Source organism: Notothenia coriiceps, unplaced genomic scaffold (assembly GCF_000735185.1).
Source record: "Notothenia coriiceps isolate Sejong01 unplaced genomic scaffold, NC01 NC01_scaffold00011010, whole genome shotgun sequence".
Taxonomy (NCBI): domain Eukaryota; kingdom Metazoa; phylum Chordata; class Actinopteri; order Perciformes; family Nototheniidae; genus Notothenia; species Notothenia coriiceps.
Window position 1 is genome coordinate 270379 of NW_011343711.1, and position 66602 is coordinate 336980.

At 41.9% G+C, this 66602-nt stretch overlaps 2 protein-coding genes across 2 annotated transcripts; both read left to right on the forward strand.

The window, feature by feature from the left end:
- Window positions 1–6493: 6493 nt before the first annotated feature.
- LOC104946412 (ERC protein 2-like) lies at window positions 6494–47389 on the forward strand. The gene is made up of 4 exons (XM_010772248.1): window positions 6494–6664; window positions 11303–11464; window positions 15090–15155; window positions 46059–47389. The coding sequence occupies exons 1-3, from the start codon at window positions 6494–6496 to the stop codon at window positions 15114–15116; spliced, it is 360 nt and encodes a 119-aa protein (XP_010770550.1). The 3' UTR covers window positions 15117–15155; window positions 46059–47389.
- A 1446-nt stretch (window positions 47390–48835) lies between these two features.
- On the forward strand, window positions 48836–60878 carry wnt5a (wingless-type MMTV integration site family, member 5a). Its single transcript, XM_010772239.1, has 5 exons — window positions 48836–49932; window positions 52747–52896; window positions 54864–55111; window positions 58051–58343; window positions 58943–60878. The coding sequence occupies exons 2-5, from the start codon at window positions 52760–52762 to the stop codon at window positions 59399–59401; spliced, it is 1137 nt and encodes a 378-aa protein (XP_010770541.1). The 5' UTR covers window positions 48836–49932; window positions 52747–52759; the 3' UTR covers window positions 59402–60878.
- The last annotated feature ends 5724 nt before the right edge of the window (window positions 60879–66602 follow it).

Here is a 66602-nt window from a genome sequence, read left to right on the forward strand (position 1 = left end):
CTTCCAGATGTGTGTGTGTGTGTGTGTGTGTGTGTGCGTGCGTGTGTGCGTGCGTGCGTGCGTGCGTGCGTGTGTGTGTGTGTTTAATATGTTTATGATTGTTGGTGGGTATGTGTTCGTACTACCCTGGGTGCAAGAAGACCTAAAGCTACTCCTCAAATTCTGCCTGACACGTTTACCAATCATAACCTTTCCCTGGATTTCCCTCTGTAAGATCAAGCTTAACAGGCCCCTGCAAGCAGCTCCTCTTTGCAGGGCATGCACACACACACACACACACACACACACACACACACACACACACACACACACACACACACACACACACACACACACACAAGCATGCATACAAGCATGCACACACACAAGCATGCATATACACACACACACCCACCCACTCAGGAGTCCAGTGCCAGAACCCATTCATCAGGCCCTCATAGCTGGGCCCTGTCAACCTCCAGCCCCAGGCCTGTAGGCCTTAAGCCAGGGGTTCGAGTTCCGGGCTCCCCGCCAGTCTGTCATGGTGCTGGGCCACGGGCCAGCCTTCCATCACCTTTGATGTGAGCTGGATAACCAAATGGCTGAAGAAGGGTGGCCCCTCAGCACAGGAGTTACAAAACAAACTGTGTGGGTCAGTGAGCAACTATAAGAATGTGCACACACACACACACACACACACACACACACACACACACACACACACACATATGTGTGTGTGTGTGTGTGTGTGTGTGTGTGTGTGTGTGTGTGTGTGTGTGTGCACATTCTTATAGTTGCTCACTGACCCACACAGTTTGTTTTGTAACTCCTNCCCCCCCCCGTTGATAATTCTCGATCGTTGGCACGCTGATAAAAAATTTTTTTTAAATGGCACTTCATATCAAAAAGGTTGCCGACCCCTGGTTTAGATAGTTAACTTTAGTCTAGTTATCTCAGTGGTTCTCAAACGTTTTGGTCACCATTTATGAGAATAAATGAAAAACAGTTATGAAATACTATGACAGTAAAACAAGAATAAAGTTTAAATGAGTTATTTGTAAAATATCCATAAAGAAAAAGAAAATCTGTTTACAGTTCTGTTTCATATGGGTGTTGAGAGCCGTATCCTTAAATTCATTTTGCTCTCAAAGTGCACCAGGTTGATGCATTTAACTTCAATATTTATCACTTGTAAAATAGCACTTTACCTCTGCTTACACCTATATGCCATTTTATATGCTGTGAGCTTATTATCGAGCCTTCATTGTAAGAGTCGCGGGTACACTGTGTATGTGCGCGTATTCCACTGTAGCGCCGGTACATTAATGGGAAACCCTAGTTTGTACATGTTCAATACATGTGTAACACTGTACACATGAACGTTTCTTTTTTCGGATCACCAAAAAAAAAATCTCACTCCAAGCTGGACTCAAATGTTGGCAGCCCTGGCTCAAGGTTAGCATGTAAAGTTTAGCATTCTTGGTAGGCGCTCAGGATTAGCATGTAATCTCTAATAGCTGCTCAAGAGGAATATTGGAGTTGACATGCATTTCTTTAAACAAGATAGACATGCAAGTTTGATTTGCAGTGAGTACGAATAAACCCTGACTCATCGATTAAAATGAATAATGGCTTGAATCCAGGCAAACATACAGAGGGAAGTTGGTAAAAGGTCCATCTGGCATGTGGCTGGCTTCAGGTTAGCTGCTAAAGGTTAGCATTGAGCTAATCCTGCCTAAGGTAGACAAAACTTGGACCTCCTGAAAATATATTAACCAGACATTTGGAGTTAAAACACAGATTTACCATCTGAACTGGCTTTGCAGTAAGCTTACTAAATGAGCCCGGAGCGTGTGTTTTTTGTTGGAAATGGACATGTTTCCTACCTCCTCAGTTGTAAATAACACAGTGTTCCAAGAACATAAATAATAATGTCACTCAACCATGCCCCATTCTCATGTCCTCTGCTTGCTCTCACCACAGGCCTCTAGTACCGCTTAGCCAGGGGCCCTCAGCCTTGTGCTGCACCTTCACGCACTCACAATCAAGGAACAGCCATAAAAGCAAGTGCAATGCTTCTTCAGAGTCGGACAGTTGAGTGGTGCAAGGGCATAATCACAAACTAGAAGATTCATAATGGATGTTCTGGGAACACACATTAGTGGGCTCCCCATGTTCTTGCTAACAAAATACATCACACATGCACATGAGGAAATGTAAGTACAAATGTGTGCAGGCAAATGCTGCACACATGAACACACTGCACTTAGGGGCAGACAGTATTGATGGTTCCCTCGGGCATCACACGGACGCATCTGTTTCTGTCCCTCTGACTCTCCACACTCATAATTTCAAGTAAGTCATAACACAAATTATAAACACATATCCTTCAACCGTGACGCCTAGGAATAACAACATGGAGTGCGCTGAGCTGATTTAGTGTAGGCAAGGGCTCTTAAATCTTTACCTTCTCTCATTTTCTTCCCTCTTTCCCTCCGCATGCAGCACAGGTGGTAGTCACTCCTGTCAAGCACATACTTTTCTTTCTTATCTATTGCCTTCATCTCTTGCCATCTCTTTTTTATATATATTTTCTTGAGCAATTGGTTCTTCCTAACGTCCGCTTTCTTTGAAATTGCTTTGTGCAAATGAATACGTTTGTGTGTTTATGCTTACTCTTGACCCCATCTTAACCCTTTGTCCCCCAGAAATCTGTCTGACCTGCCAGTTTCCTATCTGCCCTGCCAGTTTCCTATCTGCCCTGTGACATCACAGTCCGTAGACAGCATGCAGCCCCGCCTCCAATAGGTCTTCATCAAAGTCTTCTCTCCTCATTTTTCATCCCTTTGTTCATAATTATCTCGTCCCGCCTGACGTTTCCTTACCCTTCTCTTATTCCAACTTTTTCATTTCACTTTTTCTTTCCATATGCTGACCCCTCTCCCCCCTCCCTCCTTTCCATCTCACCTCTCATCGCATGGTCATGTACTTTAGCCATCCATCTTCCACCTCTGCAGATCCAAATGTCTCAATATGTCCCAGGGACCATGAAGGTTCAATTGGAATCACATGTTGTAGTCGAGCTTAGAATTTCACCCCTTATAAATAAGATGTCAGTCCTACCTATGCTTTTTCCACAGAGGCTTGCATACCCTCTCTATAATAGTAATCGATATCACTAAGTAAATACTATGATTTACATACATGAATGCACAACTGTTTATGTAAACATTGTGTTTAATTGCCAGCTAAAATACCGTTATCTCATAGAAAGACTAAAGTAAGAACGATTTTTTAGACCAGATATCCAGCAGTGATTATGGGATTTATTTGTCTTTTTATTGGAGAACCTTATGACTTCTCAGTGCACGGGGTCTGACTTTTATGAAGACTAATTACAAGTTTGTCTTGAAAAACCATTTAATTTCTGCCCTTTCAATTCCGAAAGGAAATGGAGATAATCCTCTGTTTGTCTACAACACGCCAAGGCTAAGTTAAGCAGGGAGTGAGACAAGAGGGAGAGAAGGGAGAGGGTTCACCCACTCAAGCTCAAGATCAGCCAATAGATACAGGGCAAGCATTTGTCTTAGTTTGTGCGTGTATTTGTGTGTGTGTGTTTGTTTCTGTTTGTCTAAAAGATGAACCCTGTCTGCTAGATTCATGGACATTGCAGTGTGGACTAAAACTAAGGCCAAATGGCCACTCAAATTAGATGTGATTAAATACTCCAGTGTGATTCAGGCTCAAAGACTGTAAGTAATACTAATCAGCACACACACACACACACTCAACCACTGATTGAGGATGTGGAAGACAACATTTACAGGCTTGCTTATCATAATAATGCCCCGCTTTTATTGTTTTAGGAAGACATCACTCAGCAGAATCCTGCAGTACCACTAGGAGAGCATCCACAGAGAGACAGCTCTGTAATCGACTGTGTTAATTTAGAGCCTGGAAGTGATTTAGCCTGCACTGATGCATGGCAACCACTTTGGTTTGGGGGTTTAATTTAGTCGGTTTCACAACTGTCTCAGGGTCTATCAATCATTTTCATTTGGAAAGTCTGTACCTGTGCTAGGGAATGCAGGGGTGATGCAGAACACCTTTCCGTCATAAAAACACAACATACAGTAATTATTGTAGCTTCCTTGTAGAGGTCTGCAATTGCTACAATGCTAAATACAATGATTACATTGTCAGAATGTACAGAGGAGACTTGGCTTTCATGTTTTAGCTGTGGTTTGTTACACACTTCATTATTATCTTTTTTTAGTAAGTAATCAAACAGCCACATTGTGTCTGTCATCAATTCAGCATTTGATGAATGGGAGTGCAACAATCCCTCATGAAGTGACTAAGTTGTGGTCAGAAAAAGATGGATCTTTGTTTGGCTTTTTCAGAGGAGTTCACAGATTAGATAAACCTCCTCTCTAAAACCGGGGTGGGGGTTAGAGCCCCTAACCTTTCACCGCACTCTTTCATCAACCTATTTGACCCTGCACTTAATATCCCCTACTTACATTGTTGAAGTGTTCTAAAATAGTTTTCCATTTAAGTCTGCAGTTATTTGTTCTGCACTAAGAGTCACATCCTGACTTAGAAGCTTTCAGGTTATGTTAAAAAAAAATAGATTAGGGAAACATTTGAGACAATATATCCAAAGTTGGAATTTCCATGTCTAGCAGTGTGTACTAAAGATGGCCCACTGGCGAACAAGTTAAGGCTGTTAATCTGACACATTGTTTATGAACAGTGACACAGTGTGCCACATTCCTTGTCCATATATGTCTCTGTGCATCACCTCTTTAATTTATTTGACACAGCCAAAGATAAAAGAATGTAACATGGATTGCCACTGTGCCAATGCTCTTAAATGCAAAAATAATGATTTGTGTTTATCAGTCAGGGAAAGTAAGAATGGACTGTTGTTTCATTTGTTGATATATCAGTGGATTTCTTTAACAATAATTGGAGGCATTTTACATTATGAATGGCTAGCTCAAAGAGAATAGTCCTGTAGTCAAAAGCACTTGCTCTGGTTGAAGTAGGTCTGTGTGTCTGTGTGTAGGGTTTTGCGCATGTGTGGGTACGTGTATTCCCATTACACTGAGCATTACAAGGAATAACAGTGGAGGTGTAGAGGGGTGAAAAGTGTCACTTTGGCCCTGCTCTGTGATTAATGGTGTGATTAGCTGCTCCGATCCATCTCATAACCCACATGCATGCACGTGCAAATGCATGCACAACATACAAGCACACACAAACACAGAGGCCTTTTAATGGCCCTGGATGGGAGAATCCAGATGCGACATGCAGATAATTGTACTAAAAACACCAAATGTGGAGTCCCAGGCCGGCAGGACTTTATTCTGAGTTTGGCATGTTTATTTTCTCAATTCAGTTATTTCTGCAGGGACTTAAATCATGGAATAAAAACACTCCGATCCAGGTCAATTTTTAATTGAGTTCAAAGTGTATTTTGACTCCCTCCCTCCTCCTCTTACTTTACCCATCACCTCACACAAATCCAAACATTACCTTACCGTGTTGGTTTAATGCCTGCCTAATTTTAAATGTGGTTTCAGAGTCTGGAGTTCAGTCACGTCATTTTATCCAACTTAAAATAGCTTCAGTGTCTACAAACTAGTAAGACAGCTTGAGACTTCTTACAGTAGATGGTCATTCAGATAAACTTAGGCTGAAATCGGTTTTACAGGCCATTTTGTTATTTTTCAATCAATCAGTCAATAGCCATAGTACAGCAGTTGTGTGCATCTGGCTTTTTTTGCAAATGTGTTTGTGCTTGTGTGTTTACCAGAGAAGCCGTGTAAAATGTTTGTCACAACACAGGATTTAAAACATCCTGCTTGATGACGAGGATAGTCATCACCAAACTACTCCAAAGGCTTTTACGTCTGTTGTAGGGTTGCGCAAGACATCTCTTGAGTTAATGGTCTACATTTGTACGTCTGGTTGTGTGTATGATGAAGCCTTGTGGTATGTTTTCTCCCCACCTGTAGACAGTCATTTGTTACCAACCCCCTTGCCAACGCACACATGCACGCACACACACACACACACACACACACACACACACACACACACACACACACACACACACACACACACACACACACACACACACACATTGTGGTAACCAGCAGGGACAGAGGAAAGATGTCATATCCTCCTCAGCCTACTCTTTTATACTCCATTACACTATCACATGTCCATGAGTCACTCTGAGGGAACACTAATACAGCACTTAGCAAACCACTTCAAAGATGTCTGCTCATTTTCTGTGGAAGCTCCGTCTGAGTTTAAGAATCTCTGGATTGAGTGGGTTTGCTGTGACATCTGCCTACGGACAAAGGCCCATAGCTGCAGATTAAGGTGTATATTCTCTGACCATGAAACACCATTCTACAGTCCTTTTTTGGGGTAAAATACATGTTAACTGTTTTGTTTATCATCAATAACCATACTTTTTTCCTCTTCACTCTATTTCCCCATGTCCCGCTCTCATCGTCTCAGGCAGCAGGCTTTGCTGGCAGCCATCAGTGAGAAGGATGCAAACATCGCCCTGCTGGAGTTATCCTCTTCCAAACGGAAGAAATCTCAGGAGGAAGTGATGGCTCTGAAGAGGGAGAAAGACAGGCTCATGCACCAGCTCAAACAGCAGGTAAATCCACCGCTCGAGACCACCAATATATTTATATATGCATATAAACATTGAATTAAATGTACAGCTCCCCTTGTCTAAGAGCTTGATTGGTCTGCACATAAATCAAATGGAGCCTGGCCCTGCGGTCACTGTTTAGGACATGTGAATCAAAGCAGGACTACAAATTCAAACCTGCTGCAGATGATGAAGCCTTACCTGCACTTAAACACTGAAACAGCCTCATGGGCAGACTTTTGAACTGTGAAACCAGGAACAGATAGAGGTATATTCATTCCTGGTAGTTAACAGAGTGGACTTCCCAGCCTCCAACCACACTTACTGGTGTTCAGTCATCGTAAGCCAAACCAGTGAAGCAGGAGCTGTGACTCTCCTAACAATCATGTTGCAATCAGAGTGATTAGATGTACTCAAGATGCAGGCGTAGGTTGGTATCATTGATGATTCAACAGCAGACTTTTCTGTATTACATCTTCTGGTCAAACATTGACATTATTCCCAGCACACACTCACACACATGCTTACGCACCTATTTCCCATGTTGCCCTGGTTCTCAATATGACCAGAGGCTGATGAAGGTATGTGGGTCATTAAGGTCTGGTCAGACCACATCAGTGACTGAGCTAAAGTGAATGCTAACTATAATGAGCCAACAGCAGGGAGTCTGCATATACGGTCTACTAAGTCACGGGGGGCTTCTGGGAAACATGGTGCATTTAAAAGTCAACAGATGCAGTGGTTGTGTGTATTTGTATGCAGATCTTTGTTCGTGTCTCGTAAACAGTAAATAGTTCCTAGGGGGTGCAATTCCATCCGTGGAATTTCAAGGAAAGCCTATTATCTGTTGATCGCCATTGTATGCGTCATGTTTTCCCGTTGCAACCAGCAGTTACAGTCCACCTGTTGATGTGATGAGCTCTAATTGTAACGATGAAGCCTCCAGGCCTGGGGCAGAAAAGGGGAGAAGAGAAGAAGAAAAGAAAGGGATGTGAGACGAGAGGGATGGGCAGCATAAAGCTGCTTTCTCTCCTCTTTCCCATACATGCTAACCTGGTTTCTTGGAAAGTTTTCTGGCACACATGCATGAATCCATGTAATTGTTATTGCTTAGAAGGGTTGCACCAATATATTTGTATCTATGTATATATTTGTTACATTTTTGTTTAGAATGTTAGGAATGGCTTGAGTCAAGCCTTTTATTGCAGTTAATTGATTAAATATTGCTTTCAGATTGGTACTTGGTAATGGCCGATCCAGGTATCGTATCAGGAAGTAAAAAGTCGGATCAGTGCATCCCTATCTCTTTGTACGATGTGCCAAGGATTCATTGTTTTGGCCACCTAGTACCTGGGTCGAAATATTCAGAGACTTTATCATAACTTATTGTCGAAGAGGTTGTAAGGTAAGAAGCTCCTATAAGAAATATCTATTTGGTTTCTTTCCATTTTGACAGTGAGCTCCCTGGAGGTTTTGTTGTTCAACATGACATACATGGCATACTCTGTCTGCTGACCCATTGACACACATATCAGGATAGGTTGCCTTCCTAAGGTCCACAACAGCCAATGGCGGAAGGAAACTGATCAGGAAATGCCAAAGAATTACGGGACTCGGAGTCTCGTAGGAGAAAGCTGATCCGTAGACAGCAGATAGATTTTCAGATAGCAGTGCCCTGTCTGACCTCCTTTGGAAGATCTTGTGTGTGTGTGTGTGTGTGTGTGTGTGTGTGTGTGTGTGTGTGTGTGTGTGTGTGTGTGTGTGTGTGTGTGTGTGTGTGTGTGTGTGTGTGTGTGTGTGTGTGTGTGTGTGTGTGTGTGTGTGTGTGTGTGTGTGTGTGTGTGTGTTTGCAAAAAGCTGGCGGTCTAAGACAAACTTTTCTTTCTCGGACAGTTTGCTTCCCTTTGAGGCATACAGTAGGCCTTCTTCAGCACAGTATACAAATACACAGACACATGCATGAAGAGTGTAGTGTTTAGGCTTCCTGAGGAGAGAGTCAGAGCTAATCTGTCCCCATGCGGGAATTCTCTGAGTGTTCCCATCATAGTGATGGAGGGCTAAACGTGCTTTGAAGCTGAAAGATGGATTTGGCATCCTCAGAGGTGTGCCATTTTCTGGGACTTTTTCTTAATTTTTTCTCTCATTCTCCCTTTTTCTCTGTTTTTTTGGTCACTTGGGCATTTATACTCTCTCTCTGCTGAAAAGATGGATTTTTTTGTTTCAGAGGTGTGCCATTTTGCTCAGCTAATGTAAAACAACCCGCTTGCTTTGTCTGTGTTACTCTGTTTTACTGGGATAGCATGGCAACGCAGAAACACACACACAGATTTGATTAAAGGAGTATGTATACGTGTTGTGAATGGTGCGCAGCCTTTCCCCAGCAGCATGTGTGTTTAAGGCCTTTTTTTGTCAGCCTCATGCCTCCATATGTGTTAATGCAGCTCTGCTCTAATCAGGACAGGCTTTTGATTTATTGACGGCTTGGATCGAGGTTTGGGATGCAGCTGTGAGCACAGCAGCGGGATCATCACTGCCATGTTTACACCAGCAGCTACACTTTGATACACATGCAGAGGAACCTCACGCACACACATAGTACAGTTCAAATCTGTTATGGTTGGGGATGTCAATGAAAAACTCTCCTCTCCCAGCAGTGCCACCTGTGACTATTCCAGGATCTACAGTACAAGTAGGCCTGGAGGTCATTACTGAGCTGTTTACTCTGCAAAGGCCATAATTAACACTAATTAAAACACACACATTCCACCACACAGTCATTTTATATGTGCACACCTCCGCACATGCACAACGGAACATGTCTGTACAAAAGTATGAGATGTGTGTGTGTGTGTGTGTGTGTGTGTGTGTGTGTGTGTGTGTGTGTGTGTGTGTGTGTGTGTGTGTGTGTGTGTGTGTGTGTGAGAGTGTGTGTAAGTATGTGTGTCTGTTTGAATAAACTAGATGGCCACATGTGGGCTATCGTGACCACACAGTCAGTTTCTTCCAGAAGCAATTCATCACTTCATTCATTAATGTTTTTGTCTCAGGTCATTAAATGTACATGTGCACACACACGTGCACACACACACACACACACACACACACACACACACACACACACACACACACACACACACACACACACACACACACATAGAGAGACATTTGGCTTCCCTTCCTACACATTTTTTTTGTAATTAGATGGCCGGAACAAGTTGTAGTTTTTTAAAATTAGATTAGCATTGAGGACTAAGCACACATTTGCCCTTCTTACCATTGACTATATAGCAACGTTTTGAATATAATTATCAATTAAAATTCAACATAATTGTTAACATTGTGAGCCCCTAGAGCATGTACTGTGTAGCAGTAATTACATCAGCTGCATGGTATATGATAGTAATTGTCCTGGCTGTAATGACAGATCTCAGCCCTGTAACTGTTGCATTGAGTCAAGCCCCACCCAGTCACACCTGCTAGTGTCAACACCTGAGGTCACGGAGGGCCGTACACCTCAACCTAGCCTTTAACTGCTCTAACCACTGGTCTGGTGTTTGTCTGGGCCCTCCTCCATCCCTCACTCTTCATCTTTATCTCTGTCTCTCTCTTTCCCTCTCACCACTGTGTCACTGTTCTCGCCTTATCTGAGCAGCTCTTCTCCAAGTTAAGCTAATTGCTAACCTCTTTAATGCCAGCCACATCCTCTCCTGTGATCCTGACTGGCTCGTTTCCTCAATCATTTAGGCCTCAGCTCCTTATCTCAGCAGTGATGTCCCCAGGCCGCTGACTACTGTAATACCATCTCCCTCCTATCCTTCAGCTGACTCAGACTTTTTTTCTCTTCCTGCCATGGCTGTCTCTCATTTGAAAAAAGGAAAGCAGCAACATTTTGGATTTCGACATGTGTGCATGTCTTTCCTTGGAATCATCTTCATTCCATACACAATCCAACCTCCCGCTCTGCAGTCGTGTACGCCCTCAGGGGAAGTATCTGGGAATAAAGCTGAGCCTGTCAATGTATCTGCACCCACTCAGTCACGGTCTATCTTTTAGACAGCTGGCCTCAATGGACTTAGGCTGATTGTTAACGTTAGTCAGCCTCGGCTGTTATCTCCTTCCAAAGCAGTGATGTTGGCAGTATGACAGCTTCTTCCACAAACGCTCACACAAATACACACAGTTGCACAATACAAAACAAAGGACACATAGTCTTGCTTACCCATTTACAGGCGTTCCAAAAAATATACATATTTGTGTGTAATTTTAATCAATGACATCTAAAAGGAGGTTGCTTCACCCAAGCCAGAAAGCCTGTGGGCTACATGAAACACTCAGTAACTGTTCTTACTAGGATTCGTCTAATCCAATTAAACTATAATCTGCAATATGGATGACATTTGACAGACTTCATCAGGCACTCCGACTCACTCAATTTATGACCTGTCAAGTGTTGTTAGCGGCACTGTTTTTATCATCTTTGATGGCTTTCGACATGCTTCGCCGCCATCCAAGAATCCCTCAGCCTAATCATTCTAAGACCCAAAGAACATTTTTACGAAACAAATAAGCAGTGTTGGAGAAATGAATGTTTTATAATTGTGGGTTATACATTTTTCTTTTCTATCTCCTTTTTTTTGGCAGACTCAGAGCAGAATGAAGCTGATAGCGGATAACTATGAGGAAGATCACATCCACCCCCAGCATCATCCTCACCATTCTCACCATATGCATCCAGCCAACGTGCATCACCGAAGCCTGCCAAGAGGGCCCCCCCATGCCAATCACCGACCCCCTATGGACCAGGTCAATATGAATGTGCACAAACTCACAGACACACACTCACACACCAGACAGTTTGGACCTGTTTACACAAGCTTATATGTGGTAGGCTTTCATCTTCATGCTTTTAAAGTTAGAGCAATTTTATTTGTCATCTCCATCACGAGTCAGTTGTGGTTGGACTGAGCAGCCTAAAATTTCCCCTCTCACTTCTCCTGTGTCTCTTCTCCTTCAACCCCGATACTTCCTGCCAAGTTAGAGTTATTCATATCATTAAGATAAGGGGCCTGAAGGGAAAATCTGCCAAATGAATGTTTTTGATCGATGGGATTTGTGTGTGAGATTAGTTTATGTATCATTCATCTCTTATATGAGCTGCCTCTCTCTGTGTATCATATCCAGACTACCCTGAGGGACAAACTTAATGTGTCAATTTGAGGAGCGCTAAGGAAGAAGCACAAACTGCTGTTGTTATTAGCATAGTGTTGGTGTGTGTGTGTGCGTACATCCAAGTGTGCATACTGTAGACGTGTGCATGCCTGTGTGTGTTTGTGTAAATGCACATGGCGGTGCACACCTGATTCTTTGTTGATACTATGTACTCAGATGAAATCCCTACCGGGGGAAAGTACTCTTCAAAGAAAGACAGATATGATTTAACCCCATTAGCTGATTACATCTTCTAGTTATTTGAATGGAAAATAAACTCATCACAGCTCTATTGTTGTCATGACGTTGTGATTGGGGATTTTCCAAAATTACCAAAACGAAGTGTGTTTGTGTATGTATGTTTGGGGATTGAAGATGAATACCTGGGGATTTCCACCTGAGTATAAATGTGAACATCTGTTCCATCTAATATGCACCATAACACGTTTCTAGACGTTATGTTGCTGACACTGCTGCTCAATGAAATTCAAACATGCACTGGGGATCCCCTGTCCTAAACACATCCTTATACACGCACATGCATACAAGCACACAATGATGTACTTGCATCAACCCACACATTTCTCGACAATATTTAAACTAGAATAGGATAGCTGGTTTTAAATATATTTTAGCCTTTAACCCCTATAGAATAGACTCTATTTTGTATTCTTAAATGCTAAGGTCTGTGGTTGATATATGCACATTTTTCACTCACAATCTCACGCAGTACTGTATATTTATTTGAACATTTTGCATCATCTAACCAGGAACACTTTTAAATTCAAATTGTGCTGTCATTTGGTTATGCTATGATGTGCTTTTGAACCGACTTGACAAATTGATTGGCAAGCTTTAAGGTCCCTGCATTGTACTAAGGTATTGCAGAATAGTTTGCAACCATGGCAGGCTTCATACTAAACAGTGAGCTGCAGGGGGGGTCACTGTTTTGTTCACATTCCTTATTGATGTCTTTCCTTCAATATGGCTACCCAACACTGTTTTACTGTGGCAGTGTTAATAGTTAAAAAGTAGCTCTCTGCAAGTGAAGAGTGTTCGTTTCTGGGAAGTCTTGTTAAGAATGTAGAGAATAACAAAAATAACTCATAAATCCAGGCTTATTGGTTGAATTATACTATCTAATAAAGTTGAATGTTTAAGTTTTTTCTCGCTCGCTCTCCTTTTTGTGCCAAGCACACACACTTCAAAAACAACGGACAGCGTTGACAGAGGTCAGCCAATCACCTCTTGGCTTTTCCTTATATCTGATCTTTGACCTTAATAGGGAAGTTCGGCCGAGGTCAGGGTGTGTGTGTGTGTGTGTGTGTGTGTGTGTGTGTGTGTGTGTGTGTGTGTGTGTGTGTGTGTGTGTGTGTGTGTGTGTGTGTGTGTGTGTGTGTGTGTGTGTGTGTGTGTGTGTGTGCTGCTGATGGGGGTTGTCAGGTCACACAGTCTGGATGTCACTGAAGTCCCTGTTGTGAGACTGTTTTCCCTCCAAACACAGGACTCCTTTAATCTCCCTCTTTCAAATGTGATGAATTACTCCATTTGTTTTTTCTTGAACACTTTGTTCTTATGCTTTCATTATTTCTGTCACTTACCTCTTCTTCACTATACTTTAACCACTCTTTTATTTGTTCCCATTTGTTTATTCCTCTACCCACATTCTTCCCTCTATACCTCTGCTGTCCCTTTCATTATTCGTTCTTCAGTCCTTTCTCCCTCCATCTATCCCATTTCGAATGCAATATGCAAGTGTCGTAAGTGCATTGCCTGGTCTACGAACACCACTGGAAAGAGGATTGAGGATGATAATGATGATAAAGAGGGTCTGCACGCTCAACCTAGAGACCACAATGCCTTTCCAAGATACAGCTAGTGCCATGAAAAACATATCAGTGACCACAGTTGCCTTTTTCCGCATTTGCATATGCATTTGCTCAAACAGACGCATCCACACCGCATCCACACCCAAATGGCACATTTAAGACACGTAAGCACAAATGTATGCGCTGGAAAAGTGGACACACAAACGCAAGAACACATTTCAAGGTCTTTAAAGCGGCCAAACCGCAAATCAAGCCCATTGCTATGGTTAGTTGGTCCATCTCAATCCTCTTACTATACTCCCTGTCCTTCATTTGTTTTTGATGGACTTCATGTGAGGACAGGTGAAACCTAATCAAAAGAGACAAGCACAGGAAGTGGATTTAGCTTCTTAAAATGAACACCAGGTCTGTGTCTCAGCATGGATTGTGTGCAGTTTGACGGGCATGTTGTGTTCATGTTGTTCCCATTTAGCCATGCCAGTAACGCTGCCAGATATTTGGCAGCAGCCTCAGAAGGAAATAGAAAACAGCAAGTGTTTATCAGAGAAAGAATTATACAACCTTTTCTCTTTGGTTGTTTTTTTTCTCAAAGCCTTAACATGCTGCCTGCTACAGGTTTATGAGGTATTTTGCCTGTGTGTGTGTGTGTGTGTGTGTGTGTGTGTGTGTGTGTGTGTGTGTGTGTGTGTGTGTGTGTGTGTGCGCGTGCATGCGCGCGTGCGTGGACTGCGCGTGCGTGTGCGTGTAACCTGGCAGAATGAGTGGTCATATGCCTGGCTCTGTTTACAGGGCCTGTCACAGCCATTCACTGCATCTTAGCATTTACCATCTAGCATGTTCCATTCAAAGGCCATTATATCTATAGCTTAGCTGCTTAGGTGTAGCCTCCTGAGTTTACCGAGCTTGTCACAACCACTCAGTCCAACCAAAGCCGCTGTGGACTGCAGCCAAGGTCCTTGTGTTTTTTACTCTTGTGTAGCATGGACTGTCCTTTACCGTAGCTTAGTTTAGCATTATTCAGGCAAGGGCTTGGTTACTTGGTTATAGTGAGCTGCCAGCTCGTGCTAACCATTGTAATGTTAGTGTCTGAGTGAATTACCCTTCTTGTTAGCAGGGCTCTTGTCTGCACAGTTTCAGCCCCAAGGAAACCCCTTGTGTGTTTAGTTATTGGTTCCTGACAATCACACTGAGGAAAGCATTTTATGATATCACACACAACTTTTTTTGAATGAGGAACATGAACAGGACTGTTTTGATTAAAAGCCACAGGGGGTTTGGAGGGCCATAGCTTTAGGCAAGGAGACTCTACTTATAAAGACATAACCACTAGGCCAGAGTTTGTACAGTAAATGGTAATGATGATGACTTCTTTTCACATGTTTTTCTCACAGGACGATGAAGAGGGAATATGGGCATGATCACCATCACCATGGAAACCCTGCATCCAATTATCCACAGTGAGTTTTCTGTTGCACAGCTTTTGTAAAAATGTTCTGCTAATTTTAGAGTTAATGCACTTCTTGCCAGGGTGTAATTCTGTATATCAGCTGCAGATATTTTAATGGTCTTCTACACAAAAGGGTTCTTTAGTGAGCTCAAGTAACCATTAGCCGGGAACACTGATGGCACCACAATAACCACAGTATTACCCAACTCTGACAGAAGAAAGTGTAATAGAACCCGGCTCCTTTTCCCATTGCTTATGAATTTCAGTTGAATAAAGGGCCTCAGTTGATTCAGAGGTTTATGGCTGCCTTTCTATAAGTGCTACAGTACTAATGTCCATATGCTGGTTGTGCCTCATGCTGTGTGTGCACTCTGTGGCTATACAGGTAACTGTGTGGTATTCGACCAATACAAACTCAACTGCCCCGCGTACCACGGCCCGTAGGTGATAAAAACGACAGTGAGAAAAAACAGAGATGGACAAGTCTGTCCTCCCCGCCTCACTTTTTCAGGCGTAGTAAAGTTTAACCGTGCTACCCCACCCTGTTTTGTGCCAGTGTGTGGGGTAGTTAATTACAATACAACACAGAGCAGTCATGAAGCTTTTTTTTTTTAAGGCTGCAAGCTGAAAAAGCATAAAATGAAGAATGCAGAGTCATAAAGGATAATTCCTGTTTTGGGGTTTTTATATCGAAGCCCCCCATAGACTCAGGATGCCTTTGAACGTATGCGTGTGGAAAGAGGTCTGTTCAGAGGGGGGTGATTGTTTTCTTGGAGCAAATGCATGTGTGAGTGAGACAAAGACAGACAGGAGGGAAAAAAAGAGAGATTTATAAATGTACATCTGAGAGACAGAGAAAAAGAGATGCTTATGTATTTGTGTGGGAATTAGAGAAAACCAGGCAGCATGGTATACTCATACTTTCCAGTGCATCTCATTCTTTTCCCCCAGTAATCCACAGGTGGACCATCACAAGCAGACTCTGTCTCTAACCTCAATGACTTAGTAGTGGTGCACTTTGCCCTACTGCTGCTTTTGGGATTAAGAGTCCTATAGCTTGTGTGTGAGCAAATGGTTTATGTGCAGTGTAAAGCTTTGGTGTGTTTAGCTATGATGTTTGTGTGTGCATTTGAATGTCTGTGTGTGTATGTGTGTGCAAGAGAGCGTTGCTGAGCTATACTGTGCCGGAGCAGCCCACATTGCCTATAATCCAGTCCATGTGTGCTGAGAATGCAGCAGTGTCAGGATTCACCGTAATGAAACAGACCACACTGCCCCCTTTCTCCCTCTCTTTCCATCCCTCCATCTTTTTCCATCACTCCGGTTCTTTCCACCTCTCCCCAGATTTAAGCTTGCCCTGCTCTAACATTATTCTCCTTCAAGGTAAACCTAGAGCTGGACCCGTGACTCGCCTACTGCTTCGGTATCTTCAATCAGATATCGTGATGGCGTGTGTATGCACGTGTCTGCGTATTAGTACTTCTTATCCCGATCTAATAGAATAAGCCAGGCACATTAGCCTTTAGCACAAAATGGTGTTGTGGCTAGCGATATCAGTCCTGCTCATCTATCCACTGCTGTTATTCTGGCAGTTTACAATACGAGCGCGGCTAACGTGTATTAGCCATTCTCAATGGGAGAACAGATGGGAGCCATTTAGCGGTGTGTAGCTACAGCGCAATAAGGCCAGACCTAATCCCCATATCCTGTCCCTGAGTGAGCCCTCCTTAATATGAGCAAACATAGAGGACAGCAGCGCTAGACATATAGCCGGGGATCTGTGAGTATGTGTGTGTATCAGTGTCTTTGCAGGCATGCATGCTTTGATTGGTGTGTCTTATGGATAACCTTGACTCCCAGTGCTAGGCTACATTCTGAATGCCACACAATGTTGAGTTTGAGTTCCGGGTGTGGATATGTATTGGTCATGCATAGTTCCAACTAAAAGGACACTGCGCTCTGATTGGCCCATTGTGGTTGTGTATGTCCTGCTGTTGATTACAGAGGTTTTGTTTACCCTCTTGGCCTCCCAGACCCCCCCGTACTAATGAAATAAGAATGTCTTTTTGGACAGAGAGCACAAGAAAAGGGGGTTGGAGGAAAAAGTGAAGGAGAACATGGGGCCAACAGAGTGAAGCAAAGTGGGGGGAAGAGGTTTTCTGGAAACATTATGCTTTTATCCCACCGTGAAGTTATTTGTACTGAATGAAGCGAAAAGAAGCTGAGAGGCTTTCCAAGTGGGGACAGAAATATGCTTGTGTGTTTGTGTGTGTGTGTTTGTGTGAGTGTGTTAGTGTGTGTTGGAACAGGAAGGAGAGAGGCCTTGTTCAGGTTAAAACAAGTCAAGAAGATGGCTTTCATTGGTCCATGCTGTGTTTGCACTGAATACAGTGTTTGTATATCTACATTGTTTATGCCAGTAAGTATCCCACTCTTGTGAATGCACAGCTTAAGCAAGTCTAGAAAAAGGAGTCTAAATTCATTGGCAAACTGAAATTAGCCTGCAGATTCTCAAACTCATTTGTGATTCCGAAATACAAATAGTTAGTAGAAGTGACATGTTTATGCTTGTCTCTTTTTTGCTATATCCTGATTAATCATGTCCAATGGCTCGTTGCAACCAAAACGTACTTCAAAGCTGGTTTAATTATGGGTTCCAAAGTCAATGGTCATTTTAATGTAACTTCTTCTTGCAATAAATCTCAGACTTGCCTGGAGATAATGTATTAATATAATCAATAGTGAATAGAATTGATATTGAAAAATAAGTTGTCAGTATTGATTGTGAAATGAGATAACCTTTCAGTGTCTACAATGTTATTATTCCGATGAAAGCAGTTTTCAGTTTAGACACGCCTGTCTGTTAATGTCACCGTGTTCACATTCCTTTTAACAATAATCAAAATGCCATTAAATTTAATTCAAGGTTGGCTCTGAAATAAAAGTATTGCAGCAGAATCGTAAACAGTTGAGCCAGCTCTGCCACTTTTTCTTGCCAGGATGAAAGTGTAAACAACTATCATCCCACTATTTAAATACTGAACGCTAACGGCACATATTTTAATAGGGCTCCTGAAGAAATACCTGCCCCATTTAATCAACACCTAGTAAGCGTTGATAAACAAATACATTGGTTTCACTCTGGATTGTCTAGACATTCAGCAGTGAATGCAAGCAAGTTATTTGTCTTTTTTTTATATTCTCTGTGTATGTGTGATCGTGTGAAAACATGTGCACATCTACACACATACTTGCATGTTCATTATCATCGGGTAATGTTTGGGTATGCATCTCCTCACACATGTGTGTAGTCGTGCTGTGCAGTATTCCTTTGGTGACCAATGAACCGCAGCCGGCAGGTCAGTAGAGGCGTCTGACCGAGGCCATCCCTCAGCCAGCTGTCAGCATCATCAGTTTGTGAGGTCAAAGGTTGTTCCACCAGATTGAACATGAGTGGAGAGAAGTCAATAACTCAGCCACACCTGAGCAACAACATCTAAGTCTGCTGTATCTTGTATCTATTTCAGTCCATCCTGAGAGGTGTCCAAAACAACACCTGAATTAGTTTCCAAAGGGCCCTTTTTCTTGTGAAGGTGCATCGTGCTATACTGTACTGTAGGTCTTTATTTATTTAGGCCCATGGATCTGATAGCACACAGCTCTAAGACTAATGGGAGCAGGTAACTTGTACAGAAGCTTTTATATGTTTAGAAAATCCCATTATCAGTTCCTGTAGTAAGGGCAGGAATGTTGCCTTTTGCAGTTAGTTGGAAAACCCTGTTTGTGAAAGGAAGAAATGTGTTTGGCGTGAGACAGAAGCCTAATCACATTGAATATTTGCTTAGTGTATTCATGTTGCGGCATGATGATTAATTTGATAATGATGTAGTGCTGTTTAAAAATGCCACACAAACTATTACCCTAAAGTAGGTGTATGAAAAGCGGTGATAGAGTTGCTTTGTCAATGTCGGTATCTGAAGCTGCAGACAGACAGGACCCAGAGAAGCATCTTCAGACCCAGCAGAGTGGGAGGAGGAGGAGGAGGAGGAGGAGGTGGGGAAGGATGTATGAGGAAAAGAAGGGCTGCCAATGTTTTGAGGCAGACAAGTTTATTCATGCTTTTTATGTGGCTTTCTTGAAGTTCTAGTCAGGAGAGGACAGTTAGACACCTGATGTGTGGATCATAGGGCGGTTTGTCTGAGTACGCTCCCATTCCCCACCCACAACACACTCATTACAAATACCAAGACTTGGCCACACACACAACTGCTCGTGCGAATCTGCAGGGAAAGATGTTAAGGTTTTGTCATTTGAGTTCTCGAGGAGAATCCTACCTATTCAGTGCTGGTGCTATTTGATGTGGTCATCTTATCAAAATGAATCTAAACGTTCCTGTTTGGGCCACCTACAGTAGTAGACTAAGGGAGGCACCAATAAACAGCTTGGCAGTCAGTCAGTGTGTACTGGCTGCTGTCAGCTGGAGAGATGATAACAGTTATGCAGAGAACTGTCCTCTAGCACTGTTTTCAAAAGTGGTAAGCCATTCTCTCATCCAAGCCAACCAAGTGGGACCAGCATGGGATTTGTCCGACTTGCAGCAACAGTGGGACATGAGCCTAGACATTATGAATGGTCATGCTGTCCACTGACCCAAGGGTTCTTCAGTTGCACTTTTTAAAATGAGTTTTTCTTTAATATTCTTTAAGGATTGCATTTTATTAGCAGTTTAGTTCCAGTTTTATTTTGTGGGGTATTATCTTTTAGGTACATTAAAGGTAAACATTTAACAATAAATGTAAAAGATAACTCAAGCGTGTCTATGGACCTTTTGAAGATTTATATTTCATACAGTCTTGTGGAGATGCCCAACAAATAGTCTCAGTGTGGCCGGTCTTTCTTTTTAAACTGTGCACTGAGTGCTCTGACCTCACTTGCTTTATTAAAGCATTGTGCTTCAATGATGTAGTTAAGTGTTTTTCCCAGTCGATGTTGTTGGGGGTTTTCAGTTCAAGTGCACAAACATGCTTGCCAGAAGACAATAAGCACTTACTTTTCTCTCTCTGGTATGTAATTGAAATGACGCTATAGTGCTTTTTCTTTTAATTCACTGGCTCAGACTTATAATCTTGAACATGCGGTAAGGAACATTAACCCTTAAAAATAGCTTTATCCTGATTGGCTGTGCATATACATACACTGATTGGGTGTGTTATTGTTTTCTAAATGTCATTAATTGGCACATTTAAAGTTTGTAGACATGGGAAATGTTTAAGATGAAATGCTTTTAATGAGGCCGTTCATCCTCCTCTCTACGTCTGAACACGCCAGGTGTGATTCAGTCTGTGTCTGTAAACCCCTCTCTGGTTTGCTCTCTGAGAAGAAATGGCTGCAGCAGCCCACAGTCATAAATCAGTGCACCTCAAGCTGTCGCTATTTCCCCCTCTCTTTACCTCCAATTATCTCCATCGCTTCTTAAAATGCCATTGCCACAAGATACATGCAGATATGTTTGTGGCTGACTGACAGAGAACAAAAATGATTTCAATACAAAAGAAGAAAAGCTGATTCTAACATGGTGGTGGACGGTGAGGTCTAAATAGAAACATTTATTTAATGTCTTTAGCAAGTTCTTACTGTGCTACCAGTTTCAAGAGAGAACTGTGTGTGGAAGAGAAAGCTCTGGAAGGAGAAAAAAGAAAGAGAGATTGGAAGGATTATAAGGGTGTTTTGTGAGCTTATGGAGATGGCAGCACACAAAAGCCCTTCCCTCGGGAGAAACTTGCACCTGGGAGGCACCGGCAAGCAATTGCGTGCATGTGTGTGTGTGCTTGTTTGAAAGCTCGAGATAAAAATCATTTTGCATAAGAGAACTCTTACTCGGATGCTCTGGAGGTCAGATCCCCTGTTCAAAGTGGATTACATCCCAAAGAGAAAGTGACTGATGGAGAGAGGTAGAGGGATTTTGGAGACAGAATCACAACCTTTGGACTTTAAAGCTGTTATTTTCTTCAGACTTCCTGTGCTCTCCTCTTTCTCTCGCTCCCTCTCTCTCTATGCACACTTCACACTGACACACAAAAACACCACACTGCCTCAGGTCCTGTGTGTAAGAAGTGTGTTTTCAACAAAAAGACCCTCCCCTAGGCTGCCAATCTTAGACATGTCCACTGCTCCGAGGCAGAGGAAGATAATAAGGTGGAAGTTAAGTCAGAGATAGAGATACAAGCTAGAAGTCTGTCACCTGCTGAATTTACCATGTGATACTTGATCACTTCTGATATTGTAACTTTGACTGAAAGAATGTCAACATGCAGCACTTGTAATGTCTCATCTTAAGTACCACTGCACGCACTAACACACACACACACACACACACACACACACACACACACACACACACACACACACACACACACACACACACACACACACACACACACACACACACACACACACACACACACGCACGCACAGACATGCATACAGTTAAATAGACTAATAGAAAGCAAACACTTATAATCAAGATTGACGCTTACGGAAACACTGTGGCGAAGAAATAACATTAAATATATTTTAATAAGTAATAGCAGAAAGAATTCCCATATTTTCTTTCCCTATTCTATCAATGCCAGAGCTGCTATCGGACACTCCTTGTAGGATTGAAGAGGAAAACTAACAGGAATTTACCTGTTTCCTCCCGCTGAAAGTCATCCCGGTGCAGAGTCAGCGGAGAGGCTTCATAGCCCGTGCTATCGGGGAGCTACTGTAATAACATCAACAACCTTTAGACTGCCACTCAACATTAAGGGCTGACCACTAATTAAGCCTCGTATAACAGTAGGCTGCAGTTTATTTCTCACGCTAGCCTGACACTTTCCCAAAGGTCGACCACGTCAGGGAAGCTTGTAAAAAGCGAGATGTGCTGTGTTGCCATTTATCGTAACAACAACACTTTCCTCAATAATGGATGTCTTGCAGTGTATTGAGTTATCATAGCTTACTCCTCAAAAGAGTCACTGACATTCTATATCAGTGACCTTTTCAAAACTTCAAAATGTTTATTGAACTTAGGTTTCAAATCCCAATATGGGTCACAGGCCTATTGCTGCAGGGTACCCATATGACATGGGTAGTAAAATGTTTTAAAGCCCCTGAGTCTTGGGGCTACAGAATAAACTTCTCATTAGGGCCCCACGCTAAAAAAAAGTGTTTAAACCCCTGGCCTGAACAAAAGATAGTCCAACACTGCTCAGCTTGTTGGGCTGTGTAGTTTTCAGCCAGGTTGTGTTTTCCACTGAAACCTTAGAATTTGATGCCAGAGTGGCCTCTCTCTCTGTCACTAGATCACTAGAGAAGCAGATTAGTGCTGTAGCTGCTCGGTCTGTCCCTCACAGCTTACTGTATGTCAGTGATATAATCCTTGTCATCGAACCAATGGGTCAAGCTACTTCACAAGGCTGTATTTCCCCTACATGTATGCACTTAAACTCACATGCGCAAGTGCATACAACTGATACATATGCAGTAGAACTCTCTCTCTTTCTTTCGGTCTTATCTAGGCCCGTGGAAAAGCCATACTTGTACGATGACATTCAGCACAGGATTAAAGCCCATGTAAGACCCTCCTCAGCTTACACTGCCGCTGCCAAGTGGGGATCTATACAACCACACACTCTCATGCAACCCTGTACACACACTGGCAGAGACACAACTGCAAGCACACACACTGTAAGCACGCAAGCACAGATTTGTTTGTTTGTGGACACACTCACAATCACACACAAATCCCTGCACCATTGTTGCTCAGCCTGTTATACTCTCGTTATTTCAGTCCTTAGGAAGTCCATTTATTCAACAAATACAGCAAGACACACAGTCCTGCCGCACGCACGCACGCACGCACGCACGCACGCACACACACACACACACACACATCCTTTTGTCCGGCATCCCTCAACTGCCGTCCTCGCCCCTCTCTACGAATCAAGGGTATCCTTGCCAGGAATGAGCCCAGACACCAATCCCATCTGTCTACAATGGAATTATAGATCCCCCCCAAAACACACACACGCACACACGCACACACACACACACCACACACACACACACACACACACACACACACACACACACACACACACACACACACACACACACACACACACACACACACACACACACACACACACACACACACACAAAACAAAGGTGGACCTCATGCATGCAGACATACAGACACGCACTACAAACTCACATAAAAACAGCAGTGTCTGCACTAGTATGGCCACAATGGAGAATAGCAGTTACTAAAGAGAGGTGATTGAGGCTGGTGGTAGATTGAACACAGACTCTCTGGGTTTTTGTCATCCAGACATGGTCAGGACATTATTTAGGATGCTGCTGTGAATCTAGGTCACATTGTGTGTACAGTATGTGTCTTATTTTTTGTGTGCATACCTCCAGGGTTAGTTGGTTGGGTCTGGAGAGGATTCTCATTGGAATGTGTTCTGATTGGGCTAGACAGCGATACTTTTCTGATTGGTTGTTTATCCCGGGGCTTCCACTTTGGGGCTTGCTTTGAATCAGTGCATTTCTGTCACTCCCTCTCTGTTTCTTTTTGTTTCTTTTCTTCTTTCTCTCCATCTCTATATCTTGTAGAGTGCTGCTGGCTGTGTGTTTGATGTAAGTCTATTTGACGAGCTAAAGCAGAACCAGCAGTGGAACTTCTTTGTGTTTCTGCCAAGCCAGCGATGCTCAAAGTGGAGATGGTTGCCCACAGTATCCTTAGGTGCTAAGTAAGTGGTCAATTACAATATGCTTTATCAAAATAAAGTTGTGTTGATTTGTAGAGTAACTCACGAGGCTGTATATCTTTGGATGTGTTGCTTCAAGCTTGTAATTTACATTCCCTGACTACAGTTGTATTTTGACGTATCTGAAAACTGCCCTAAAGGAAGTAGTATATTTCTTGTAGAACAGCTTGTTTCCAAGTACAGAATTATTTATTATGTTTTTCTTTTTTGTGGTACAGATTGTTGAAATGGCATTGGTATTGTGTATTTGCATGGGAAAAGACCAATTCCACTAGTGAAGCATTTCTGTGGGGATCAAACAAACTCCACTGCCTCTTGTTTTTTCTTTTTTAAAGTTGTAAAATCTGTGCAACTTCTTCTCTTTCTCCAATCTTTTCATAAACCTCGAATGTCACAATAATAAAGACAAGTAATTAGGGATAGTAGTGGTCTAATGGATAGTGAGGTGTGCTGAAGATCGGAAGGTTGTGAGTTCAAATCCCGCCAGGAACACCACCACTAGTGTGCCCTTAGTTACTCCAGGGAGAATGTCCCTGTAATTGGTAATTGACAGTCGCTTTGGATAAAAGCGTCAGCTAGATGAAATGTAATGTAATGTAATTTCACTTTAGAGTTGTAGGATTTGCAACTGTTTTCTATATACCAGCCCTCTCTACTATCAGAATCAGTGCAGCACACAAAAACCCACAGTTGATGCCCGCTTTACTTGATAGTTTAGTGATATGGACACATTTAGTATACAGTTCCAAAAAAAATGTTGTTTGCTGTATCTTTTCATCGATGGATCTTGTGGCTTTCACTCATGCTTTAAACTTGTTTGTCTGAGTCTTTACATTTAATAGTTGATGTTTGAATTAGAAGAATTCCCTAATTTCTAGACTATAATTTTGATCACATTATTTCATCGAAATCACCCTATATTTACATGGGATGTGTCAATTCTCAGAGTAACCACATTCACCATCCTGTGACAACCAACCTGTTTTTTAAAAACTCTGCCTATCTGTAATTTAAACTATCCTGAACTGTACACTAGCTGGCAGAGTTCTGAAGAGAGAGGTAACTGAGCAAGAGAGGCTTACTTGATTATTCTTTCTCACCAAAAGCAGAGTAGAGCATGGCAGCATAAAACACCAGTCATCAATAGATGCCATTGTCCTTTCGCTCCACTCTAATATCCTATCCAGGAGTTGCCTAGCCTGTCAGAGTGTGTACGCAGCAAGGCTTCAACCCTGCAGCTATGGGATTAGCTCCACTGCTGGGTGGTCCTCCTCGTACTGATCTCAGAACAGCATCGCAGTTTACTCCACACTCATTCTAGGTGTCAGGATTATGAATCAGATCAGGTCCTTGAGGTTTGAAGCTGACCGTTGTAAGCATTTGATACTTGATGTTTGGCTTGATTTGCACATTAACAATTTGAAGTCGTTTCCATGAACTAATGATCTGAGAAAACGTTTAGAGAAAGGTTCTTAAGATTTTAAGGTTGCGATATTGAATCCTCAGTCTCTTTGGGAAGACTTGGCTGGATTAATGGGCTCTGCTTGAGCTCTAGTGTTACTGCTCAGTGGCCAACATACGAAATCTGCGGTTGTATTATGCGGCGGTCAGACCAGAAGTGGCAAGGTTGACATTTATTTGCTTGCTGTGGCAAACAGCGGGCGGGACAGGAAACAGTGTGGGCAGGGTTGCAAGCTTAGGCTAGCCAGCTAACATTAGATATCCACAAGTTCAGAATGACTGTGGAAGTTGATCTTCGGATCAGCGGAGCACTGGTTCCAACCCCACTACAGTCAGCATGTTGTTGTGTCCCTGGGCAAGAAACTTCACCTCAAATTGATCCTGTGCGGACTGCCCATAGTATTGAATGTATGTAAGTCACTTTGGATAAAAGCGTCTAACAAGTGACATGTAATCTAATGTAAAATGTAACTTCTGAATGAAAGTACCCTCTTTTCAAAATTGCCTAGATGTTGATGATACGTTATCAATCCATATATAGATAGATAGATAGATAGATAGATAGATAGATAGATAGATAGATAGGTATACTTTATTGATCCCAACTTGGGAAATGTTTGCTTTCAGCAGCACAATAAAACACAAGGCAATGTCCATAAGAGAAACTAAGACACAGAAATAAACAGTCCAAAGGAAGTGGATGTGTTTAGTGAGAGCATTTGGTGTGACTGCGGCTTTAGTCAGCTACCAGGTGGAACAATACAGCTAGAAAGATAAGGTAAGGTGTTGATGGCACATTTTTCTGGATAAATTAAAAGTAAGAAAAAAGCCAAACAAAGGTTTTTCTATTCTGGTGATGAGTGTTTTACATAGAGTAGCTAAAATCACACAGGCAAGTTAGAAGTGTAAAGCCATGGCTATTATTCATTGGTTCCTTCACTTTTTCTTGGCTTTTTCTTGGCTTTCTACTTTGACTTCTATTCTTGAACACATCACCCTTGAGTGGTTAAGCTGGTTGTATTGAGGACAGAGCACTGGTTGGCATTTCCCCCTCACATACACCTAGCACATGTTCTCCATAACAGAAATCTCAAAGACAGACAGGTAGTGTGACAGGAGTAAAGCTGTCGGAGGCCTGGCGTTCTCCCCATCTGAAGGGATGGGAGCGGAGGACAATGTAAACACTCTGTCACACACATAAACAAGACCCCGCTTAGGTTTCACTGCACAGTTAGAGAAAACTCACCCTCTCCTTTATAGAGAAAGTATTTGTGTAATTTGTTTATGTGAGATTCCATAGCCCTAATGGGGAAATGGCTTTTTCGGCATCACACTACACCTGAGTTCAATTTCACAAGCTCTCTCACAGACAGATCGTAAAGATGGCATACCAGAGCGGACGCAATCTTTCTTTCTCTTCTGTGTCTCAATTTAATTTCTCAGCCTTCCTCTGTCTCAGTCACATTCTTTCTCCCTGCCTCCTCCCTCTTTTCTTCTCTCCCTCTGCTTTTATCTCTCCCTGTGTGTGATCGCTGTGCAGAGTAATTATTCAACAGATACTCAATAACGGGTGAGTCAGAGAGGTGTTGAGGTCATTTTTATTGTTGAGATTTATTAGAAGGTTGTTTTTGTGGTTGATAATTATGGTCGCAACGGATCACGAAGTCATCCGGAAAAAAAAACCTTCTATTTACTTTGATATAGTCATAGTTCATTTTGGTTAAATCACACGATTTAAATGAATAGGATTTAAACAATAGTCCTTTTATTTTAAATTTAGCTTTGATCAAAGAAAAATTGTAATGCCACGTCACCACCTATGTGGGATAATAAAGGATTGGTGACTAGAAATCATTAATGCCAATCTCCTAATTTAATGTTTTTATTGAAAAAACAGTGAAAATACATTTCATATGAAGAATTTATGAACAGGCCCTAAAATGTTTAAACTAACATAACCTCTTTGTGGTTAAACATGCTTTATCAAGCACGAAATCAACCTGTGTGAGTGTGTGTTCCTGCATACATGTATGCATATATTTGTGTTTACTCAAAATTAAAAATACAATCTTTCTGGGAATACAATCCAAAGAATTTATAATATGTGAGAGTATACTTCTTTTTTTTCATGATAATGATATTTACAAGCCAACTACACTGACACCTTCACACACCGCATGTGTGCGTTCAACCATGGCCAGCATCAAACTCCTGCAAGACACCATGTGTTTAGCAGCACCAAAAAAAATAGCTTCGCAGAACCTCCTGCACTGCTGTGCCAACAAGCTGAGGTGCAGGCCAGAGAACAAGACCCGAAACATGTGTTTGCTTTGTTTTTGCCTTCTAATTACATATACACATAGTTATTTCTCTCACACAGTGTGTGTGTTTGTGTGTGTGTGTGCGTGTGCGTCTGCCTGTGTGCGTTGCGAAAGTGTGTGTGTGTCTGTTTCCCTGTTGTAACACAATGCTTTGTGTCTTGAACTGGTGTGTCTCACAGCAGGCATTCCATTCAGACTCACTCTGTGTGCTTAGGTAATAACTAGGCTTAACCATAATTTGTTTGTGTGTATGTTTGTGTACATGCGTGTGTGTGTGTGTGTGTGTGTGTGTGTGTGTGTGTGTGTGTGTGTGTGTGTGTGTGTGTGTGTGTGTGTGTGTGTGTGTGTGTGTGTGTGTGTGTGTGTGTACAGATCAAAGGAAATTCTCCTTTACCTTTTACACATTTGCACATAAAGACAAGCCCATCCCTTTGAATTTAAAGCAAGCCATCCACAAACACAAATTAATAGGTATTTTCTTTATTCTTGCCCTATTCTTGTTTCTCTCCCTTTGATACCTCAACTATTTATACCTTCTTCTTTGCTCCTTCAAAATGGCAATTCAAAAAACACATTGGCTGTTAAAAAGGCTTAGCAAAATATGCCTCTGTGCGCGAATAAAGTTCAAACAGCAGATGTATAGTGATCTGGCTCATTGATCTTGAAGGAAGGGTTTGAAGGGTCACACATTTACAATAGATACATACACCAGCTTTTAAGAGCATATATCCCCTCAATAACCACAGGTCAACAGGGGCTAATTATTATCAGGGGTTTCCAGGTCTAAGTTGTTTCTGCCAACTGGTGAGTGCAGCATCACACACACTGGGTTCACGGGCCAACATTTTTATCAGTGATGTCAGCTGTTATGTCAGCTTACTCAGCCTTACATGCCTCATCCTACCATTACACACACAGACACACACACACACACACACACACACACACACACACACACACACACACACACACACACACACACACACACACACACACACACACACACACACACACACACACATTCTAAACATACTCAGAAATGTATACAGGCAATTATAGAGAGGTGTATCAAAGCGCTGGGGTAAGCCCCTGTTTAAATGCGTGTGAGCAGGCCATTCCATCATTTCCCGCACACCTTCACAGGGAAGGAACAGGGATTACCCCTCCTTACTTTCACTGTTTCTTTTCTCCTTTGTTTTTTTTGTATTCTCCTATGTCTCTGTCTCTATGTCTTTAGTCCCCTATATTTCATATTTCTCATTTATGTACTTGTTTGTTTGTTTATATTGTTTGTAAAAAGAGTATAGACCAAGTTCATGTAGTATTTTTGAGCCAGAACTGCACTTCCACATTACGATTGTTGGACATATTGTCCTAAAATTATGGTGTCACCAATCAACAGACCATGTTGGATCAGGTCCGGTCCAGTTTGAGCCCTCAAAAATCATGCACTTTTAATTTATTTTCAGATGGCTGCTTGTAATTATACTGAAGGTCATTTAAAACGTCTTTGATTTTGAGGACTGGTAGCCAAGTTTATGACATGAAGTAGCAGGAGAAACAATTATACTTTATATTTCTGAAAACAACTTTGCATTCTTTCAATCTCACCCATCTGAAGGTTTGGTCTGGAATCCATGTGCGCCGAAGGACTTCAAATAACCTTTTTTTGTCAGAAGAGCTTGTCCATTTTTAATCTGTGATTGCCAAGTGGCAGCTCACAATCGCTGTCCAATCAGATAGCAGCTGATAAGCGCGGCATGTAGCAGTTAGCTTGGCACCCGTTGGGCCCTTCTGACCTAGGTGCTGGCTTGTCGGCACAGTGTTCTCTTGAGGCTTTGCAAGATTCTTTGAGAGGGATGATCAGCTTTCATCTTATCACTTTGCACAGTGACACAGGCTTCAAAGAGAGCTGGTCATTTTTACTGGCACTGCAGTGTATGCGTGCTTTTGCTCATGTGTGTCTGTGTAAGCTATCCGCACATTTCCAGAAAGCTGTTCCAGGCTCTAGGACTGTGTTTAATGAAGGCAAGGGCATGGCTTCAAAGAGTTGCAATCCAATATACATGTGCAGACACACACACACACACACACACACACACACACACACACACACACACACACACACACACACACACACACACACACACACACCCCTGCTGGTTGGAACTAATGTACATTTGAGCTCAAAATGTCTTAGCCTAGTCTTGTATTTGGCACTGGGCTGCTTCTTAACCTTCATAAGATGACTGCAATTGACAGATGTATAATCAAGAATCCACTGAATGAAAATATACAGCATATTTAACAAAACTGGTTCACCTGTCTTTTGAGCTCAGAGGCTCTCCTTTCTCAACTGAAACTGGTTCTGCTCACAAAACATGTTTAAGCTCAGATACATGAAGGATTGTGTCTAACTGTGTGTTTGTTAATGAATTTCTTTGTGTCATGATACACTCTGTCTGATGCAGCACACTGATACTAGGTGACAAGTGCAAAGCTGACAGAAGGATGACATTTTAGAGCCAATGGGCAAATTGTGGGAACTGAATTACACAAAGCCCAGAGCTGGAGCGAACCTCATTTCATGTAATATTGCTGTCATTTGTAACAGTCCCCTCACGCTCAGTAAATTATTGCTGTCAGATGAGGAATTTATTTTTCCAGAGAGAAACTTTGAAAGATAAGATTCAAAGTATAATTTTCAAATTGATTTTGAACTTTTTGCAATAGCACAAATGTCTTTGAGGAACTTGAACATGAACATTTAACTGTTACAAGATTTTTTTATGAAGGTGCTGGAAAGCGTTTGGAAACATGAGATAGTCGCAGGCCTGGGGTTGACCCTCAAACCATTTGTTGGAAATCCTTCATGCTTTAAGGTTTACGAGTGTGCATATGTTTGAGTTTGGAGTTTTAATGTGTGTGTGGGTGTCTGTGTGTGCATGTTGGCACACACACACATATAACTTTGTGTCTCTGGTGCCTTTGAGGTGTGTTAAGGTGTGTTTCTCTCTTTGATGTTTGGCATTGGTTTTATAAAAGGGTTGGTTTTAGAGGCATGCCTTTTTTTTCAAGTGTGTGTGTGTGTGTGTGTGTGTGTGTGTGTGTGTGTGTGTGTGTGTGTGTGTGTGTGTGTGTGTGTGTGTGTGTGTGTGTTTCGGCCAACAGAGTGGATGTGGTTCACCTTGCACTGGCCACCTGTAAGCCATCGAGAGAAATTAGCCTCTTTACTCTTGATGGGTTGCAGATCAGAGAAGGCAGGGGCGGTGAGAATGTGGTAGGAGGGCTGTTGATGGGGTTTTTGGAGGGGCGTGTGCGTATGTGTGGCGTAGGATATTAGGGTGGACCATTCTGCTCCCCCATAAGAGACAGATAAAGGCAGACAAGGTATATACCATACAATGACATAATTTGTTTCTCATTTGTTCCCACTGTCCGGGGTTCTCTCTCTGTGTGTGTGTGTGTGTGTGTGTGTGTGTGTGTGTGTGTGTGTGTGTGTGTGTGTGTGTGTGTGTGTGTGTGTGTGTTCTGGTTGGCCCAAAGTTCTGCTCCAACCTTACCAAGCATACACACTCAGTACACAAATAAGTCATTAATACCAGCCTGCAGGCCTCACACACAAGAATACAAATATATAGGACATGTGCTCACTCAAAGACACACCAACAACCACACCCATTCCTGGCGGTTCATGTCCAAGGCTTCTATTGGCTGTGGGGTTTGGGACTAGCGAGACTAATGATGTGGTCCCTGTGTTCCTGCTTCCTGTCCTTCGCTGGAGAACTTCCTGTGGCAGAGTCATGTGGTCTTGATTACAGTCCCCATCTAAGATCCCTTGAGCTGGGCAGTCTTGCTCTACACACACATACATACGCACAATAGATATAGAATGACCTGTGCCGCTCTCGTTAGATATGTGATATTATTGACCAGGAGCACTGGGAATACTGAGCATCTGTGTTTACTTCCCCTATTTTTTTTTTAAGTTTCTTTGTCTGTTTCTGGTTGTTATGCCTCCCCTTGTTCTGTAGCCAGGAGGCTGGTTGGTGTGATGAGGGCTGACTGGTCCTGTTGTATCTTATTCACTGCTCTGCAGTCCAGCCCTGGCACCAGACCTCACAGCTGGGTTATTGATAGAGAGGGTTGCTTAGTTCTGTAGGAGAACTACACAAACAGTTACTTTGTCAAGTTTTAAATCAATACAGGTTACAATTATAATCAAGGAAACAAATGTTCTTAGTTTATACATTTCCATTGAGATCCAGCTGTTACTAAAGATCACACACTTGGTTTTGCATGTTTTATCCTGGAAACTACTTCATTTTGCTGATAATAAATACCAGTTTGCTAATAACAGGATACAATGGGCTTATCTCCTGGCCGCCTGCATTGTTTTCCATTCATTTGAACTTAAAGCAACCCTCTGAGATGTAAGTGTTGGTTGCCAAGCGACCATTATTTAGATTAAGATAAACAGGCACATTTGAAACCCCTTTCACAGCTATTTGTGTGCTCATTAGTTGTCTTCTTGATTCCAAACAGCATAATTCAGCAGACTGTTGTTGCAGTGCTCTTGAATGCTTTAAAGTTAAATTTTTAAAATGTCCCTGAATCAAATTGACAAATGTGCCAAATTACAATGATTGTGAAAATCCTTATAAAAAAGAAGACAAATAATGTTCACAGATAGATTACTTGTTAAATTGCATCTTGAGTATCAACAAAATAAATTCACTTCACAGAGCTCACCCTAAAAGCAACATACAATCAATCTAAAATGTAGGCTAAGCTTATGAAAATGGTTAGCAGTAATGTCAAGAATTTCTGGAAAAGGGGATAAAACATGCATAACATGTTAAAATGATGGTTTTATAAACAGTGTGGATCCAAACAACTGACAGAAACTGGTGTGATCTAATAAACTCTTGCTGTTGTATTAGTAATTCTTTACTTTTTGTTTAGCCGAAACAGTCCTATTATCATGATGAAGCCTCTCACTGTTTAAAATGTGCAGCCAAGTGTAAAGTTGTCATTCCTTATATGTGCTCTTTAGAATGTGGAGTGTGTGTGTGTGTGTGTGTGTGTGTGTGTGTGTGTGTGCGTGTGCGTGTGCGTGTGCGTGCGCGTGCGTGTGTGTGTGTGTGTGTGTGTGTGTGCATATGAAGCCACTCTCCAAGGGGAAATTGTTAGCAAATGGACTCCAACTGCTGGTCTTTTAGCTTTGCAAACACAACCTGAAGGCCTATCCCCACTTCCCCTTCTCAATGCCCCCCACCCACATCAACGAGCCCCCCACCCGCTACAATTCACCTGCCCTACAACCCCAAGGCTTCTCATCCTTCTTCTCCCTCCCTCTTTTCTCCCCTTTTCGATTTCGCTCCCACTCACTAACTTAGACATTTCCATACCTATTCATCATTCCTCCTCCCTCCCTCTATGTGTCTCCTTCTTCACACACAGAGAGTCATTCCTGAGTGGGTAAATAGAGTAAATTGGAGCTGACCTCCAGGGTTAGCAGAGGCCACGCTCTCTTTTCATGTCAAAGCCATCTGAAGGCTGATTGGTTGATTGCAGTGCTCTCCGCTTCCAAAAGGCTCCCTTGTGCGGCTGTAATTGCCCTATCATGTGCGCGTACACATCCACAACGCACACACAAGCATGCATTGCGCATACATACATATGGATGCACACAGAGACACACATACACACACACACACACACACACACACACACACACACACACACAAACACACACACACATTCTTACAGGCAAATGACTTAATTGGTGTTAATTGCATAATGACAGTAGTGAATTGGACCTGGGTCAGAGGTGACACAGGTTTGAGTGGAGTGGGGGATGGAGAAAGGATGTTGAGAAGATGTGAGAGGAAGGCTGGCACTTCTATTCCGTCTTATTCTCTCTCTTTTTCTTCCCCAGTTTCAATACTTAGCAATCCTTGACATGATTGCAGAAGCTGGCCCGTAGGGATGACATACAAGAACACACACACTAAAAACACCCAAAAACAGACATCCCTTTGTGGCATGGAGGGATGCTCTACACTTAACACAAGGATTCAATTTGACTCAGTCAGCATATGTGGCTGTGTATGCATGTGTGTACCTACGAATGTGTGTGTATTTAACTATACCAGCAGTGTATGTTTGTGTGTGACTGCCGAGGCAGCTGAAAGAGCTCTATTGGTGAAAACGTTTAAGCCATCATCATTAGAGAGTTGTTGGTACAGAGGTGTGTTTTAGTGAAGGACGTAATTGGTCCGTCATAGTGCTGTGTAATCTTCTCATATTCTATGAAAACAGCCAAAGCTATTGGCCATAACTGCGATGTTTAAGGTGGGACCTTCCCATGTTAAACATACAGCATCTTCGCTTGATACTGGCTGAGACCAAATAGCAGTAAGAGGTTGGTTTGTGTAAAGTTTGGTGAATACCAGAAGCCCTGCAGTCATGTATTATATCTCTCTGCTATATTGTACTCATGTACATCAATTGTGTGTATGTATGTATTTGTGTGTGTGTGTGTGGATTGCATGATTTCTAAACCAGAGCTTTCTCAAGTGGAAACATTGCTGCATCTGAGACCACCCGGGATTAATTTCTCTTTGTAAAAACTTTATTGTGTAAATGCATGCATGCATTTTTGTGCATGCCTGGACCCTACTGCAATTAAATGAGTGGGTCTGTGAGCGCATATGCCTGAATCCCCTTGTGTCTCCTGCAAGTGCATGTGTCCTTGTGTGTGTGTGTGTGTGTGTGTGTGTGTGTGTGTGTGTGTGTGTGTGTGTGTGTGTGTGTGTGTGTGTGTGTGTGTGTGTGTGTGTGTGTGTGTGTGTGTCCTTTTGAGTGGGAGTTACAGTATCCCCAATCCTGCTGTTTATAGGATGGAGTGAAAAGTGATGGAAGGTATGGAGAGAGATGGGCCAGTGATGACATAGCCTTATGTTCACCCCCTCTGGATATGGCCTATACTCTATATTAGATCTATCCATCATAGCTGCATTCGAGTCCCACATGCTTCCTATACCAATCCGTAGCGTTTCTAGATGTCCACAAACATGTGTTAGTACCATCAATGTTATACTCATATGGTACATGTCACGCTCATACTTGTAAAGCCTGAATGTACTTTGTCATACCCACTGCATACTTAGTGTGTGTAGCCTGTATTGACTCTCTTTAAGTGGTTTTCCAAAGTCAGATGATAGATGTATGGTTTTCTTGTAGTTCCTCAGAAAGACTTCCCCACAGGCTCATCTAGACACAAAAGGAGCTGTCACCCTTTGCTTTTCTGATCTCACTGTGTGTTCATTCAAATATGTGTATATGTGTGTGTGTGATTAGTGTTACTGGAGGAGGGTTTGTGTGTGCATGTGTAAATGCCTCTGTGTGTGTCGGAGCTGTCACCTGTTCCTTGTGCTCTGTACAAGCCCTGTCTCTGGGCGAGTCTTTGATCTGGTCGACAGGAGATTCCTATGGTGTGAAATAGCCCCGGCCAGATTTACTCAATGAAAGAGCAGGTCTTAACCACTGTTATTACACTCATTTTTTTTAAATGCTTGTGTCTGTCTCTCTCTCTCCCTCTCTTATTCTCCCAGCCTTGCTCTGTCTTTGTCATTTGCTGCCTCCTTACATGTGTATGCACTTGTAAGTGTACATAAATCTTAAGTTGGAGGGGATTTTCTGTAATATTTACTGCTCAAGCCTTTGCATTGAGTGGTAGCTGGAGTCAAAAATCCACTGAGCCCTGCAGTCAAAGCCAAGGTTACCCATCATGTTACCAAACAACAGATGTGTAGAGGTAGGTATAGAATTAAACAGGACAACATGTAGCTTATTCTCCTTTATCAGTGTATGCATACTTCTACGAGACAAAAATCTGTATATCTCTATAACAGATGAGACAAAGGAAACACTAAGTCTGTGGCCCCCTCTCCCTCTTTTTCTCTGTGCTCTGATATTAGTGTTTTCGGTTGGGTGTGTCCGTCTGAGCTGTTGAACATGTGTTGGAGCCCAGGTGGGGAGAGACACAATGCAATTATGCCTGTAAAACACTACTCACGTAACTTAAACACTGTACACATGTGTACTGGCAGTTACAGGGGCTGATACTTTTTTATTGTGGTAAGCTGTGCGATGTTAAATGGCCCATTATAGAGACCTAAAAGGAAGACAGAAGAAGCCGAGTTGAAAGGACGGAGGGAAAGAGATGGTTTATTTTATTGCAGAGCTCATAACTAGGGTGTTTACCATATATTGTGCAGCAGAGATGGTGCTAAGCTAAGCTGCAGGTATCGTATAGCGAGGCATGGGCACCTCAGGGAGAGAGGTCAGTTTGCTTTACCACTGCTGGGCACATTTAGTATCGGGCTGGCTTATGTATAAAACATCATGGCGTTCGCATCCTACTCAAAGTGCAGATTCTTAAAGAAAAGGTTTACAGTTTTGAAGTCTGTTTAAAAAGCATAGTGAGTTCCCCCTTTGAACTTTGAAGCAGATTTGTTCTTATTGAAATAAGTACTTCTTTTTATACTGGCTCTTAAATAAATGTTCACATATCATAACCTCCTTTTTTTCCCCCTATCCGCTACAAGGGTCTAGGATCAGAGGGTTTCGTATTGTAAGGCCTCATAAGGCGAACTTGTAAGTTTTGACACACCTAAATAAATGTGAACCTGTCCTTTAACATTTGAGTGCACTGCCTAAAAAATAGTCATGTTTTTTGTTTATGTACTCATAAGAATCAATCCTTTTTTTTAGTACAAAAACATATTGTCTCATCACTTAAATGCACATTCAGGAATTTGACTTTTTAAAATTTAAAATCCAAGTCTTTGTTTCAAATACCTACCTTCAACTAGGTAAGTGGACTGAGAATGCTGTCACCTATCATTAAAGCAACCAGGGGGAGATGTGGGGTATGCCAGGGAAACACAACTACTCAAAGATGTGTGGTAATGTGAGTGATGGTTGAAAGTCATAGTCTGTGACCTGAGAAAGCTCCTACTAAACATCAGCACATGACCTTGCTTGGGAGGCCTGAATTCTTTAAGCCTTAAGCCGATAGTATTCCCAGCACCACCCAGACAAAATGGACCAACTTACCACACACACACACACACACACACACACACACACACACACACACACTCTTGTGGTTGGACGCTGGCTAGTGCCCCCTACACACACACACACACACACACACACGTACACATGCCAACATTTCATACTGCATATGTTACACGGTTTTTCGAAGTCTGCACACAATTCACAAAATCTCTTTTTCACATCATCTCTCAACTTTTATTCTTCCTAATTTCGATAATTTTATTGAAATAAACCAGAGATGAAAAGTTATTCCTAACTACAGTATGCCAACACATCAATATTCCACATTGCATCCTTTCACAAACAGTAACACATACGTTACAGTCCCAGTCCAACTCTATAACAGAATCAGAATTGTGAATCAGAATTATTTGTATTAGTCCCACAGTGGGGACATTTACATTGTTACAGCAAAAAGTGGCATAGCAGGTAAAAACGGCATGCATTTATAAAGATATTCAATATACAGAATAAAAAGCACATTAGTAATAGAATACAAGTAAAGACAAATAAGTACACATCCATTGATATCATAACAAAGAGCATTTGCTTAGCGACAGCATCATAACCGGTTCCATTATTCAACAGCAAGACTATAAGTTAAGCCTTAGTGAAGTTACTGTAGATAAGTCTATCAGCGCTTATTTAATATGTACAGTGTGTTTCAGCTGTAAATATCACACACATATGAGATGCTTTGTCAAAACTAACTAGGATTATTTACTCTCTATCTGTGCACAGAGCCAAATCTCTGTCACTTTCTACGATGCTTATTTATGATCCACAGTATCTTCCTTTACGGTTCACTGGAGGCGCCTTTCCATAGTAATGCACAGAGCACTCAAAAAGGTTGTTAAAGGTTCAAGAAGGCCCCACAAGAAGTGTCTGTGGTTTTAGTCAGAGTGACAATGTACATGTTTGGTGCTCCAGGGGCTTTTTAAAGTTCAAAGATAACTCAGGAATTATAACAGTTTTTCCTCTAAATGTGTCTGTTTCTGGCCTCCCGCTCATCAGGTACCCCTATTTTCTGTTTTACCCTACAGTACTTGTTTCTCACACCTTTTCTTTCTCACCTATACTTTTACACCACACATTATATCTCTCCACCCTAAGGCTGTAAAGGTGGGTTATTTCCCCAAAAAACATTTCCCCAAAAAATATGTCCCCTTGCGTCTTTTCTGAATATCCTCCTTCTTACTCCTCTCATTGCCCAACAACATGCTTGCTGGCAGTGGGACCAAACAGGCTGGTGTGCCTACAAACCCATAGACACATTACCTCTGAAAGAGAAATGCTCAGAATAAGCAGTTTAGCTGTTAGGCATCATTTTAAATGTGTATTCACCGCTTCACAGGTCAGACTGAGGTAAAGATCACTAGCAGACCACCAGGCATCGTGAAAGCCTCCCTATTTATCCACAGCCTATATCCTATGTGTCTCAGGCCTGGGGCTATACTGACCCCAGGAGCACCAAACAGACTTGGCCAACAACATGATTGGCTCTTCCTGAGACCGGACTTAAATAGTATTAAGGACCGCAAGGCAGCTGTGCTAGCACAAACACACTTGACATCAGCCTCGACTTTGTCACTGTTAGATCCTGCTTATGGACACAGTTTTAGTTTGGTTGAATAAAGTTGTAAAATAGGCTGTGGCCAGTCCATGGTGTGCAAGAAAGAAGAGGCACAGGCATACAAAAGAGAGAACAAACCACGAAACAAAGTCAGTTAACTCTAAATCCAAGTGGGATGGATGTATAAATGAACATATTGTTTGTATTGGATAAGCAGGGGGCTCTAATGTTTGATAACCAAACACAAAACTTTGCTGACTGTGTAAATCTTCGTTTGAACTTGTCTACCTCAAATACTTGTAGCTACTGAATAGATGTTATTATCAGATTTTGTTGACACAAGTGTCCCACACACACACACACACACACACACACACACACACACACACACACACACACACACACACACACACACGTGGATACAGATTCTTACGTAAACACAGGTCCACATCCAGGCGCAGATACGCACACCAACACATACCTATTTAAAGGTGAGCCTATTTTTTATTCAGAGCAGATTGAGATCTGAAGGATCACATTTATTTGCTTAAGTGATCCTAAATAGATCCGAGATGACCAGACCAAACCAAACCATTTGAACTTCATAGCTCCGTCTTTGTTGTTTCTCTGCCCATGTATAACAATGGGACAAACACACACTCACACACACACACACACACACACACACACACACACACACACACACACACACACACACACACACACACACACACACACACACACACACACACACACCCTGGTCTGCTCATGATCAGAAATCATGATTTGCCTATAAGAAGCCCAGTAATCAGCCCTTCCTCTTACTTGTGTGTGTTGCACCAGGGCAGGAATCCATAAAATGTGAAGTGCAGTTTGTGTTGTCTGCATTCTGTCGAGTATAAGTGCTCAGTCGTAAGAAAGGTTTTTTATGTTGTAGAAGCACAGAACAGAAAAAAAGATGCTTCAATGTCTCCAATGTATAGTAGAAGGGCAAATCAGTTAAGAGAGGGAACTCAACTATGGACAATAAAGAACAGATGGAGAAACGGAGTCTGTGTGCAGGGAGAGAGAGGAAGCGACTAGTTGGGTCAGGAGTGAGAACTGATGGGTCAGTGAACGTGGTCTCATCTTGAGAAGACATCAAGAGCAGGGTGGAGCATTATTCTCACCATAGAAAACCACGGAGGGTTTACGGTTTTCATTAGCGCTGCAGTATTTTTGTAATATGCTTACAGGCACAGACACAAAAAGGAGAAGAAAAACATAAAAAAAAAACATTTTTGCAACTTCGCTGTTTGTGCAGAGTTTCACTTCAACTTTCACAAGTTGTCATTTATTTTACATCTTTCAGGAATAATGTCTTCACTCCAGCCCACACTGTATCCTCGGCATGGAAATGTTCCTGAATATCTCTGACGTCTGTCATGTAATTTCCCCACATTTATCTGTGTGGACTCTTTTTCACACAAAGAGCGAAGCAGGCACAAGAGAAGGGTTTGATGTAGGCACATGCATACTTTAAACATGTTCCTGTAGGCCTAGCACCTCTACACACATTTAAGGGTCCTAGGTCAAATGTTCAAAGAACTCCACCATGCACCCACACCCCCCAAACCAAGCCTTCCACTCTCCCACCTTTACCCGCATGAGAGTGCACCGCAGCTAGACTTGCATCCACTCTGTTTTTTTGCGGATAGGGGTGAGAGGCTGTTACCATGTCAGTCGGCATGGCCTCTTATCAAACCATCAGACTACCCTCAGATTCTCTTTCCAGATGGAGGTGAGATAGGGCCTCAGAGGCCCGGACCCCCGCAGACACTGAGAGCATGGAGGCCTCCCCTGATCTCCTACCTGATGGAGGTGCTTTAATGTGGGTTCAGGTTTCACTTGTCTCCCCTGCCTGGCTGGGCCTGCGCTGGTGTCGGGATGCAGGCGCGTTCAAGGCTCTTTGGCCTGGACTCTGATGGGCTCCCGCTGCTCCACTTTGAGGTGTAGCTCTAGGTCAAGGTGTTGTTATGGGACACAAGCTTACCATGGTCCCCAAGCTATTTTCACTAGGAAAAATAGGTGCAATAGAGAGTTGTATACACAGCCATCACAGGCAGACTTTGATGCTCAAGCAGCTGGCCCACTGTAGAGCTCTTGACATTTCTCCCAATAACATAAACACTGCCACTCACACAGAGCGAGAGAGTGGAAAAGAGAAAGAATCCTGTGATAAGGCAAACAAAAAAAAGCTTGAAGGAGTAAATGAGTGAGATTAGTCTGAGGAACTTCTGAGCACTAAGAGAAGCAGATCAAGAGAGACAGAGTGGGTGAGAAGGAGGGGAGGAGGAGGAGGAGGAGGAGAGGAATTTGGGAGCAGTGAGAATTCCATGCACCTTTTATTGTTGTTGCGCAAACCTGTATTTTAGACCTGCATGAACATTTTGCACTTTTATGAACATAGTTTCTTTTTCGCCCCAAGTCATACATGAATATTTGAAGATGTCCTGCCAATCTTTCCTCTCTGATGATTGTGCCTTTTTATTTGCGTGCGTGCATTTCAACATTTGTGCACACGTACAGGTTTTAACGCAAGCATACAGTACATGCATTTACATATGTGTGCGCAGCAGTGCTTGTGTCTTGTCCGTGCACAATATGTCAAAACAACCTCTACATTAGGAATAGGTACAGCAGATTCCACCCGTATCATTTGTACATTGGCACACCTTGGCTGGACTCGGGAAAGTCATCACCATTCCACACGGAGCCCTCCATCATTCCTCACAGGATTAGAGGAAGAAAAAAAGTGAGAGAAAAGGAGTTCAAGAAAGGAATTGCTCTTTGTTGCTGGCACAGTTGTTACTATAATTTGGCTGAAATAATAGAAGTTGTAAAATTGCTACCAGTGTCCCCCTCTGTCTTTATCCATCTCTGTCTAAGTTCATTTCAAACCAGATGTACATTTGAAGAGGCACAAAGCACGCTAGTGAAGCAGTTTTTGAAAAGTTCAGAATCGGCCCATGGGAAGCATGCACGGTGTCTGACTCGCAGATGCACACTGCCTCTTCATGGGAGTTTAATGAGTTTGATACATGAGATTTTCTTTCATCAACAGTCAACTCCACCTAGTGGTGTTTGTACTGAACAGATTTCTGGCTGCAGCAAGGAATAATCTGTAACGAGTGAAAGGTTACACCGTTGGTTGTTTATCTGCACAGTCACTTTAGCCTGAAACTGCTGGAGAAGGGAGAATCAATACTAAGGTTTTGGATATAATTCTCGTAAAAGCAACAAACAGTGCAGATAATGTTGCCTTTGAGATCTGGCTCAGTGCCTTTGTGGAATAGGCTGTCCATTGCTAGAGAGCAGTGGTAGACTGTGTTAGTAGGTCTCCGCAGCACCTCTTGGCCTGGCATCTGTGAGGCTTGCTCACACTTGCTTTCACCCAGCATGTGTTTGCTCATATGAAGGAAATTATGTAATTAGCCTTTGAGGGATTGTTTTCTTTCACTCTTTTCCCCCTTCTCTCCCGCTCTCCGTCCTTCTTTCCCTCCCTCTTCTTTTCTGCACTCACTCTCTCTCTCTCTCTTTCTAGTCTTATGACAGCAGGAGATGGCTAATCTGAGCCACACCCTAGCTCACCTCCTTCATTAATTGCCAGGGACCATCAGTGGAAGAAAATGAGCGCTTGCCACACAGATCTTAACTGAAGAGGTGCTTTGTTTAACATCAAAGGGGGAGTTTTTGAGATTTGTATGAGGGAGTGGAGATGGAAGATTAGGGCGTGCAGGGGGTTGTGTCAGGCTGCGTTGTGTGCTGGGAGATGGGTGCAGGGGTACACACGGGCAGCGTCGGGGGGAGGAAAACCTGGCATTTTGCTCTCTAATTCCAGCCGGCCTGGAGGCCTGGAGCGCTAAGAAGGGCCTCACTGTTGCTCTCTGGATCAGCCAGGTATTGCTTACATAAAAAGCAAGTGAAAACAGCTGTAGGGATAATTAGCTTGATTCTCCATTACATGCCATGAGGGCCAATAACTAAAAAATGGAGTTTTGTTTGGGTTAGAGCTGCAGTCCCAACCAGGAGGAAGTTGTAAAAGTCAGGCAGGAAAAAAAGAAAAAGAGGGGAAAAGGGAGAAATTAAGGGAAGAAAGGGCAAGCTCTTGAAGCAATTGTTACCAAGGAGATGTTCTCTCTTCTTGGGGTAGGTTGATGTGGGCCAGATTTGTAAAGAGTTCTAAAGAGCTGTGGTTTCAAAATAACTGGATGGGCATGTGAACACAGATTTTCTTTGTAATCCATTTATTATGTTATCTCAGTTTTTAGCCTGTGGGAATGTGCCACCTCGGATGAATTAAGTGGAGCTGGACCACAATCCAAGTGTTCTTTTTTGTATTACATTTTCTATAATAGATTACCTTACACACTGTCTTTCAAATTAGCAAAAAATAGGCTGTCATTTATTTGTTGAATCGTGATTACACCATGGACTATGCATTCAATAAATCAGACATATGATAAGAACAGTGATTTGTTTTGTCATTGTTTTCATTGGAAAGCATTTTGCCAAATCTGCTTCTCTTCTGACCTTCTTTCCAGAGGTTAAATAGACCATCCTATCAGAAACTTGATATTTCTGTGTTCCCATACTAGACATGTGACCACAGAGGATCTCAACAAAAAGAAAAAATGCATGAATATGTATACAGAACAGATGTTAGCTCTCTTACTCAGTATTTAACTCCAATGTCTGCCCCTTCATGCGCTTGTTTTACGTCTCTAGTCTTGTTAGGGTGCTGGAGGGGGGGGGCATCTTTGTACTGGTAATTGAATTTGGTGTGTTTCTTTTTTTTCTGTTGAAGTGAAAGGATACCAACCACAGTGTAATTCCAAGTGAAGGAGCAGCACTTTAACATTGGTGGTCCAAAAACTCTGCAAGGATCCATTTAACAGGCAGTTTATATTAGTAGCACTTAAAGACAAGAAGGGATTCAGCCGCTCACATCCAGACTCTCAGGGTTGACACCCAATCCCTGAAGACAAAGATAGTCAGTTGTACAGAAACGCAATTTAAATTTTGGGAAAAATACAGGTAGATTAACAAAACAGACACCTTACTGCCTTTTTTTGGATTTCCTTTCCACTTACTTGGCTTTGGCCTGGTATGTTGTGAATGTAGACACACAATACTCACAAAATGAACATTGTTTAATTTACACAGGGGTACCAGGAAGTAGAAATTGGTTTTCCCCTCAACCAAGCCTCTGCTGCAGAGGGCAATGCAAATGTTGATAAGTCAATCATTGTCCTTCTCCAGACACAGGCTAAACAAGTATTTATATGAGAAAGTGTTCACCCTGTCTGATCCCACTATCAACCACGCTGAGAGAGGGGAGTGGGGAGGAGGTAGAAGGCAACGCAGGGAGTAGAAGATAGGAATTGCTGATTGGAGTAGCAGGCAGATGAAGGCTGAGTGCTACAAGAGGGAGTGTGAAATTATGTTTTGCTATTTTATAACGTATGCATTGGTATGGTAGCAATTTTGAATTCAAAAGGACAGTTCACCCAATTGTGATCTGAAACCAACCCCCAAAGAGACTTCTATTTACTTTCATATTTGTGTAAATAAAGCCATTACCAATTGTGCTTTCCCCCACACGAAGGGACTCAATATCAAAATGAGAGGGTTTCATTGATCTGTTGGATAATTGTCAAGTGTACAATGTCATAGTTTTATCGGTAGCCATTTCTAAGGACTCAGGTCACGTTCTAAATATTACAGAGCAATTTATCACATTCCTTCCCTTTCATTCCTCATGCAGCCAAACTGCTGCACGTGAGTGTCTGTTTAATAAATTAAACCTCTATGTGTCAAATGTGCATTCAGCTGTTTTCAATCATACTCAACTTATTTTATAATTTAGTCGGACAAGTATACAGTGACAAGAGCTACCTTGCACAATTTAGGATCATCATTTTAAAATAGCGAGGGGGCATCTTGTTCTCTTTGTGCATGAAGTGTCTTGTATCTGAATTTTTTTGCTGACTATAGAAGCTGATGATGCAGAAAACTGTGGACATCGACCTTTGGGCTGAAAAGGCTTTAAGCTGCCTGTCGGAGCCATTTGAGCTCACTTAATTATCCAGAGCGTGGTTTTTGCTTTCCAGGCTGATATATTATGCTTTGCTTTGTCACATGTTTCTTAAGCGGGCATAATCATGATTACAATTTCAGAACTTACACTCAGGAACATAAAATTCCATATCATTTTAACACTCTGTCAAAACATGCTGACATGTTAAATAATCATTGGCTGATAAGCATACACACATTCATGACCACATATAGCAACACACACTTCCTCATTAACAACATGGACACAGGCGTCACATGTGAGTTTGTGTAGTGAATGCGTCTGTTGTGTGGAAGTAGTGAGGTGTTGACAGAGAAGAAAGAGGAGCGGTCTTCAAACACATCCACAGGCAGGTCGTGCTCTCCATTATGCCCTGCCGGGGGCCATATTTGTTGATTCTCTGGCCCCCAAATCATTAATTTAAGTGCAGGCGACGGCAATGAAACCTGAGAATGGCGACCAACACACATGCACAAATTCACACAATCAAGCATGTACATGCGCAGACACACATTTGATCACACTTACACGCAATCAGGTTTATGTGTACACACACACACACACACACACACACACACACACACACACACACACACACACACACACACACACACCCCTTGTTGCATAACAAATGATGGCACTTTAATTGCTGTGCATGTTTATTTACTCCTGGCTGTAATGGATGGTCCTTCTATGCCTTGCAGCCAATCTGAGAGAGACAGGAAGAGTGTGAGCTGTTCTGCTCACTGTTTTGAACACATTCCATACATTTGGCATTCCTCTATACACAAAACACTAACCTAAGATGCTACCATTCCATACCTGTAATCCTTTTATATTCAAGATGTTGGGGGTCATTGCTCAGGTCAAATCTTCTCTAACACAACATTTTCCCAAACTTTACCTGGGAACACTTTTAGTCCAAGACAAACAAAGTTTGTATTAAAGTTCTATCAACATGCTCTCCCTGAGTGACTGATGATAACGTCTTCAGTGATTGGTAGTTATTTTGGGGCCTGTTTGCTCAGCCAATGAGGCGCCCCCAGCGAGCTAGACATACATCATTGTTTCTTTTTTTTCCACAACTTAACCCTTAGGAAAGAAGTGAGTTGTTGCTGACTGCTGTGAGGGCTGAATAACAGACACATTCCAATAGCTTTTTATTTTGTATTAATGAGTACTTGATGTCTGGGCTGGTGCCAACTGCATTTAGCATTCTTAAGGACCTCTGGAGGTTCGCCAAACAGTTGGAGGAAGAAAATGGTCAAAGCTAAAAAGAAAACTAAATACTATGGATTCAAGTATTTTGAGATCTTTTGTCCATTACTACACAAATGAACTGTATAATGTAACCTTTTTGGAGAACATTTAAAACACAACCTTAAGTTCCTGGCTTGATGATGCATCTTCATATCCCTGTGTGAAATAAAGCATTCGGTTTTCATACTTTGTGGTTGACTTCTCCTCCTGATTTTTTTTTTCATGTTTCTTTCCACAGCTGTTTGTAGGTGTAGGCCAGGTACCAAGATGTTCAAGAGCTTCAACTGCAAGGAACACTGAACCAGCCCATACCTCCCCCCCCCACCATCATGTGAGCAGACCTGTATATGAACACATACCCCAGGATACAAGATTTTAATATATTATGGGAAAGCTCATTGTTCAGCCGGTCAGATATTCTCACATCTTACCGATGAATGTCACCTCTGCTGATAAATGCAATGGCCCACAGAGGGTGGGAGAATGCCGCCCACAGGACCATCAGTCATCAGCGTGGAGCTTCAAGGTATTGGCAAGCGGCCTTTATTTCCCTAGCTGTTTTCAATAGACTGCGAGCTGGATTCATTTTACAGTATTGCGGGTGCTACAGAGTTCTGGCTTAACATCAACCAGCAATCACTCCACCACTGTTGACTACTGGTGCGGCTGAGCTCAGACAGTGGAACTAGTTGTAAACCAATGCCAATCCTGGACTGGTTTGTGATGGCATGAATTTGTTTACTCCGGCAGTTAAATAGCAGACTTTTGTAAATATGACAACATGGACCTCAAAATCCACAGAGACCTTCTCAATGTACAGTGCCAAAGGAGACAACCCTGTCTGCTGAAACAAATGACTGAAATGACTGCATCTGACTCTTTCCGACTACCCAGTAAACCGCCCTATAGTTACTAGTTTCTTTGACTATTCCCCACTTCCTGCCGAGAGATCAACAAAGAAAGGTACTTTTGGGATTAAAGATGCACGACAAAAACTGTTCAAGCATCAGCTTACATCTTCGACACACGACTGACCTTAAATCGGTGAGCATGGTCTTCTTGTGAATTTCTCCTTGTGTTCTTTGAACCTGCATTGCGTTTGTAAACCAATATCCCGTCATCTTAGCTTTTCTACATCTGAAACATTTTTGAGTGCCACTTTTCTTTTTTAATTTTAAAAACTGTGGGTGACTTATTATGCTGATGAGTGGTTTATTATTTTGTGGTCTTTTTCTTGATCCTGTGAATCTGAGTAGCAAATCTGTTTATAATTAAGTGACTTGCATTTTAAAGCACTGTGTCATTACCTTTTTCACTGTACTGGAGGTTAAAGATAATGTACAGTGTTGTGTTTTGATTCAACAGTAACAGCGTTTCCATTTCGCCCTTACCTTATGTACAGTTTTTGTACACTGCGTGTGCATGTGTGTGTGTGTGGTTTCATGCTGCGCTCATGATTGTTACAACTGTGAGGATTTGGGGGGTAACAGTATTCACCCTTGACTTGTTCCACAGTGGCTTGCAGTGGTCAGCTTGTTTTTGTTGTTGGAATAAAAGTTGTTTTCATAAGAATGACACCATGTGTTTAATCTGCAAGACCATAATGTGAACATTGACATTGACAGTGTTATAGGTAAATCTGAGTGCAACAGTGGGTATTTTCACAAGGTGCAGTTTCACCGCCACTAATGGCAACTACAACAATAGACTCTTGCACTGCCCAAAAAAGAATTCTCCCCAGTTTTCATGGTCTACCAATTCTCTCTCTCTCTTTCTCTCTGTCTCTCTCTCTCATAAACTCAGCCAGATGTTGCCCAGTTTGCTTCCTAGGGGAACGTGGGGGGTGGAGAAGGGGTTGTGAGGCATGGTGAGGGATCAGAAATGTGGCTGAGCATGTTTTAAGTGCTCTTTGACGCAGTCGCAGCCTCCAGCATCCACCACGGTAACATTAGCTGGGAACAGAACTCTTGCAAAATTTGCAGGCACTTCATACTTAATTTTTCCACAGGTATTCACAGTTATAATAAGAGTAACATTCCTAAAGGAGAAAAAAATGTGACAAAATGACGACTCTCCAAAAATCATTATTATAATAAACCTTTTTGGGGGCCAGAATCAGTTTTAATCACTGATGTTTTTCATTATTACAGACTTATTTGAGGAGCAGAAAATTATGTTTTTTATGTACATTTGTGTGTATGCATATATACATTTATATTCTCCCTTCATTTTAATAAGGTTTGAGGGGCTCATATGGATTTTAAGTTAGACCCACAGTGGCCCTATAAGATTGACTACACTTGACTGAGATAAGATAAGTATCAAGAAATTGTCTGAATGGATTTATTTTCCCCTCTCTTTCTCTTTCCTGAATCACCTGAGGCAAACCCTTATTTGGGCATTAGGTCAATATTCACCCCCTTAAATTAATTTAAGCACTGTTTTACTTATTTCCCTGACTGTTATTATATTTATATTTCCCCAATCCAGATGAAATTATGTCCAACGCAATAGAAAATAACACGGCTTTCACCCTTGAATGCCTTCAGTGTGGAGGATAGAAACACACAGTGACACACCTGAAACTATTAAACAGTTTGCCCTCTGACACTCATCGGGTTCATTGACAAATATCGAACTGTAAGCTCACGGATTCCTGCTGCATGTTTTGAGATAATGTACCATAAAATAATAATTACCGTAATGACTGTAATGCTCAGAGGCCTTCAGGTGATGAGAGCAGCCTGTATAAGCACACGATATGGACCTGCTTGTCTTGATTGTACCGAGTGGTAACTCGAGCTGCTGCCAGTGAAAATCCTAACTCTGCTCTGGTATGGATAGGGTAATAGCCTCGGGTGCTTTATAAGTTTATTTTAGGTAATAGAGACGCTTGTTTTGTTACAGCCTGTTCCGCCCTTCTCTTTCTTTCTTTCTCTCTCCCTCTCGCTCCTCTCCCTCCACGATTGTACCTACATTCAAAATCCTTGCTTCAGAAAGTTGGTGACTGGAGGAAGTAGAAAGGGGTTTGAGGAGAAATGTGAGGCGCATGCGCCATCTGAAGGTTTTGGGCTGCGCATCCATGCTGCAGTGTGCTAGTTTGTGAGAGGAGGCGACTGAAGCAGGTGAGAGAGGAAAGCGGAGTGGAAGCGATAGTCGTTGAAACTTCCCTGCACTGCAACACACACAGACGGTGTGGAAGGACGACAGACTCTGAGCCTCAGCAAAGCCGCTGTTCACACGCTGTGCTCTTTTCCTCCCCCTGGTACCGTGCGCGCTCGCCAAGCCACACTGTTTGGAGATAGTCCGCGCGGAAAGTTTTTTGGAGCATACAGTCTGGAGCCGATTAATTGTGGCATCTGTTTCTTTTTTTTGTTGCGAGGCGGATGACTTACTTTTTTGCATGTGAAGACTTTTAAATCGAGCTGAGGAATTGTCCAAGTCGTTTTCTGCTCAGAATGGAAGGTAAATTGACAAGTCGTTTGTGGCGAGGATCACCGTGTGGATCGTTCCGCAGGTAAAACGCGCTATGACCTGAGCGTGTGTGCGGCTGGATTTAATGTTCACAGCAACATTTTTCATTTTTATTTGACATACTCTCGATATAATCGGGGACAGTTTTAACCCGGCTAGAGACAATCCAATAGGCCGCTTATTGTTTAGTATCGACAAAGTAGCCTACCTCCGAAGTTTCCGCAAGTGGCACTTCGGGTTTGCCGTAGATAGTTGTTTTTGTTTATAATTACTGCAACATCACGCACCGATTCGTTAAAGGAACTGATCATTTCCTTACACTGTCTTTGCACATTTTATATATCCCGCTGCTTCCTACAAACCCTGTAAACTGTTTGGCGCACGGAGCGCATTCACTGACTGTTGGGCGTCCGTGTTCACCAAAACACCAAACCTGAAGAACTCTTTTTGCTTTAGCGTTCCTCTTTCTTCACCCCAGCCAAGCGAGCTCTTCACACGAAATCCGGATAAAACGAGGAGACGTGTCTTCATTGCAGCGGAAAAGGACATCTTAAATCCACCTGGCCTGCTCTGGGATTATTGGTGTGATATCGTCGGCAGAAATTGGATTTACAACTTCTAACGGACTGTGCTCCCTGGTGAGTAGCCTCACATTTTCCTGCAGCCATCGTTTATGTTAAAAAGTTGGGAATACGTGTGTCTGTGGGAGCTTGTTAAACTAATACTCGTTCTTGGATGGATATGTTAATGACAGATGTGATGTGTTAAACATGCATTTCCCTCACTGCATTGACTGAGGGCCATGCCAGGGTCCAGCTGGGCAATACATTAATTCAGGAGAATACATATTCACATCATTTTTATTTGTAATCCAACAAATAGTCTCCTTTCTATGTCCATTGTTAACGGAGCCCATTTAAAGTCTGACAATGTTCTTTGAGTTGCTTCTGCTCATCAAATCTTTGTACCTGGCTCCCTCTTCTGGTTTTTTAAACAACAAGACAGGCAAGAAAAGAGACTGATCATTGTTTCGCTATTAAATTAAGACAATGTTTCCCTCCAGTAGGTTAAGGTGTAATGCAGTTTGGAAAATGCTCATCTGTTAGGCTTTAAAATGCTTTATTAATTTTCTTTCCTACACACAAAACCCACAAAAAACTCATTCACTAATTCATTGTCACAATGCATATTATAAAAATGCGTAGAGATGCAGGCCATACTTTAATATTTGCTTAAAAATGCAAGTAATTCATTACAAGGTTTCGTTATTTCCCACTCAAAGCATTAATGCCTTTTCTGCTGCTAAGAATTATACTATATTTACTAATAATTATATTTTTCACACTGTCAGAGTTCAACAAAACTAAGAAAAGACACGCTCCCAAAATTCAACAGAGGGGAAAATAATTAAAGAACAATTTTCTCATTTAAAAAAACATGCTCTCCTCTTCCTTAAAAAATCTGCTATAATGTTAATCGATTGGGTCCCTTATGGCCTTACAAAAAGCCTCCTAAATGATCCATTACAACGTCAGAGCCCGATGCTTCATCATTACGACGGTTTTCTAAATTCTGTCTGCCGGATGTCTCCAATTTGATGCCACTTTTAGCGAAAGAAAGAGCGAGGTTGTTGTCAATTATCCAGTCAATTCCTAATTAATTTTTTACTCGGTTCAAAACGTTTCCAGGGGTCACGGATCGCAGGAATTAGACTTACGCTTTTTGCTGTGTTACCTAATACACAATATATTTACGTTTTGAAACAAAAATATATATGATATCTATAGCTTTGAACATGTATAAATGCAATCAAGCAATAATACGAAATCTGTTTTTTTTAAATAATGTTTTTTCTTTGTCTGTTTAATCGAACAATTATGTTACTCTGATCTGATTGGCTGAATCTTAGTCGTTAAATATGAGATAATTGCAAGCACCTGTGGCAATTTAAATTCTTATATGCAGAATGAAACCGCTCTCACTCAATCTGTTGCGTTATTCTTTGGTGTAGAATTAATATTTAATTATAGAAGTTCACTTTCTCTACATTTTAATATATTTGTAAATCTCCTTTCCTCTCAGATAATAAGGACAATTAGTTTAAAATCATAGTTAAACTGCCGCTCTCTGAGGATTATTACTTTATGTGTATTGCAGAACTGCCAAAAGGCAGAACATAACTTCGCCGTCTATTACTGAAGCAGCGCACAGGCTCATGCGTGTATGTGTGTGTGCGCGCGCGCTGGTTGAGTGATGGTGAACTTGGCCTCGTCTTTAATGAGTATTAGGCAGGCCCAGGTCTCCACGACTCAACCCTGGAAAATAACACAGCGTGACAAATTAGACCTGCTTTGGGTCCCAAAATTCACACACGGCCGAACTGGAAGGCTGGCACATCAGTTTCACTTGCAAATGTAGGGCTAATTATTTTTAATTCATTTTCTGCCCACATAGCAGCCAAACTATATCACCAAAGCCACGCAGAGACCTGCACATAATAGCCTTTTTCCCCCTTTTTTTTTTAATTTCTTGTAGTTATAGGGAAACGTCTGCACAGTATAGCCTGGTGCAGGCCATCTCCGTTGACGTGGCTCCTTTAAGTCCGAACCACAGTCAATTAATACATCTAAAACGTAATTTAAATTCAATTATAGACTGACACCACCGTTGTTTGTCAAATAACTATTAAAAAACCTATGCATCAGAAGAAAGCAATAAAATCAAATGCTTTTAGGGGTTATGGTTTCTTTTTAATTCCCAAGTTTTGTATACATTTTCTTAAGTCCTACCATGCTCTGAATTAACGAATTTGCTAAACAATTTCATTAGTATTTCCCAAGGAACTTCCATATTATCATAATAGAACTAAATTAAGCGCTCTAAACCTGAATAATTACAGTCAGGCATAGATGAAAAGGAACCAGAATGTTATAGTTTTTTTTTTTTATGTAAACATTTCAGAATTACAATTAGAAGAGGTTAGAATGGAAACAATTTAGTTTTGACCCTTATGAACGGTAAATATGTAGACTACAAATAGATATTTCGATTCTGTGTGTCTCTTTGTATGTGTTTTTCTCAGAGAAAAGTGAATTGTCAGGAATGTGTCGAGATGTGGTTACATGGTCATTGTGTCTTCTCATGGCTGCATGTCTATCAGTCTTATGTGATTCACACTCAGACCTGCTGCCAAATGACTGCTCTGCTGTGAAAGCACTGCTGGCTTAGGGCTGTAATCATATAAACACACACAACCATGGTGCTTTTTGCATGTAAAATAGAGAGTATAGATATATACAAATGGAGCTAAAATATGTTTTCCTGCATTCCCTTCATGCATTTTAACAATCCAGTCTGTCTTTTTCTGTGTTTTTTTATTCAATAAAATGTGCAAGACAAACATTCAGACAGGCAGGCAGTCTGACAACCTTTTTTTCTCTGGCCTCCATCAGATCAAGCAGCAGAATGAACCTGGGGCTGGGCTGTGTGTGTCGGCCGGGGAGCTGGCCCTATGGCAGCTTGTTGGACTCCAGACACTGCGTCTTTGCCCTCACACTCCTCACACTCCTCATGCAGGTGGTGGTGGAGGCCAACTCTTGGTGGTATGCATTCATTTTTTCCCCATATGTAGTATTTTTGTATTGGTATGAAGTTTCTGCACAGTGTGTTTACCCGTGTCATGACCACTGGAAATTGTCAACTTTGAAACGGAGATTTCTTATTTTACACTTATAAATAATTCACATTTTTGAATAAGCAAGCCAAGCTTTAAAATATATATTTTTGAAACACCCAAAGATCTGGGGTAATCTAAATTTTCTTTCCTTTTATACAAATATTTTTTAAGTGTTTATATTAGTCATTTACTTGGTTTCAGTGTCCATTTCAGGCCTATGTGTGAGAATGTGTGTGCGTGTTTGCTAAGTAAGCCTCCTCAGCTTCAGTTGCACCACATATGAAATAACATTACTTGCTGACTGTAGCACATTAGCTTTTCAGAAAGGACCTTTTTCTCCTTTATTTTCTTTCTTTGCATATTGCCAAACCAAAATTATGAATATTATAGAAAACATAGAATGTTGTGGTTTATGAGTCGCTGTCAAATATGTGCAAAGGCAAACAGTGTGTGAATGCGTGTGTGTGTGTTGATGCACGTCCTATTACAAAGGATATATTTCAGCATGCTGCGTTTAAACACACAGTACTTCTAATATAGGAAAAATACTGTATAGCAGAGTAGATTAAAGCAATTCACAACTCTTTACGTCATGTGGCTGTTTCTGTTTGTTTGTCTGTTTGTGCACTTGTGTGTATAATTGTGTATCCTGTGAAGTGCTTGCTAAAAACATGGAGCATTTACAGTAAACCAACACTTTCTGTGTAGGACCTTTGCTTCAGAGAGCAGATCAAAACCAGCAGTGACATCATTTGGTGAAGGCCTAATTATGTGAAAATAATAATTTAAACAAATAATTAAGGAGGATTTATACAAATAAACATATTTGAATGGACTCAGCCCAGAAGGAAACTAAAGTAAAGTTCAAATAATGAGTTGGATTTACCAGCAGAGGACTTGCACACCACCACAGACGCTCGGAAAGCTGACTTTGGAGCACAGACTGTGTGTGTCTTTCAGTTTCCTCTTTGAGAGGACGCACAGGTGTGAATGATTTAGAGTCTCGGAGCAGCGGGCCAACTGACTGTGTGTGTGTGAGAGACAGCGTCAGTCTGCATGTCTGTGTGTACATTCATCTTTTTTTCCATGTGCTTATGTGTGTACATCTCTGTTAAGTGTGTGTTCTCTCTCTGCTGACTTTCCCCAGTCGATCGGGTTACACTGGGGGCTAATTGTCTTTCTCTTAAGGCTCAGGGATGGGCCGCTCTAATTGTCCTGTGGCTTGGAACCAGATGCTCATACTAATGTTCCTCTCTCTCTTTTTCAATTGTGTTCATCCATGTCTCTCTCTCTTTCTTCCAATCCATGTTTATATGTTTTTATTTCTCTTATCCAAAACTGAATGGAACTGTTGGATTACATGTAAAAGGGAATACAACTTCATAGTAGTTTTTCGACATAATATACAACCTGTGATGAGGGTTCTTTGACAGGCATTGCTTGGCAATCAAGAGTTTCAAGTTAAAATAGGTGGCAATATAAGAACCAAATCATATTTTAGTGTTTTTTTTTGTTTTATACCAAGCACCTTTCATTTCACGTATTCTTTATTTTTTCTCTGAAAATAGGCGGCAACTTCAGCTATTTTTCCTCTGTCCTCTACTTTAAATGTTCCACTTTGGTTTCCCATGTTTTGTGCTTCTATTTATTGTATGTTCCTGGCCCAAAATGGTAAATAGGTTCTTAAGTCCAATTTCATTAAGAGCTAAACGGTGTGGGATTTTACATTTTAATAAATAACTGTCTCATTTTACTGAATAACATAGATTCACCCATAAGAAAGAGAAACTAATTAAGTGAAATTAGCTGTTGGTTGGGAATTAAGACTTAAAACCTGCACATTTGTGTCAAAATGAGTAAAAACCACTGCATTATGTGTTTCTCCTAATCCAGGTCTCTGGCCATGAACCCTTTACTGATCCCCGAAGCCTACATCATCGGGGCCCAGCCTCTGTGCAGCCAGCTGGTGGGCCTGTCGCAGGGCCAGAAGAAGCTGTGCCAGCTCTACCAGGACCACATGCAGTACATCGGTGAAGGTGCCAAGACTGGCATCAGAGAGTGCCAGTACCAGTTCAGACAGCGGCGCTGGAACTGCAGCACTGTGGACAACTCTTCTGTTTTCGGACGGGTCATGCAAATAGGTAAGAAATGTACCAAGGATGTATAAAAATAGCATATGTTCTTAGAAACATTAACATGAACACACAGCAGTGGATACAAATGTGCAAGTTTACCAATATGACCGCCTTTGCACGACACATTCACCAGTGTTATTCAGAATCTGAACTGTCTGTGTGTTTTCTTTTTTCATACTCTGTCTGATTCACTGACCCTCTTGTGGGGCTGTTGATTCTCAGCAGCTGTGTGGAAGGAATAGTGAGGTTTCTGGATAAATCACATGTGGCTTTGGCCTGCTAAACCAGCTCCCGACATGGAGCAAGAGGGAGGCAGAGAATCTGCTTTTCCCCTGATGAATGAAGGACAATCTAATCTAGTGTAACACACACACACACACACACACACACACACACACACACACACACACACACACACACACACACACACACACACACACACACACACACACATATACATACACATACACACACACACTGTGGAGCTGGACTGTAGCTGCCCTGTATTTACAAGTAATGGGAGTGCAGTGAGTGTATGCACCAATACATCACCTTGTCAGGTGTGTGTGTGTGTGTGTGTGTGTGTGTGTGTGTGTGTGTGTGTGTGTGTGTGTGTGTGTGTGTGTGTGTGTGTGTGTGTGTGTGTGTGTGTGTGTGTGTGTGTGTGTGTGTGTGTGTGTGTGTGTGTACGCACGCAGTTTGCTTGGATATCTTATAGAAAGTTCAAGAGCTTTACGCTCTTCTCTTAGTAATCCCCACTCTTGCATCCTGTCATTTTACAAGGTTTGTTTTAGTTTGCTTTGGATGTGGGCCTTCACCTCAGGGGCTTATGTAAAGGTGGTTTACCATTTATTGATCATAACTCTCCAGCTGAATTATAATAAAGCTATAGAATGTGGGTGTTGGATGATAGCAGAGTTACAGCCGGATTTGGCTAATAGTAGTAAAAGTCAGCTTACATTTTGGGAAACTTTAAAATTCCTTGAGCGTAAAGAATGCAGATGTTTTTTTAATGTTGTTACTCTTTAAGGTCAATTAATCCAAAAGAGAAAAACAACTACATAGAACGCATGCATTTGTCCAGAATCTTTTGCTTAGTTTTCTGCTCCCACCCCCATGCAATTTATGGAATAAATGGTGAATGGAATTTCATTTTGTGGTGATCACAGCTTTAAGAATAACCTTTAATGCGCTCAACAGCAACTTCTCTTTCCAGTAATAATGTCCCCATTAGTCTGGATAATCCACAGAACACACTGTCAACACTTTTCTTGGGGACTATTTTTAGTTAGAAAGTAGTTTCACTGAAAACTGCTTGCACCGAGGTCTGTAGATGATCCAGAGTAACCCTTGTTTTTGGAAAGAGACGTCTGCGTGTCATTTCAAATTGATGTTGTGAGCACCCAAAACGAAATGTTATTTACTTGCATCATATCGGGGCGGTGGGAAAAATGTCAAGAAATGGATATCTCAAAACCTCAGCACATAAAACTGTCTGCATGGATAGATACCACTAGAGGTACTTGTGAGCTCACTACGTGACCTTGTGTGCGCACATACACATTTTTACACTACTCTTGGTGATTCTACCTTTCTGTATCGCTGGCGCTGCTGACTCCCTCTCCACAGATCAGTCTTCATAGAAACCTCATCAACAGCCGTTCTCCTATTTCTCTTCTCCCTCTCCAACATTGCTTCCATCTGAGCCCACTCTCGGCCAAGTAAACATGTCCGCCCCTCCATGGCTGTCTATCTGAAAGTCTGTCTAACTGTCTGTCTGTCTGCTGGCTTCGGTCACTGCTTGTGATTTAAAGCTGAGCTCCTGGGGGTGCTTAAGTGGTTTGGTTGGGACCCTTTCCCTGCCTCACTTGGCTAGCTCCAGGTGGAGGTACAGAAGAAGGGAATTAGTGTAGAAGACGACACTCTGTCTGTCCTCAGGTCCATTTATGCCCATGTACTCGGGCTGGATTAAAAGCTGTCCTAGACTAATGAATCCCACACACTCTCTGATCATCTGTGTTCCACCTGAACAGCTTTCAGACTTTCCACAAGGTTTCTTTATTCTTCATCTGTTCTCTTCTCTGTCATTGTCTTTTTCCACTTTCTGTGATATTTAAGTGCATGCGTGTGTCTCCTTTTCCGTTTTACTTGCTTTTTCTTCTTCAATTTCTTTTTCTTGACTTATCTCTTGAGTCGTTTTGTCTTTCTCCTCCCTAACTTGCCATTCTGTCCATCTGTTACTGTCATTAAAGTGCACTCACTAAAGGTCGGCCCAGCAGGTATATGAGCTGTGGATTTTTATCCTGTAACAGCCCCCATCTTCAATGTCAGCCTCATAGTTTTCTCGGCTGCCTTTTCTTTAGTCGCTTATCTCAGTTTTCTCTTTTAATCTCTGGCTTTAAATAAAAGTGGTAATGGATTGGTGATTGCAAAAACTGCTCATGTGAGTTTTTAAAACCTTTTGTCCCTACAGAGGAAATGTTGAGGGTAGAAAACAGTGGGAGTTCAAGAGCAAGGCCTCCAGGATCAGTCAGTCATGACATATAAAGTAAAGAACTGTTGTCGCTTTCAATTTGGGTGAAATGGCAGTAGCTTGTTAGGAAGCATCTCTGTCACTGGAGGGCGCCCTCTTCTCTCTGGCTGAAGCCCAATAACAGCAAATCAGATTCCAACATTCAACATGTTGGTGATGAGGAACTCTCAACTCTTGGTTCAAATGCTATGTAATCTTAAATATATGGTTGATGCTGTCATATGACATCACATCCCATAACACTATTTAAATTGTTCAAGCAAAATGAAAGTGACACGCATTGAGTGACAAACAAATAACCTAGAAGAAAGGAGTAGTGGATGGATTTTCCAAATGAAAACACATTTCTTATTTACTCTGTTCCTTGTTGTGTCAAATGTGACATGATTTCCCCGTTTTTGTGTCTCTGCAGGCAGCCGAGAAACAGCCTTCACTTATGCCATCAGTGCGGCAGGAGTGGTGAACGCGGTGAGCCGTGCCTGCAGAGAGGGTGAGCTCTCCAGCTGTGGGTGCAGCCGTGCAGCTCGCCCCAAGGACCTGCCGCGAGACTGGCTGTGGGGCGGCTGCGGAGACAACCTCAACTATGGCTACAGGTTCTCCAAGGAGTTTGTGGACGCACGTGAGAGGGAGAAGAGCTTCCCGAAAGGCTCATATGAGAGCGCCCGTCTGATGATGAATATACACAATAACGAGGCTGGACGGAGGGTAAGACACAGGGATTATACACTCAAAGATCTTAAGATTTCATCAGATAAGAAGCAAGCATAGTGATATAAACTGCCGACCCTGGAATGACACCAGCCAGTGATAGGAAGAGTAAGAGGATTTGGAAGTGAGACAATCCAGGTCAATGAGATTTGTCTCCGCTGATCATCTGAGTAACAGCTCTGTCAGCTCTCCCCTCCTGAGGCTTTGATCAGTGGGGAGACGGACTCCCGTGAGGCAGCTCTGGGATCTCTTTTCCTTTTCAAACATCTTGAAACCACCTCAGAGGGGACGTAATTCCAGATATCGGTTGCCAGGCAGTGTTCTTTCAAGTAGGACAAATGAGTGGACAACGTATTATTCAATGAACTATTGGAGACATGGACAGCATCATTCAGTCCTTTATGGAATAGTTATGTGTTATGAGATCATGAGCAGCACGTTGTGCAAATATTTATACAGTCAGGTCAAAGTACAAATATTAAGCATGTGTCGCTTGGATTATTTTTTGCAATTTGTCACATTCAAAATAAATGATTGTGCAGGTTCACCTTGTTAATTCATTTATTTATTTTCTTCCCCCTCCTCTCTACTCTCAGACGGTGTCCGACCTTGCCAACGTGTCCTGCAAGTGCCACGGGGTGTCAGGCTCCTGCAGCCTGAAGACTTGCTGGCTACAGCTGGCTGACTTCCGAAAGGTGGGCGAAGCGCTGAAGGAAAAGTATGACAGCGCTGCTGCCATGAAGCTCAACACGCGTGGAAAGCTGGTGCAGATGCACAGCAAGTTCAACGCCCCCACGAGCCACGACCTGGTATACATCGAGTCCAGTCCAGACTACTGCCTGAAGAACCAGAGCACGGGCTCCCTGGGCACAGTGGGACGCCTTTGCAACAAGACCTCGGAGGGCATGGATGGGTGCGAGCTGATGTGCTGCGGCCGCGGGTACGACCAGTACAAGGCACAGATAGTGGAGCGATGCCACTGCAAGTTCCACTGGTGCTGCTACGTCAAGTGCAAGCGCTGCACCAAAATCGTAGACCAATTTGTCTGCAAGTGAGAGGAGGAGTGATGCCTGTGGGTGTTTGCTTGCAGACGATGGGCATACATCTGTGTGTATTCGTGAGCAGAGGAGCAAAGGAGTCGAACACAGAGAGAGAACGGAAGAAAGAAACTATATAAATTATATTTATAGAGTTAAACAATTATGCCATTGCAAAAAGACTCTTTTTTTTTTTTCCAAAAAAATCTTATGTCTTCAGAAACTGAGAGTATCGTGAAATATTTATTTTTGAGATTGTTATGTTTTATTTTGGCCCAGGTATCACCAGCTAATTTTAACCCATTCAAGTGCCTAAAACTGGCTGGAAATCTCCCTCCACCATTTATCAATATCAGAATATAACATTTTTCTTGTCAGATGGGTCACACTGGTTGCGAAATTGGACTCTGCTTCCATTTCCAAAGAAGAGTAGTGTTTTATATTTGTGGCATAGTTGAATATGAGGTCCTGGTTTGTTTACTGTTGAGAGGAAAACACATGTGTGCTGTAGTGCATAGATGTGATTTCATGGGCTCAGTCCCAAACCAGCCTTCACCTCCTCACCAAAGTCTACTCGTCCTCTCCCCTCATGTAGAGAAAGGAACACTGTTGGTCCGTGCAAGTCCTTGGAGTACAATGGGTACAATAAGAGGGTGTTTTGGGGATTGGGCCTTTTATTAAGCTGTCCCAGAAGCCTTAGAGTTCCCCAGGTGCTGCAACAAGCCCTCCACCATTATGCACTTTGATACAGAGGCTAAAACCTGTCTATGCGTGTCTGTTCAGCTGTTGTTGTTTTTTACTACCATGCATCAGCAAATATATCAATATTATAGCCTACATTCTTTTCCATATTCATTCAGATTATCCATTTAACATTATTTTACAATACTTAATATGGTTTGAATATATATGGGCGATTGTTGTGGTTACAGCGGTGAAATATTCCATGCTCTGTGTATATAGTATGTCTATCCAACCAATCAGTAAACTGTATTTATTTTTTTCTTTAAACAGACCCTCCTCTAAGCTAAAAACATAAAAACACCATCTCCATCATAAATCAATATTTAGTCAGACAACCTCAAGTTTTTTTAAGTCACTTTTAAAAATGGTGTTCTCACTAATGCGGCTCTTCACTGTTTTGTAAAGGGAAATGCACCTTATTGTTTCGACACACAAACTCTTTCTTCTCACTCATGTTCAGCTTTACTGTTACACACATGTATAAATATATATCACAAAGTGTTGAGGTTTTTTTATCATCACCACATATTTTCAGTACCACTCCGTCATCTGCTCACTATCCCTGTGATGATTCTCAATAGACAAACTATTTCTACCAATCCAGATATGTATATTTATAAGCTTCTCCGTGAATTTGAGGTTTGTTTAACAATATGTGTTATAGCTGATATTTTGTTACTTTTTACAAATCGGCTCAATGCTCTACTTTGTTTCAATAAATATCAAATGTAAAACCAGCAGAGAATTATTACCTCATAGTGTTTGTTCAAGTCTTGTTTGTACAGTATGCTTCAAATTAATTTGTGTATCTCCTATATCAACTTCTCCTTTTCCACAAAGCGTGTGTGCATTTTAAAAGAGCTCTTGATTTAATTTAAAAGTCTAACTTTTCCTTTGCTTCCAATTCCAACAACATTTCAGCGTTTTTTCTGAACCAGTTAGATTCCTTTATTCAGTTTCCTCACCCAGGGGCACATTTAGTGACGGGACCCACTTTAGATGACAGCTGTTTTAGGAGTGTAGTGAACAAAGACGAGGAGAGCTTTCTTGAGAGCTTTCTAAGATAGCCTGAAGATTGGGTGTCTCCCAAGGGATTGGTTGAGGTTTTATTATAAGCGCCCCTCAACAGTCCAATGACAGTGGATCAGTTAATGGAATGATTAATCATATTGTGTCAGGAGAATGGGAAGAAGGGGGATTTTCAATGTGGGGAACAGGGCTGTCTGGCAGGCGACTGGACCTTGTCAGAGACTGCTGGCGCTCAAGAGGAGACGCAAAGAACAGGAGAGAAGATTGGGTAATGAGAAACGGGGGATTACATGAGGCTGGATGAGGGGAGTAATAAGGAGAGGGCTTTTGAGAGGGATGGCCCGAGGGAGAGGAGCAGAGAGAGAAAGTGCTTTACGGAAAGAACAGCTGAAGACTGCCATTACAGAGTAAACGGTCCTGACATTGACTAATATTTACACTGGGAAAATGACACTGAATTTAGGAGCACATCCCATATGTGACCCTGTCAATTGGCCCACGTGTGTGTGTGTTTAGGTTTCTGATCGGTGTCACGTAGGCCATTAGGGAAAAGCTGGAGAAAGATACAAGCTTAGCAAGTATAAGAAAGTGTACCAAAAAAGTCAAATGAGAACAAGCGCTGCAAGAGTTTGAACATATTTGAACTTTCTGTCAACAGCAGGGTTTATAAGCATATAAAATCACCCTTCACTATGATATGTACATGGAGGTCAGAAAGTACTTGCACGTGCTGGACGAGGCTCTTTAGATGTCAGAGTGACTGACTGACTACACATACCAGCATGACCCCTCCAGCAATAGCATAAACAGAAATCCAGGTGCACGGCAGGCCGATTGGCCGTGCAGAGGAAAGCTGAAACCCACAGGTGAACAGGTATGACACCAGAGGAAGAGGCACACACACTTCCAACTGCTCAAACAAAATGCTTGAATGTCTAAACTTGGTAGACCTTTCTCTACCTGCCCATTCTTTACTCTGTTCCCACCTATAGTTTGACAGATTATGTTGGCGACTGTACATATATGTGTCAATATATTTATGTATATATTATATACAGTATATCGCACACATAATTAAGCATTCTAAGTAACGACACTTTGTGACTTGACAAGTGCTTACACGCACACACTTTGAAAAATATGAGAGGAGATGCAGATATTCTAAGCTGATGCAAGCCTTGGCAACTCTAACATCTGCTCTTCAGAGTTTATATCAGAAAACAGCAGCCTGTTTGAGCTTTCCCTGACATTGCTTTCATATGTTCTACTTTTCATGAGAAAATAAACAGAAATAAATGTTTACAATAGTCCTTTCCCAAAAGAAACATTCATGGTTTCTCAATTTCAATTAAAATATGCAAATATCTTAACCTTTTACAGTGCGATAAATACTTTGTTATATATGTGTGCGTGCATATATGTTTTGGTAATCATGCAAGGGTGATAATTACGATGATGAATGGACTGTGCTAGATAAACACTGAGGTTCACCGGGCTTATGGAGTGGTTTTACTCTCTTCTTCTTCCACTGCACTAACATTCTTCAGAGCTTCTTTGAGACGATTACGTGCAAACAGTGTTTAAACAAAGCAGCTGGTTGATATAAGGCAACCTCCTCTGCTGAAGCCAGATCTGCTGACCACAACTTTGTAGATTCCTAAATATTTTGTTGGTTCTGTTCCCACTGAGGAAAGGCTTGACTGATGTTCGACAACTGTAACTGGAAGATTCCGTGCTGCACATTTTTGATGTAATACATTTACACCAGATTTTACCATCTGTGAAACAAAAACCTTAGCTTGAACTCTGGCCTCTCCATCCACCTTTTATTTTAATTTCTTTTTCACCATGCTATTGCTACATCATTTCCTGGTGAGTTTGGTGCATTTTTCAGTAGCCACCACATCAAACCACGATTCTACCTCAAAGGCTTTGGGCTTTAAATCTGCAGAAAACAGAATACATTAGCTGTCAGGGCAACAGCTCTGGCAAAGCTCATCAGTCTAGGCCAAAATTGAGCTTGTTCCATTCCCGGATCTTACTGTAAAATGCTCAAAAAGCGTCAACATAGCCAAAATAAGAGCGCTCCACAGAGCTGCATTTAGAGCTATTTGGGATTGTGGTCATGTATTTTAGAGAAAGAGGGCAGGACACCGCACCGTGACGTCGCAAATAGTCTGGACTGGATCAGAGAGACGGGACGATGCCACAAAGTTACCGGTTCCCCCTGCTCTCACTGCCAATTCTATCCCAGTGTCCCCCGAGCAACCACTGACACCACAAGTTGTTTCAATGGGGCACGACTCCGACTGAAAATAGTAAGGTTATACATTTAGGTTACAATTTCTCTGTGTATGACTGAGGCTTCTCTGTGTGTGTGTGTGTGTGTGTGTGTGTGTGTGTGTGTGTGTGTGTGTGTGTGTGCTCGTGCGTGCGTGCGTGCGTGCTTTTCTGTCTGTCTGTCTGTCTGTCTGTCTGTCTGTGTGTGTGTGTGTGTGTGTGTGTGTGTGTATATTTGTGTGTGTATTTGTGTGTTTGCATTTGTGTTAGAGAGAGTTTAAAAAGACTAACAGATACATTGTTATCATATGAATGACTGTTAATATCCTAACAATGTTTATCAAAGAAGTGAACATGTATGGTTAATACTGGTTGTCAAGGTTACCTATGAATCAGCCAGACCTCCTATAGTCATGATTATTACAACTGTATGTACCTAAGTTGCAAAGTAGAATAATGCAAGATTGGAGATAATTGCTTTTGGAAATGTAAACTTACCAGACTGTGTGTGTGTGTGTGTGTGTGTGTGTGTGTGTGTGTGTGTGTGTGTGTGTGTGTGTGTGTGTGTGCGTGCGTGTCGTGTCGTGTCGTGTCGTGTGTGTGTGTGTGTGTGTGTGTGTGTGTGTGTGTGTGTGTGTGTGTGTGTGTGTGTTACTCCGCCCGACAGGGAGCAGAGTGCCAGGTCAGAGCCAGTAGCTGAGTGATTCTGTCATCATACTAAGCCTTTGTGGATTACACTAAAGTGGGCCCCTGGGGTTGCTCTGACATCAGTACAGCTCTGCCCAGTTATGGTTAAAGTATCTTAACACGGTTATGGAGCTTCCTTTCCCATCTACAGTATTCTACTAACTTTAAAGCTAATAATTCCCACATACTATAGTGTGACTTTTCCATGATGCTTTTCACTTACTAAACTATGAGTTTGTTCATGATATTTCCGACATGCTATATGACATATTGCTGTTTTTTTCTGACATGTTGGGCATACTATACTCTGAGTTTTTTTTCTCATGTCTTCAACATAGTATACTATGCCGTACTTTCTCACATTTTTAACATACATGCTGTTCTTGATATTGGTTCGATTCAAGCCTGGGTCCGTGCAATATCTTCTAATGAACAAATTGGTATACCAAAAGTATTAGACGGAAATGGTTGTCTACTTTTCCAATATGTGTTTGACAAACTATACTATGCAGTTGTTTCTCATATTTTCGACACACTATCTATGTCGTTTTTCGGCAATTCTTCATATTATACTATGTCGTTTTTTTGCATACTATCGACATACTATACTATCTAGTTTTTTAGCATACTATCGATACTATACTATCTCGTTTTTTGGGGATATTATAGACATACTATGCTTTGTTTTTCTTTTTGAATTTTTCGAGTATGTTGTTTTTATTGCATATCTCTGTACTTTTTTTTCCTACATAGCCTACTATGCTGTCCATTTCTTTCAGAAAATGTCGTTTTTTGCATATTATCGACATACTATACTATGTCTGTTTTTTACATATTTGTAACAAACTATGTCGTTTTTTGCATGCCAGGGAAACACTGACTGTTGAAAATGGATTATAAAGACCTGTTCTTCATTGATGAACAGCAATGCAAAAGATCAGCCACAGAGGTCACACAAGATGCGCTTGGACTGAAGGAATTGACACACACACTCCTCCTAACTTTTTACCATTTCAGGAAAAATGTAATAGAACACAGAAAATCATATTTTTCCAACAGCTTTGGCCGTCTTTTTCCTGATGACTGACAACCGGGCTAGTTAGTGCCCTCATTAAATGGCACTTAATGAAATAAGGTGTTTAAACAGGGGCATTACACTGAGGTCTTTGTGGTTAATGAGTCAACAAAGTGCAGACGGAAAAATGAAATAGCTGGATACGCAGGTAATGTCCCGCTAGATCCAATAAACCTCACACCTTTTAAAAGTTGAATATCCTTCTATAAGGCTTGTGTCTGCCTGTGGAACATTCACACTTCCTATTGGCTTTGACTTTTCTAAGAGGGGGGCTCAGAAAGTCCGCCTTATTCCCACATATTGTATGTCGTGTTTATTTGTCTGACTTGGCAAGGACAACAAAAATGATTGCATATTTCGCAGTAGCCTAATACTGTGCTGTTGTAATAAGCACATGCAAATAGATAAACACTGGATGGGATACTTAAAATTTGAACTCAGGTTACCTAAAGAGCAACTGAGTTTTTAAGAAATGATTGGAGTTGGTGGGTCCTGCTGCCTGTGTATAGCCAGCCTTACTGACTTAGAGGAAGAAAGATACCCTTACTCATCATCACTAATCAATTATTTTTGACAAGCTGACATAGAAGCAACTGAGCAACATTCCTTGTGAAATAAAACAATAATAATTCACATTGGAAATAATCAACAATTGTCTATCAGCAGATTTACACTTATTGTTTGTTGCTTTTGAAACAAATAAATAGTCTTTTGTGCACAATTTGTTGGATTCTTGTGATGTGTATTAAGGTGTGCATTTGAAGTTTTTGTACATTCCGACTTTGTGTATTAATATAAAGAGAAAGAAGGATTAACGTTTCAATGCAGATCAGAATTTACGGAGCCCCCTAGGGGACATGGAGAAGGGAAAAAAATGTATTTGAAAAAAAATAAAAATAAAATGTTTTGCGAGATATCGCAAAACCTTTGCGAGGTCTCGCAATACTTTTTGCGAGATCTCGCAAAACCCCGTTGCAGTTTGTAGACGGTTCCTACGCACTCCTCTCCCTCCTCAAGCTGCAGATTGTGACCAATTCTTGATGTTTAGCTCGGATGACGGCGCGTATCGAACTGTTCTGATAAAAACGACTCTGTAGCTCGTTGTCTACCTTGCTATGATTGTAAAGTCATGTTGTTTGTATTTTTACAACGTTATGTTCATGAGTTATTGATCCGCGAAATTCGAATCTGTCAATAACTCAGCTCAGAGGGACGTGCATGTCCCCTCGCTCTGAGTGTTCACTTGAGGTGTCTTTCAATTATGTGGAACCCGTGCCTATTGCCAAGCACTGATGAGAACGCTCTAGAGTGTTTTGTGAAACGCTTAGGGTTGTGAAAGTAAATCGGGTTACTAGAGCAGTAGCCGTGTGTCTTTTGGGTGTTGTTTTACTGGCAGTAGCTATG

Bases quoted from the DNA above. Each gene is read 5' to 3' on its own strand.
- LOC104946412 (XM_010772248.1), top strand. From the start codon at position 6,494: ATGTCCCGCTCTCATCGTCTCAGGCAGCAGGCTTTGCTGGCAGCCATC. The intron at 6,665-11,302 runs GTAAATCCACCG...TTTTTTTGGCAG, and splicing joins TGCACCAGCTCAAACAGCAG to ACTCAGAGCAGAATGAAGCT. The intron at 11,465-15,089 runs GTCAATATGAAT...TTTTTCTCACAG, and splicing joins ACCGACCCCCTATGGACCAG to GACGATGAAGAGGGAATATG.
- wnt5a (XM_010772239.1), top strand. From the start codon at position 52,760: ATGAACCTGGGGCTGGGCTGTGTGTGTCGGCCGGGGAGCTGGCCCTAT. The intron at 52,897-54,863 runs GTATGCATTCAT...CTCCTAATCCAG, and splicing joins GTGGAGGCCAACTCTTGGTG to GTCTCTGGCCATGAACCCTT. The intron at 58,344-58,942 runs GTAAGACACAGG...CTCTACTCTCAG, and splicing joins ATAACGAGGCTGGACGGAGG to ACGGTGTCCGACCTTGCCAA.